Below are 72,089 nucleotides of genomic sequence, written 5' to 3'. Positions count from 1 at the left end.
TTGCAAGTCAGAACTACTAGAAGAAGGTCCACCTACATGAAAATTTTTTTTAGCTCCCTCATGATCAAGAAGCTTTCTCTTTTGTGCAGCTAGCTCATCCTCTTTTTCAGTTGTAGAATGAAGTTTGACAAGTTCAAGTGCAGGTGCTACTACTGGTGGAGGGACTTCAATTGGCTTTCCAGACCTCAAGGTGATGGCACTCACATTCTTTGGATTCTGCACAATTTGTGAAGGCAATTTGTTAGAATTTTGGGACTGAGCTTGGTTCAACTGAGTAGCCATCTGCCCCATCTGATTTTTAGACTCTGAATGGAGGCTCTTGTCTCTTGCTGAAATTGCATATTCTGGATGGTCATTTGCCTCACTAACTCCTCTAAGGACGGTTGAGAAGGGGCCTCAGTTGCTTGTTGTCTTTGTTGTTGCTACTGCATTGGAGGAGGAACATATGGCTTGCTTGGACCAACAACATTCTGGAAGGGAGGGATAGGCTGTTGTTGTTGCTGCTGTTGTTGTGGAGGATTTGCCCATCCCAGATTTGGATGAGTCCTCCAACTTGGATTGTATCTGTTGCTTGAAAGATCATAATTATTCTGTTGTTGTTGGTTTTGCTGCTGAAGGGGTCTATTATAAATGTTTGCAGCATAGGTTTCAGGTTGCTCATTAACTCCAGATTGCTGCAAAGAAAGACAGAGATCTGTATGGTGATCAACAGAAGAACATAGACCACAGACTCTTGCAACAGTAACAGGTGCAGATGCAGATTTTTGATTTATGGCAAGCTGAGTTACTAGGTTGACCAAGGCATCAAGTTTTCCCTCAAGCTTCTTATTTTCAGCAAATGAAGATGAATCCGTGGCCACATCATGGACTCCTCTAAGGACAATAGCATCATTTCTTGCACTGAATTGTTGGGAGTTGGAAGCCATCTTCTCAATCAGATTCATAGCCTTAACAGGAGTCATATCACCAAGAGCTCCACCACTGGCAGCATCAATCATACTCCTCTCCATGTTGCTAAATCCCTCATAGAAATATTGCAGAAGGAGTTGCTTAGAAATCTGGTGGTGAGGACAGCTTGCACACAATTTCTTGAATCTTTCCAAATACTCATACAAGCTCTCTCCACTAAGTTGCCTGATGCCTAAAATGTCCTTTCTGATGACAGTGGTCCTAAATGCAGGGAAGAATTTCTCCAAGAACACTCTCTTAAGGACATCCCAACTGAAAATAGACCTGGGAGCAAGGTAGTATAGCCAATCTTTTGCCACTCCCTCCAGAGAATGAGGAAAAGCCTTTAGAAAGATATGATCTTCCTGGACATCAGGGGGCTTCATGGTGGAATAGAAAATATGGAAATCCTTAAGATGCTTATGAGGATCTTCACCTGCAAGACCATGAAACTTGGGCAGCAAATGTATTAGTCCAGTCTTGAGAACATATGGAACATCCTTATCAGGATATTGAATGCACAAGCTTTCATAAGTGAAGTCAAGTGCAGCCATCTCCCTAAGAGTCCTCTCACGAGGTGGAGATTGAGCCATGTTCTCAGTATGAAAATTAGCAGTCGAATGCTCAAAATCAGAATATTCAGAATCACCAGCAACAGAATGCTCAAAATGCTCAGAATACTCAGAATGCTCAAAATGATCAGGATGCACACTATGCCTAACTAATCTATGAAAGGTTATATCTATTTCAGGATCAAAGGGTTGTAACTCACCTGGATTGCCCCTAGTCATTCACTATATGCAGCAAATCATGTATTTTTCAAACAAGCACCAAGGGTAAAAAGGGGGTAAAGCTAGGGGTAAAACTACAACTATACTCAAACGATATCTAAATGATCTGAAAATTTGTGAGCAACACCCAAAAATCATGAAAAGATAGCACAAAAATTTTCAGACAAAAATTCAAAGTCTAACTATGAAAACTGCCTAAGAAAAGTTTAGAAAAATAGGATAATAATACTTTAAAAAAAAACTTAGTAAATAGCTGATTTCTTAAGCACTGAGAACCGCAACCAGCACTAGTGGGTTGGGGCTGCATGGGAAATTTTTTTTCTACCCCAAATGCATATATAATAATAGTCATTCTGATAACCGGAGCAAAAGTTATGGCCGTTTTGAGTTTTGCTAAAAATAAGTTCCCAAATTTTTTGTATCTCTCAAATTCAGCCACACCAAGTGCTTCTGATATTTTTCACACAAAATATGGATCAAAAGAAACTACCACACAAAAAATCAGCCAAAAATAACAACTCTAGCTATCAAAACAAAAATTGCCAATTAATTAGCAAAATTCGACACTGTTCATAACACTATTCACAACACTTTTCACCTCTGAACAGGGGGGAACCACGAAATTTCACCCCTAAACAGGGGACACCTAAAACACACACAAACAACACTAAACAACACAACTACACACAAAACAACTAAACACTGCAAATTAGTCACATAATACAGATTTTATAAAAACACACAGAAACAAACACAAAGACACAAAAACATAATTATGAACCTTTGGACCACTACTCCCCGGCAACGACGCCAAATTTGATCGGAGTAATACCCGAATCAAATAAACATTAAAATGCAGTATCTAGGAAGTGATCCTAGGTCGTCTCCCAGTGAGTAATGATCAAACAAACGTTCATAACATATAATAATAAAACAGTAACGAAATGGGGGGGGTTTGTTGTTTTGTAATTTAAACAGCAAGCAAACTTGAATTAAAAAAAATAAAAGAACTAAAACATGTTGTTTCCCTTGATTCAAAAGCAAGTCTCTTATCCTAGGTTACGAGAATTTATCCCTAATCAGTTCAACCACTTAGTCCAACTCGAAATTAATTTACTAAGCGAAAATTAACACAAGGTTGTCATTATGTGATTAAGAAATACATACACCAATTAATCCCTCTCACATGTCCATTAAGCATGAACATTAATTAAGCACAAAGAAAATTAATCAAGCATTAAGCATGCATGGATTAATATCAGCAACAAATACAGAATAATTGGTGAAGGGGAAAACTGATCAGAATTTAATATTAATAACAAAACCTCAAAGAGAGCTATGCTTAATCCTCAAGAGAAAACAACACTAGAGATTCATCCTTCCATTAACAGCAAAAATGAAAAGGAAATAAAAGGCAAAAAATAAACTAAAATTAGAAGACAGAAATGAAAATGAAACTGGAATTTGAAGCAGAAAATGAAAATGGAGTTGCTACGTGAACAGTACCATGCGCGTGAACAGTAACACGAAAAACTGAAAATGAAACCCTACAAATCTCCCTTCTACATGAATAGTAACCGCCCACCTAAAACCCTAGCAGCTGGGCTCACTAAAGGTCACTAGGCCCCAAAGCTTACAAATATGATTTTTGGGTCCAATAAGGTCTGGTGGCCCAATTACAAAAATAAAGCCCAAAAATGAAATAAAATAAAACTGGACGACAAATAAAATTGTCTGCTCTCTTCAAGTCCAAGCCGGTTCAACCCAATTCCAGATCCAAATCCAATTACTTATAATTCTCCTGAAATTAAATTAAAACACAGAATTAGTCAAGTAGGCCCAAATGATAAAACTCCATAATTAATTTGACAATTAAGGCTAATCAGTAATTAAAATGGTGACAGAAAGGGGTAAGAAATAGGAGAAAATAATGACACATCAGTAGAGAAGTGTATTGAAGTGTTTATGGATGACTTATCGGTGTTCAGCTTATTATTTGATTGTTGTCTAGAAAATTTGGAACTGGTGTTGCAACGCTGTGAGGAGACCAATTTGGTGCTTAATTGGGAAAAATACCACTTCATGGTTCAAGAAGGGATTGTTTTGGGCCACAAAATTTCTGTAAGGGGAATCACGGTAGATAAGGCAAAAATAGATGTTATTAAGAAGCTGCCTCCACCAAGGAATGTTAAGGGAGTAAGAAGCTTTCTAGGGCATGTTGGGTTCTATAGGTAGTTTATCAAAGATTTCTCAAAGATTGCCAAACCACTGAGTAATTTTCTCAATAAGGATGCTTTGTTCTTATTTGGTGAAGAGTGTTTGAAGGCATTCGACGCCTTAAAGACCAGCTTAGTGTCTGCTCCCGTCATTACAACACCAAATTGGAGCCAAGAGTTTGAGCTCATGTGTGACGCAAGTGACTATGTCGTTGGTGCTATGTTGGGTCAGAGGAAAGGTAGATTTTTTCATGCCATCTACTATGCGAGCAAGGTCTTAAATGATGCTCAATTGAATTATGCCACCACAGAAAAGGATATGCTTGCAATTGTATGCACCCTGGAAAAATTCAGATCATACCTAGTGGGATCCAAGGTTATTATGTACACCAACCATGCAGTTATCAAATATTTGTTGACCAAGGCCGATTCTAAACCTAGGCCAATCAGGTGGATTCTATTGCTACAAGAATTTGATTTAGTCATTCAAGACAAGAAAGGATCTGAAAATCTAGTGGCTGATCACTTGTCAAGACTAGTAAATGAGGAAGTGACTTTGAAGGAGCTAGAGATAAGAGATGAATTTCCAGATGAATCGTTGTTAGTGGTGAATGAAAGGCCATGGTTTGCTGACCTGGCCAACTTTAAGGCAGCAGGAATCCTTCCAAAGGATTTGAACTGGCAGCAGAAGAAGAAATTCTTGCATGATGCTCGCTTTTATGTCAGGGATGATCAACACTTGTTTAAGATTGGAGCTGATAATCTTTTGAGGAGATGTGTGACAAAAGAGGAGTCTAAAAGAATATTGTGGCACTGCCATAATTCACCTTATGAAGGCCATTATAGTGGTGACAAAACAGCAGCCAAGGTCCTGCAATCGAGATTCTTTTGGCCATCACTTTTCAAGGATGCCCATGAACATGCAACTCAGTGCAATCAATGTCAAAGAATGGGAGGAATCTCAAGGTGAAATGAAATGCCCCTACAAAATATAATGGAGGTAGAAGTCTTTGACTGTGGGGGTATTGACTTTGTATGTCCACTTCCTCCATCTCATGGGAATGAATACATCCTTGTAGCTGTTGATTATGTGTCCAAGTGGGTTGAAGCAATGGCTGCCCCAAAGAATGATGCCAAAACTGTGGTAAAGTTCTTGAAGAAGAATATCTTTTCTCGCTTTGGGGTGCCGAGAGTCCTAATCAGTGATGGGGGGCTCTCACTTTTGCGATAGCCAACTTCAAAAGGTGCTAGGTCATTACAGCGTCACACACAAGGTGGCCTCACCATACCACCCACAAACAAACGGTCAAGCTGAAGTTTCCAGCAGGGAAATGAAGAAGATTTTAGAGAAAACTATGGCCTCTACTAGAAGAGATTGGGTAAGCAAGCTGGATGATGCATTATGTGCTTATAGGACAGCCTTTAAAACCCCCATAGGCCTATCTCCATTTCAAATGGTTTATGGCAAAGCCTTCCACTTACCAGTAGAGATGGAGCATAAAGAATATTGGGCTTTGAAGTTCCTGAATTTTGATGAGGTTCTATTAGGGGAGAAAAGGAAGCTGTAACTATTAAAGTTGGAGAAAATGAGGCTGAATGCATTTGAATCATCCAGGCTATACAAACAAAAGGTGAAGGCAAATCATGACAAAAAGTTGCTGAAGAAGGACTTCCAGCCAGGCCAACAAATTCTACTATTTAACTCAAGGCTAAAGTTGTTCCCAGGCAAATTGAAGTCTAAATGGTCTGGACCATTTACTATCAAAGAAGTGAGGTCGTACGGAGTAGTAGAGTTAATGGATCCTCAGTCAACAACTCCTGAGAGAAGCTAGATTATGAACGGGCAAAGATTGAAGTTGTACCATGGTGGTAACATTGAGCGATTAACCACCATCTTGCATTTACAGGACCCCTAGAGGTGACATGCGTCAAGCTAGTGACGTTAAAGAAGCGCTTACTGGGAGGCAACCCAGTTTTTTTTACATTTCTCAATCAATTTATGTTGTTTTAATGCATATTAGTTAGGTTGTGTTCATTTGATACTACTAGAGTAGAGTGAAAAAACATGAACTTAATTGAAAGGGGTTGGCCACAAGCTTCTCTAAAGCTAAGAATGGGAAGGACTTAGAAAAAATTTTTAGTCATCCAACTCGTTTAGCGCGACACTCGCGCTAAGCGAGACATAGCCTATGTGCTGAGCAAGTAATACTCTTGCTAAGCGCTCCAACCCCTCATCTAGTGGCTGATGGGGCCTCACTAAGCGAGCACATGTGCTAAGCCCAAAACCTTTTTGGGTTGTGCATTTAATGAAATTGGGCTAAGCGAGCTAGCTCGCTAAGCACGTCATATTGCCTAGCTAAGCGCCCCTGCACGCTAAGCATAACACCCTCTCTGTCTAGGCTTTAATGATAATTCAGCTAAGCGAGACCATCTCACTAAGCCCAAAAGTCTCTCTGGAATGGCAATTACGCTAAGCGAGACCACCTTGCTAAGCGCTACCCCACTACTGCATCCACACTAATTTAATCCGCTAAGCGCGCCATGACCTGCTTAGCGGAAGTTGTAGACCAATCAGACTGCAAAAATCACTAAGCGCGCATCTGCGTGCTAAGACCAAAAACCTCTCGGGTTAACATTTTAGAGAAGTGGGCAGAGCGAGTCTGTCTCGCTAAGTGCGTGAATTTAAATTCTGAAAATTCAAACGTCACAGAGTGCTCGCTTACCTCGACACTCGCGCTTAGCGAGCAAATCAAAACTGCAAAAGGAAAACATAACTGCCTTAGGCCAGTTACATTTTAAATTTCTATAACTACACCTCATTCGCTCTTCTGCTCATCAATTTGCTCTGTTCATTACACTCTACTTGCCTTGCACTTTTTACTCTACTCCTACAATTCCAAGTAAGTTGTCCTTTTTCTCTCTCTTGTTAATTTTCATTTTGGAACCCTAAGGTAGATGACTAATAGTTTAGTGATTAGTTAATTATGAATGTGTTTTTGATTGTTAGTTTGCTATGTAGTTAATGTAGTGTTAGGATTGCTTTAGGTTGCAATGTAGTTTTGGTTAGAAGGGCTAAGCCTCAAGCTTCCAAGCCTGTATAGTGGCTTAGGGAGTTTAGGCTGACAAGCCCTAATTTTTGGGTTCTGCGATGAACTCGCTAAGCGAACATGCTTCGCTAAGCGAGTTCATACGTTTTGATGAAATTCTGGGTTTCAGGATGAACTCGCTAAGCGCAGCCTGTTCCGCTAAGCGAGTTCAACAAGTTTGTTTAAATTTCTACAGTTTGGATGAACTCATTAAGCTATTGCACTACGACTTAGTGAGTCTTTGAGTTTTGCTTTTATATTTTTGGGTTTGTATGAACTCGTTAAACCGGCCATCCGTACTTAGCGAGCACACTTAGATAGTTCTGAAACTTAGATAGTCAATCATGCTAAGCGCAATTTCCTCTCTGTTAGTGAATAAGGCTTAGCAAGTCACTCTCGCTTAGCCACTGCTGTCTTTCAGCTAAGCGAGAAGGTCTCGTTTAGCCAGTGTTATTATTTTTCTATTATCGCGCCCAGTGCGCTAAGCACAATGCTGTTATTTTTGTAAGGCATGCTAAGCGAGCCCATCTCGCTTAGCGCCAACCCTATTTTACGACATGTTTTCTTAGGTCAGTTTTCAATAAATCCTGACTAACTTCACTCCTTTGTTGTGTTTTGGTGTAGATGGCCTTAAAGAAAAGACGTGCTTCATCCTCTAGACCACAAGAGCCATACGACACATCTTGTTTCTTCTCTGAGACCACATGGGAGAGATACAAGATGAACATCCATTATGATGAGTTCCTTCGGGAGCTGGAGCTCCATCAGTGGCATAGGAATCTTGCACACCAGATGGAGAACCACATTGACTTGGCATTGGTTAAGGAGTTTTACTCAAACCTCTATGACCTAGAGGATCGCTCCCCCAGGCAATGCAAGGTGCAGGGAAGACAATCAAGTTTGATGCAACCACACTAAACACATTCCTGGAGACACCTGTGGTACTCGAGCCTAGGAAGAGGTACTCAGTTTACTCTCGTTTCTATCACACTCACCTTGACCCCTAGGCTATTGCAACCAAACTTTTTATACCAGGGCAAGGATTTGTTTTAAATGTTGAGGGGGCGCCTTGGAAGCTGCTGAGGAAGGACCTGACTACACTTGCTTAGACATGGAGTGTCCTTTCCTACTCCAACCTCGCTCCTCTTCTCACACCTCTGACCTTAATATGGACATAGCAAGGTTGGTGTACGGCCTTGTCATAAAGATGGACATAGACCTAGGCTCAATCATTTCCGGACAGATCTCTTAGATGGCCTAGTCCAACTTGTCTAGATTGGGCTTTCCTGCCCTTATCACAGCCCTATGCATAGCCAGAGGAGTAGTGTTTGATTCTCTGACTTTTGAGTCCCTTAGCCCCGCCATTAATTTGGCCTATATCAAGAAGAACTGCTGGAACCCAGAGGATCCTTCCATCATATTCCCTGGGTCCCGCAAGGCCAAGGCTTGAGCCCCTTCAGATGCTCCAGCTCCAGCACCAGCACCCGTACCTCCACCTCCAGCACATATCTCAACGCCAGTCGGCCCCTCCGCACCGAGCTATGATGCGATCATGCCCATGCTATAGAGAATTCATCACGGCCTTTTCCTAGTGATGTAGAGTATGCAGGATTTATCTCAGTAGTAGTTGATCATGAGCATGGAGGACTTCTTGGCACAGGTAGCTTGGCCCGGAGTCCAGCCTTCCTTTTTGGGGGGAGGTGAGGCTTCTGTGGCTCAGGAACCACAAATGCAGGCCGCAGAAGATACTCCAAAGGTTGGGGAGGCTTAGGAGGCCGCCTTTCAGGTTTTCGACCTATTAGGTGACGACTTCTTATTTGCCCCTAGGTTCACTTGAGGCTTATGCATGGTGTCCTTCACTGCCCCAGTGTAAGGCTCTGGGGTATCTATTGTTGTCTTTTGTTATGACCTTAAAGCAAGGAAAAATGAAAGGAACTGTGCAGGTTCTCGAAAAGGAATTTTCAAGGACGAGAAATATTTAAAGGATTTTCAATTGATAGATTAAGTCGAAAGACTCTTGTTCTTGACAACTCACTTTTCTCTCAAAAAGAAAACTTTAAGAATGATAAAAATGAGGTCACATGAATGTTTATACTTCTTATTTTTTTATTTGGAACACAGTCAATCAAACATTCTTTTCTTTTTTTTACTCGTCGTTTATGGCACCCTTACTAAACGTGTAGAACGAGCAATTTCTAATTGAACAGACTTGGAGATCAACTCAGGAGTGCAAGTTACTTGAGCAAACAAGCCAACAACGTATATTCACATTCCAGTGAATGTTCAATAAATATGGCAAGATGTAATTGTGAGAGAATGAGAAACAAGGACATCAAATTTATCCATATTATTAGCATTGTGACTATTGTTTACAGTAATGGCATTAACCTGAAAATCCTAATGAGTCATTGGAGACATCTAACAATAACCCTCAAATTGCCCCAAGCATCATACGTAGTATTGCTTGACGACATCAGAATTCACAAGCGATTCTCCTCCTCGAATCTCAGCCAACCTCCATCAATCAAACTTTTCACCTTATGTTTCAGGGTCATACAATGCTCAATGGAATGCCCGGGAACTCCCCCATGATAAGCACATGTCACGTTGGGGTTGTATCCTCTGGGAAATGGAGGTTGAGAAATCTTTGTTGGGCTTATGACTGCCATTGCATTATCGAGCAGATAGGGGAGTAAGTCACCATATGGCATTGGAATTGGGGTGAATTCTACAGGCTTCTTTTCTAGAAAGTTCCTTCCCTGGTTTGTGTTTTGATTGGTATTGGCGGTGGTGTTTGGTCTTGGATGTGCATCAGGTGGATTTTGTGCCTGATTTGGGGGTGGCCTTTGTGGATGATTAGGCATTCTCGGCTAGTAAGGTGGTAGGTAATGAGAAGGACTGATACTGGCTGAGTATTGATATTGTTGGGCTAACGAGAAATTTGGCCATGCAGGAACGACAACCACATCATGGGTGTCTCCCTCCTTCTTATTCCCTCCATTTGCCCTAGGCCTCCTATCACCAGAATTCATCGAAGCAACGTAATCAAATTTGCCTCTTTTTAGGCCTACTTTGATCCTCTCACCCGCAAACACTAAATCTGCAAAGCTCGAAGGCATGTAACCCACCATCTTCTCATAGTAGAATTCCAGTAACGTGTCCACTATCATTGTTATCATCTCCCTCTCCATCATTGGGGGCGCTACTTGAGCTGCTAGATCCCTCCACCTTTGGGCATATTCTTTGAAAGATTCATGCTCCCTCTTACACATGTCCTATAGCTGCATTCTATCCAGAGCCATATCAAAATTGTATTGATATTGCCTAACAAAGGCAACTATTAGGTTCTTCCAGGAATGGACCCGGGAGGGTTCCAGATTAGTATACCAGTTGACAGCTGCCCCAGTAAGACTTTCTTGGAAGAAATGCATCAATAATTTTTCATTTTTCGAGTATGCCCCCATTTTCCTACTATACATCTTCAGGTGATTCTTGGGGCAAGTAGTCCCCTTGTACTTATCAAAGTCTGACACCTTGAACTTCAGAGGGATAATGACATCGGGCACTAGGCACAATTCTACCATGTCAGCAAAAGGATAGTCTCTGCCCCCTTCAATGGCCCTCAGCCTTTCTTCTATATGATCAAATTTTTCATTTTCCACCATGGTAGGAGGCAACCTCCCCACCGCGAAATGTAAGGGTTGTAGGTGTGGTTGTGGGCAGTATTGAGGGCCCCCCAAAGTGTTTGGCAGGGGTATGCCACCAAATGCTTGCCCTCTATGGCATATTCGAGGTGAGGCTCGAAGTCGGCTATAGTGCGGTCTCGAGGTACTTCATGTGTTTCCTGCATGGGTTGAGGGACCTATGCATGACCAGATTGGGGTTGTTGGCCCTCAATGGGTATAGGAGTAGAGTTATTGACATTCTTATCGGGAGTGTGTGCAACATTGGGTGGTGTATAATTGGGAGGCAAGCCATATGGTGGGAAGGACATAACCCCAACCTCTCCACACATGCATGAGATATGAACGAGTGTGTGGCACCCGAATCATAGAGTACATCTAGCAGTTTATCAGCAATCAAATACTTAACCTGTATCAAATCGTCGGAAGCAGCAGCTTATGATCCCCTCATAGCAAATACCCGGGAGGGTACCTTTGGTCTTCCACCACTAGCGTTATTGTTGTTGCTAACATTATCGCTTCTCGTGGGATTAGTAGATCCACGGTTGAATGTGTTAGAATTGGCAGTTACCATCGGTCTCCCAGTCATTCTACACTCTCGAGCATAATGGCCTACCTTGCCACAAATATAGCAACGATCTTCCTGTGTCTGCTGGAGTTGTGGGCAATTTCTCCTAAGATGCGGTCCTCCGCATTGAAAGCACTATTCCCCTTTGACTGGCTCATGTTGGACGTAGTCATAGGTTGTTTCCCCTTGTTGCTGGAATATGGCTTCATCCTCTTATTACTGTTTCCTCTAAAAGAGTGGCTTCTTTGTGGTCCTCCAAAGCCTCTGGCTTGCCTCTCTTTCATCTTGTCCTCAAATATTTGACACTTCGTCACCAATTGATAGAAATCTATAATCTGCATGTAGCTAACTGCCTGTTGAATCTCCAATCGAAGCCCATTCTCAAACTGAGCACATAAGTCTTCTTCGTTCTGAGCATCTTGGTATTGAGGCCAGTACTGTAGAAGTTCATTAAATTTGGTCGTGTATTCTCCAACGGACATGTTTCCCTGCTTCAAATCCAGAAATTCCCTCGCCTTTCGCTTTCTGAGATCTCATGGAAAATAGTTGTCTAGGAATTTGTCCTTGAAGGCATTCCAAGGAATCACACCTCCAGGTGCTGCTAATGTAGGTTTCACGAACTTCCACCAGTTCTCAGCTTCTCCTTGGAGCATGAACGTCGCATAAGGGACCTTATGCTCCTCAAGGTAACCCATCGCCTCGAAAATATTCTCAGTCTTAGCTAACCATAACCTAGCACCATCTGGATCATAGTCCCCACTGAACTTCGACGGGTGGTTCTTACGGAAAGCCATGAGTCCCCGATACTCTGCCAGCTCCACATCACGTTCCTGCACTAGAGTTTCCAACATAGCTGTGATGCGGTCGAGGACATCACGGTTATGATCCTTACCACGTCCTGCCATACCTAACCTGTAGGGAATCTATTAGTATCCAAGAAATTCTACTGAGAGAGTGTACCATATAGGCTATGACAAATGTGTTAGTTGCCCTCACCACCAGATTTCTGAGCAGTTTCTCCTCCAATATTTTTATGAAGGACTCAGCAACATGGAGAGAAGTATGATAGATGCTGCCAGTGGTGGAGCCCTAGGAGACATGACCCCTACTGAAGCTAGAAATTTAATTGAGAATATGGCTTCCAACTCCCAACAATTTAGTGCCAAAAGTGATGCTATTGTCATTAGAAAAGTGCATGAAGTAGCCACGAATTCATCTTCATCAGGTGAGACTAAGAAGCTTGAAGGTAAACTAGATGCCTTGGTTAACCTGGTAACCCAACTGGCCATGAATCAAAAATTTGCACCTGTCGCCAGACTCTGTGGTTTATGCTCCTCTGCCGACCACCACACAGACCTTTGCCCTTCTATGCAACAATCTGAAGCAATTGAATAGCTTGAAGCTTATGCTGCAAACATCTACAACAAACCTCCTCAACCTTAGCAACAAAATCAGCCACAACAGAACAATTATGACCTCTCCAGCAACAGGTACAATCCCGGATGGAGTAATCATCCCAACCTTAGATGGTCAAATCCTTCACAACAGCAGCAACAGCAACCTTATTTTCAAAATGTTGCTGGCCCAAGAAGACCATATGTTCCTCCACCAATTCAGCAACAACAACAGCAATAGCCCCAGAAATAGCAAACAGTTGAGGCTCTTTCGCAACCTTCCCTTGAAGAACTTGTGAGGCAAATGACTATGCAAAACATGCAGTTTCAACAAGAGACCAGAGCTTCCATTCAGAGCTTAACTAATCAGATGGGACAATTGGCTACATAGTTAAATCAACAACAGTCCCAGAATTCTGACATATTGCCTTCTCAATCTGTCCAGAATCCCAAAAATGTGAGTGTCATTTCATTGAGGTCAGGAAAGCAGTGTCAAGAACCTCAACCAGCAACATCTTCCTCATCTGCAAATGAACCTGCCCAACTTCACTCTACTCCAGAAAAAGATGATGACAAAAATTTAAAGAGTAAGTTACCTAACAATTTCTATGCAGGTGAATCTAAAGAGAAGCAACATATCCCTCTTTCATTCCCTCCAAGAGCAATTTCCAACAAAAAAATGGAAGATACTGAGAAGGAGATATTGGAAACATTTAGAAAAGTAGAGGTAAACATACCTCTGCTGGATGCAATAAAGCAAATTCCAAGATATGCTAAATTCTTGAAAGAGTTGTGCACTAATAAGCAGAAGCTTAAAGGAAGTGAAAGAATTAGTATGGGCAGAAATGTCTCCGCATTGATTGGTAAATATGTTCCCCAAATCCCTGAAAAATGTAAAGATCCAGGTACATTCAGCATACCTTGTATTATAAGGAACAATAAGTTTGACAATGCCATGCTAGATTTAGGAGCTTCTGTTAGTGTTATGCCTCTGTCTATTTTTAATTCTCTATCTCTAGGTCCTTTGCAGTCAACTGATGTGGTAATTCATTTAGCTAATAGAAGTGTTGCCTATCCTGCTGGTTTCATAGAGCATGTCTTAGTTAGAGTTGGAGAGCTAATTTTCCCTGTTGATTTTAATATTTTAAATATGAAGGAGGGATTTTCTAAAGGATCAGTTCCCATCATTCTAGGCAGACCTTTTATGAAAACTGCTAGAACTAAGATAGATGTATATGCAGGCACATTATCTATGGAGTTTGGTGATATAACTGTTCATTTTAATATTCTTGATGCTATGAAACACCCATCTGAAGATCTTTATGTATTTCGTGTTGAAATAATTGACCATATTGTTGATGAATACATGATTGATCTTCATTCTAATTTGCATGCCTGTCACTCTTCATGCATTGAATCTGAATTTGTACTTGATCATATGTCTGAATTTGATGCTGAGAGTGAATCTGAATTTGATATTGATTACTTGTCTAGTGATGTTTTACCTCTTGAGATTGATTTTATAGAGTCAGATAGAACTAACCATGTTTCAGGAAGTACACATACCTTTGACTTTCTTTATGAGGTACAGGCTGAGAAACCATCTTTTTCTACCACTATCTAGCCATCCACACCAGAATTGAAGCCTCTGCCATCAAATTTAAAATATGCTTACTTGGATGATAGCAAAAGTTTTCCAGTAATTATATCTGCCTCCCCTGCTGATGAGCAAAAGGAGAAACTGTTATCAGTTCTCAAGAAGCATAAGAAGGCTATAGGCTGGACCCTGGCGGACATTCCTGGTATTAGCCCATCCACATGTATGCATCGAATAATTTTAGAAGATGGGGCTAAACCAGTAAGACAGCTACAGAGAAGACTCAACCCGGTGATTCCTGATGTAGTGAAGAAGGAGGTAACCAAGCTTTTGCAAGTTGGAATCATTTATCCTATCTCCGACAGCCAATGGGTGAGTCCCGTCCAGGTAGTTACGAAGAAAACCGGCCTCGCCGTGATAAAATATGAGAAGGATGAGTTGATTCCTACTCGGGTGTAGAACAGTTGGAGAGTATGCAACGACTATAGGAGGCTGAACCAGGTTACCAAAAAGGACCATTTTCCACTGTCATTCATTGACCAGATGCTTGAAAGCCTGGCAGGTAAATCTCACTACTGTTTCCTTGATGGTTTTTCTGGTTATATGCAAATCACTATTGCTTCTGAGGATCAGGAAAAGACCACATTCACCTTCCCCTTCGGCACTTTTGCCTATAGGAGGATGCCTTTCGACTTGTGCAATGCCCCTGGTACCTTCCAGCAGTGCATGATTAGTATTTTTAGTGATTTTTTAGAAAATTGCATAGAGGTGTTTATGGATGATTTCACTATATATGGATCCTCTTTTGATGTTTGTTTGGATAGTCTGGAAAAGGTTTTGAATAGATGCACTCAAACTAACCTTGTTCTAAATTTTGAAAAATGTCATTTTATGGTTGAGCAAGGTATAGTTTTAGGCCACATTATTTCCAATAAGGGCATTGAAGTAGATCCTGCAAAAATTTATGTTATTTCACAATTGCCTTACCCCTCTTGCGTGTGAGAGGTGCGATCTTTTCTTGGTCATGCAGGATTCTACGGGCGCTTTATAAGAGATTTTAGCAAAGTAGCCCTTCCACTATCCAACTCGTTGCAAAATGAGGTGGAGTTTGACTTTAATGATAAATGCAAAGAGGCTTTTGATTGCCTAAAAAGAGCACTGACTACCACCCTCATCATCCAAGAACCCGACTGGATAGCCCATTTTGAGCTTATGTGTGATGCATCAAATTATGCATTGGGGGCTGTCCTTGCTCAGAAAATTGATAAATTGCCTAGGGTGATATATTATGCTTCTAGGACTTTAGATGTTGCCCAAGCGAATTATACTACTACTGAGAAAGAGCTACTACCCATAGTTTTTGCTCTTGAAAAATTTCATTCTTATTTGCTTGGTACTCGCATTATTGTTTATACTGACCATGCAGCTTTAAAGTACTTGTTGTAGAAGGCTAATTCAAAGCCTAGGTTGATCTGATGGATGCTCTGGCTCCAAGAGTTTGACTTGGAGATCCGTGATAGGAGCGGAGCACAAAATTTAGTTGTTGATCATTTGAGTCGGATCGAACATGTGTCTGATGAGGACTCAACCATTCGGGATGATTTCCCGGATGATCATTTATATATATTGTATAGTATTTCTGATTCTCTTTCTACTCCCTGGTTTGCCAGCATTGTCAATTATTTAGTTGCTTCTATTTTTCCTCCCTTAGCATCTAAGGCTCAAAAAGATAAAATTAAAAGTGATGCTAAGCATTTTATTTGGGATGACCCCTACTTGTGGAAATTGTGCAGTGATCAGGTCATTAGACGATGCATTCCAGATCATGAGATTGACTCAGTCTTGCAGTTCTGTCATTCTTCCGCACCGGGAGGTCATCTGGGTGTTCAAAGGACATCTTGCAAAGTGCTTGAATGTGGCTTTTACTGGCCCACCATCTTTAAAGATGTGTGGAAGATTTATAGCACTTGTGAGCAGTGTCAGAGAGCAGGAAGTGCACTTACATGGCGACAACAAATGCCTCAGCAACCTACACTATTTTGTGAGGTGTTTGATGTCTGGGGTATAGATTTCATGGGCCCTTTTCCTGTATCTTTTGGTTATGTTTACATTCTCCTTGTAGTTGATTATGTTTCAAAATGGGTGGAAGCCAAGCCCACTAGAACTAATAATGCTAAGGTTGTTGTAGATTTTGTCAGATCTAATTTGTTTTGCAGGTTTGGAGTACCTAAAGCAATCGTTAGTGATCAAGGAACCCATTTTTGCAACAAATCAATGCATGCCTTGCTTAAAAAGTATGGGGTTGTCCACAGGGTATCCACACCATACCACCCCCAAACTAATGGATAGGCAAAAATTTCTAACAGGGAGATCAAGAGAATTTTAGAGAAGATTGTGCAGCCAAGCAGGAAAGATTGGAGTACCAGACTAGATGATGCTCTTTCGGCACATAGGACTGCCTACAAAGCACCCATAGGAATGTCTCCTTATCAGGTTGTCTTTGGAAAGACATGTCATCTTCCAATGGAGATTGAGCACAAAGCATACTAGGCAGTGAAGACCTGCAACTTCTCTATGGATCAAGCTGGTGAGGAAAGAAAGTTGCAACTGAGTGAGTTAGATGAGATCCACCTAGAAACGTATGAGAATGCCAAGTTCTACAAAGAAAAGACCAAGAAGTTCCATGATAGCATGATAATTAAGAAGGACTCCATGGTTGGGCAAAAAGTGTTATTGTATAATTCTAATCTTGGACTCATGAGTGGTAAGTTGAGGTCTAAGTGGATTGGTCCTTTTTTTGTTACTAATGTTTTTCCTTATGGTACAGTTGAGATCAAAAGCGACTCCACGAACAAGAGCTTCAAGGTCAATGGACACCGACTTAAGCCATTCCTCACAAACCCTTCTTTAGTGGACGTAGTGGTGGAAGAGACTTCCTTACTCCACCATACTCTTCCTCCACCATAACTTAGGGAGTTTTTCTTTCCTATCTCCTTCTTTACTTTTATTACATTTGTCCGATTCTATTTGATGGTTTAATTGCTTTTAATCTTTTACTTGTGCTACATTGAGGACAATATGTTGTTTAAGTATGGGGGAGTGTTCTTTGGTTTTGCTAGTTTTGTTAGTTGTGCTAAATTAGTTTAATTTTGTTAGTTTTGTTGGGTTCTAGTTTAATTTTGTTAGTTTTGTTGTGTTAAATTTGCATGTTTGTCTTTGAATTATAGGATATGTTCAAGTAATGGGTAATTATTCTGAAAATAAAAGTCTCTTGACATTTTGTGATTTGAAATCCTTGTTTTTCCTCTACATGTCATGATAGTTTTGAAAGCTCAATTTGAAAGTGATAAGTTTACCTTTGTGAGAATTTGAGCCATCCATCATCATAATCTTTTGATGTGTTTTGCCCCATTGATTTCTTGCACAATAGCCTTGGCTTTATTCTTGTTGATGCTTCCTAATTCACATGTATATTTGGAAATGATTTAGGCAATTTTGTTCTTATAAGCTTCTAGCCAAATGGACTTACCTTGAATTGATTCCTTTGATAGCCCCTTTGAGCCTATGTCCCCTTTCTTTGTTTTGAAGCTCATTACAAGCCTTAAGCGAAAAACCATGATATCACCTTACCTTAAGGAATTTTGGAGCTTTGGAATTGTTTTGGGAATAAGTGGGGGGGGGGGGGGTATGTTTCATTGGAATATATGATTTTTTGCCATGCTTAATGTTTTATTTTGGCCATGCTTGATGTATATATATATATTGCCTAGTTCTCGCTTTAATCTTCAATTTTGTATTGTTCAATAAAAAAATGAAAAAACAAATTCAGTTGCTGCAAATTCTGCAAATTTGTACTATTAAAAAAAAAGTGAAGTTGAATAAATAAGGTCTTGATATGAGGACTTGATTTGGGAACCTTGGTTGATTTTGTTGATATTAGAGGGTTTGGGTTTACTACTTGTGCTTAATTTCCACTTATTCCCCATTGCTCCTCTATTCCTTTGGGATTTAGCTACTTATTCCATATTTTTCCCTACCTTGTCCTTGGCCCCATTACAACCTTTAAAGACCTTTTGATCCTCATGTGCATGTGTTTGTCAAGTTGTTTGTCAATTTTAGAATTTTTCCAAGTCTATGTGGTGTTTGTTTTCATGGGTGCTTCGAGAGTAAACAGTAGCCTAGACACTTGAGAGATAGAGTGTATATCTTGTGAGGCTTTATCACTTTTCATTATTGAGCAGATTTACTATTTTGCCATGATTGGGTTGCTTGGATGATTTTCACGAATGTCTTGACTCTTTGGATCTCTTCATGTTAGATGTTACCCATTCCTTTCATTCCTTGATGTTCATTGAGAAATATGTAAATGTTTTGTTTTTCTCTCTTTGATATCCTTGGATTTTGTTCTTTATTTCATTTTGCCCAGGAGTGCAAAAGGCTAAGTATGGGGGGTTTTGATGTGTCATTATTTTCTCCTATTTCTTAACCCTTTTTGCACCACTTTAAGTACTGATTAGTCTTAATTGTCAAATTAATTAGGCAATTTTATTATTTGGGCCCATTCAGCTAATTTGATGTTTTTAATCTAATTTCAGGAATTAATGAAGCATTGGGCTTGAATCCAGAATTGGGCTTGGACTTGAAGAGGGCAGACTATTTTATTCTACAAAATTAGATCTTATCTTATCTTATCTAGATATTATTTAGATTTGATCTCATCTAGATATTATTTCATCTAGATCTTATCTTATTTTATCTTATCTAGATTTGATTTTATTTTATTTTATTTATGGGCTTGGATTTAAAACAGATTTGTAAGCTTTGGGGCTGGAAGACTATATAACAGCACCAAGGTTCTAGTTTAGGCCCTCTCTTCTCTCTCTCCTCTCTCTTCTCTCTCTCCTTTTTCATTTTTAGTTTTAGGCTTCTCTTCTTCTTTTAGACACTTTTTCGTTTTGGAAGAATAATTCTAGTTTTCTTTGTTTTCTACTGATTAATGGAAGGCTAAGTCCCCAGCGTTGTTTTCTCTTGAGGATCAAGCACAGTTCTTTTTGAGGTTCTATTATTACTATTAAATTCTGTTCAGTTTTTCCTCTTCACTAATTACTCAGAATTTGTTGTTTTTAATTCATGCATGCTTAGTGCTTGATTAATTGTCTCAGTGCTTAATTTACGTTCATGCTTAATGATCGTTTATGAGTTATTGGTGTATGTGTTGCTTAATCACATAATGAATGCCTTATGTTAAATTTCGCTTAGTAATTTAATTTAGGGTTGGATTAAGTGGTTAAACTGATAAAGGATAAATTCTCGTAACCTAGGATAAGAGACTTGCTTGTGAATCAAGGGGAAGCAACATGTTTTAATTTTGATATTTTCTAATTCATCTTTTCGCTGTTTAATTTACAAAAGCAAACAACCCCCCCCCCCATTCGTTACTATTTTCCTACTATCTGTTATGAACATTTGGTGTATCATTGCTCGTTGGGAGACGACCTAGGATCACTTCATAGTTACTGCATTTTAATGTTTATTTGATTCGGGTACGGCCTCGATCAATCCTCCTCACTTTTTTTCTTCAGTCTCTTTTTCTACCATTTTTCTCTTTTCAACGGCATTTTCACTCACTCCAACTTTCACTTTTTCTCACCAAAGCTCCTACCACCACCAATGATGGCAAATTACAATGCTCTATTTTAGGATTTTCCTCCAAGTTGGATGAAAAAGTGTTGGTAGACTTGTCTTCCAATTGCATTGCTAATTGCTTGACTTGGACTACCTAATTATTAATGGAAGCTTTAGTGCTCTTTTGGTTGAACGTGGATACTCGAATGAATTGAGTGAGTGTATTTTCCAATGTGCTCATCCACTCATTAAAGATGATTTGTGGATGTTATTGTCCCTTCTCTTGCACAACACACTCACTATTAACATGACTATCACCACACAATTCACAATAATAGACTTGGTAAGTTGGGAGTAGGTTGCTTTGCCAATGTTCAAATTCTTTATAGAATTGGGACACTTACTTAGTGAGGACCTCAAGTTGTTGAGCTATGATAGCCTTTTAAGAGGTAAGCTCTAGAATTTCCTTTATTTCCTTAGGAATCCACTCATGTTGAAATTCATGGTCATTTGAAGCCATGTCCTCAAAAAGCTCATAAGATTCACTTGAAGTCTTCAATGAAAGTAGAGAGATGTGTAAAAGGATTTTCATGTGAAAACCCATGAAATTGATCATTTGAATCAATTGAATGAGTTTTGGATTCAACTCTAGGTTGGCCACATTCACCCCGAGTCTAACAATAGTGTTAAAGTTAAGAGGACCCTTGAATGCGGCATAATCTTCTAAAGTTCTCCTTGGAGGTGTACATAATCTTCTTCCATAAAATCAAGAGAGGAGAGTTGAAACTAAAATAAGGAAAAAGGTACAACAATATAAACCAAGTTAGTGCACAAGAGTTAACAAATGACGAATTTTAACTAAGAATAAAAAACTGCAAAGAAACTAAAAACTAAACTAAGATAATAAAGCTTGTTAATTACCTAGATATTGAGACACAAGTCCCCGACAACAATGCAAATTTCTTATTGACTCATAATCTAGGCAAATGTACCTAGTCTATGTAGTAAAGAAATGATAAGTATTTATGTATCGTGTCCATAGAGACTTGTGTAATATCCAAGGAATTATTAATTAACAATAAGGAACTACAGAGGAAAATTTGTTGTGGTGAAGGTAGAATTCACTACAAGAAAAAAGTTGCAAAATAAAAAAGGTGATTTTAGTCACAACGAGAACAACTCTAGCCACAACGAAAATCACATAGCTGCAATGGGTGTCAATTCGATGTAGCAAAAGAGCAATGTTTATTGGTTTTCACAAACAAATTTATGCAGTAAATTATGAAATCAAATGGAAGGTAAAAGCTTTGTTGGATTCAAATATCATACAAAATTCATCACATATTATCACAATCTCATATCATATTCTCAATCTTAAGACAAACAAGATTCATAAAAGTTAATAAAATTCTAATTCCTTAGGTAAGGGATTCTCAATTCCTAGAATAGATTCCCAATTGCTTAAGTAACCTAACCTAGAAATTGGAACAAAATCAGAAATCTCATCAATGCATAAACCTAATCTATTCCTAGCAATAGATTCATGCGCATTCTACTCCAAATCTAGGATATGAACTTGTTTCCACACAATTTAAATATCTAAAAGCTAGGTTGATCACTCCTAAGCATAGAAATTAAGAGAAGAAGTAAAAAGGATTGCATTAAAGATTAGAATAGATTCCAAATTACCAAGAGATCACATGTTTTGAACTTCTACTACATCCTAATCCAACAACAAAGGGAGTTTAGCTATTACAAGCCATGGAAGAGTGACAAATCAATGAAGAATGGATGGAGATGGAGGCTTCCACCATTGGAGCTCATTGGAGAGTCCTTCACCCTGAAGTTGCCCCTTAACAAGCTTTTTTGGCTACAAATGTTGAGTTCCTCAGCCTTTGTCTTCCCTACTTATAACAAAGATTCTATTAAGTTTTGTGCCATGTCAAATTTTAGTCGCAACAAATTTTTTAGCCACGGCAAGAACAATTCTAGCTAAAGTGAAAATCACATATATTTGAATCTCCACTTGATTCCTGGACTTGTTGCTCACTATGGCGAATTTCTGCAATGCATCATCCTCAGTCTTTGGTCCTAGTTTCGTTGTGGCAAACTTCAAGCTTACTAGAATTGATCTTCAACTCTTTTTTATTTTACTTTGAATTTCCCCTATTCATATGAATATCACAAGAAAAACATCAAAACTTTATTTTTATTTCTTGAATTCATTTTGTATAAGTTTATTCACAAAAGCAACTATTTATTCACAACAATCCTATCAAAACTAAGATAATTGCTCACAAAAACAAGATGTGAAAAATAATTATCAATTTTCACAAATGAGTTTGAATAAGATGTTGAAAATAGGTTTAATAAATATTGTCCAATAGAATCAAAAACTTCAAAAGCAGACATATGCATCCAAGTGAGTGAAGATATGCTTAAGAGAATATAAGTTAAATAACAACGAGAAAAGTAGAAATACTTAATTTATACTGGTTCACTAAACCTAAGCTATATCTAGTTCCCCTTTACAACCTATAAAGGGTTCCACTAATCTAACTTATTACAAACAAGTATTGTGACCTACCATTCTTGGCTACAACTAGTATTCTCTAAGCCACTTCTAGCATGCCCTTAAACTTCCCCTGAGTTTAAGAACACCTAAGTAATCTTTAACACTAAGCAACACCTGATTTTCACAAACAACAAATGTTTGAATGAATACAACGATTCAACTCTCACAAAAAGGATATAATAATACACAATCATTTTACACAGAATAACTTTGCACAATAAAGGACATCAATTAAGCTTATGTACACTTTATTGTCCAATGAATATTTGATGAGCACATAGCTTGTAATAATTCTTCATACTTAACTCTTAGGCTTGAGGGTCTTTATATAGGCTTTAGAAAAATATTTAGTTTTTTTTTCTGCTACATGACAACTCATTGAGGAGAGAGAGAAGGGACAACAATACACTGCGTTTGCGACTCTCTACTCCACTACTTGTACGATTTGATTCTTGTCGTTGTGATATTCTTCCATTTGTTTTCTCTGCCATTGTATACTTTAAATGAAAATATTATCAATTCAAATTATAAGAGATAACAAAAATCATTAAGATACAAATAAGAATATTCATTTCGTGCCAGCTAACATGAACTCAATACTAAATGATCATCATTTTGCTTAGTATAAAACACTTAGTGCAAGTGTTTATTTCCTTTAAATGTGCAAAGCAAGACTTAGTGTATTGATATTGGTTTTCATAAAGGTTGGACGCATGTTTTATAAAAGTGCATTGGGCACCAAATTAAGTTATTAATAAAAAAACAAGTTCTAGCTCCCTTTGGATGATTACTTGTAAAAGTATAAGGATAATTTTTTTTGCCATAGAAGCTTATAGCAAGTATGTTATGTTTCACTTCACATAAACCATTAGTCCATTAATAGTTTATATCTTTGTTATCATCAAAATAATGGGTATCATGGATTGTCCAAATATATCATATAGGATTGTTCAGATCTAACATTGCATCTGTCTAATGGCATATAAGATACAACTTTTAAACATTGTAATTATTTGCATCAATCCAAAATATTTGAGGGTCCTAATTCATTTTATGACTCGGCAACTATTTATAAGTGTTGTATAATATAATTACCTTAACAACCTCCTTAGCCACCTCTGCATTTGATCTAGCCAATTATGGGTCCAATTTTGAGACACCTTGGTGTAAATCCTTAATATATGTTCAAAAAAAATTATATTATAATTTGAGGTCAAATTAATCCAAATTTAATAATAAAATCAATTTTAGAGTAATAAATTCAAAATTAATGTGGTAAAATTATTTTCAATTAATTCAGGCATTATAGTTTAAAAAATGACCTTGACGATCTCTAGATCTTTGAATTTTTGGATTAAATCAAAATCAACTAGAACCTTCTTGACTGTATAGGACAATTCAAATTTCGATCCCATCCCCCGATCAGAGCCAACCTTGAGTAGAAAGGTTTGATCTTGTAGGTCAACCAACTCCTTTGGCATACCATATGAAAATGTGTTACAATTAAAAATTGAACATAAGAGTGATTACTGGATTGATATAATTAATTTAACAGATTTATAGCACACAAATAAAAGCTACCCATTAGGTTCTTAGATTCGAGCAACTTGCGCTAGTCTGTTTTAGCAAATCAGATATATCACGATCAAACATCACGAATGTGGTAGAAGTAGTCTCATAATTGACACATAGTTTGAGGAAAAACCAGTAATATAATTAAATATACCTCAAAAATTGTTTAGCTCTTATTAAATTGACATTTTTGTATGATTAATTAAAAATATAATTATTGTAGTATGTGTATAAATGATAACATATATTTTTGAAATAAAAAATGTAGGTATAATTAATGATCTTCGGGTGACATTTGTGACGTGTTTGACACATCTATCACAATAGTACTTTTTAGAGTTTGGAGATACCTTTTCGTGGCAACAACACGTAGTGTAATACCAATTGTCTTCATCAAGAAAAGATTTAATAGTAGCCAAAATGACAAAACAAATTCTACAAACATACAAATTCTACATCATACTAAATTATTACTTGGGTAATAATACTACATAATAAAATAACATTATAAAAAAAATTTAAAACTACAAAAAATATTTTGTTGTGGAATCTAGTTTTAATTGCAAATTTAGTCTCCATATTTATATCAGCTCATAAATTTGGTTCCCGTGTAATTTAAGTCACCAATTGAGTCTCCCATTTTTTTACAATCTCGTTATTTTAATCCCCAATCCCAAAATTAGATGTTGACTATTAATTATTTACATTGACCATCACATGTCACATTTTTATTAGACATTATTTTGGTGCCACAACACTCTTCAACTTTACTCACTCCAAAAACTTTGAAATCAATCAACAAGATAAGAAATGCTTCGTATCATGTGCACATCATACCCAAGTTTCACCCAAAACTCCCAAAGGTCCATTCCAATTTCCAAATGTTAAATCATTTAAGAATTGAAGTTCTCCAAAATGCAATTCAAACAGGGTTCTAATTTTCACACCAAACCAGCACCCAACGGTTCATGTAATTGCAACCACTTGGTCAAGTGGGATTTGAAATCCTTGTGGGATCTTCAAAGCACCAACTATTTGTACTTTTCCCACACAAAGAACTCATTGGTGTAAGTTCAGTGACAACAACAAGCAAACAAAAAAATTTACACCAAACTTCAGAGAGTAAAATCTCTTCAAGAACTTGTAAAAATAAAATAAAACAAAAACTAAATCATTTAAGCTTTAGCATATATGAAGAAATGGAAATGAGTGGAACATTGAAAATCCAAACCCATAATCGCCACAAGGAGGTAAAATAAAAATTACCGATGAGGGTTAATTTTGTGCACCAAAATAACGTCAAATAAAAACGTGACTTGTGGTAGTCAATGTAAGCAATTAACAATCAACATTTAATTTCGAGGTTGAGGACTAAAATAACATGATTGCAAAAATATGAGGGACTCAATTGGTAAATTAAATTACATGGGGACCAAATTCGTGAGCTAAGATAAATATGGAGACTAAATTTACAATTAAACCTTTATCTTTTTAAACACAGTAACAAAAATTGATTGTTGGCATTTGGAAGGAAGAATATGAGCAATAAAGAAATTTTTTTAGAACCATCAAAGTGAAAAACCTAGGAGTGTTGCTAGGTGCGCCCAGCATTATTGCTGGTGCACCTAGTATTCTAATAAAATGGCAAAATTGCCCTTGCTTGATTTTCCTCCTACGGATCAAGTTGATCCGTAACTTGATCCGTAAGAGACTTCCAGATCAACTTAATCTGTAAGAGGAAAAATAATTATAATATACTTTAAAGATACAACATATTTATTTATAATATAATTAAATATATTTATTTATTTTATTAATTATAATATATTTATAAATATTGATTTATTATAAATAATTAATTTTTTAATATATTTTTTTAAAATAAATTTGTTTAGAAGATGATATTAAAATACTTACTCAATCCCATTATAATTATTGTTTAAGGTTATTTTATACATATTAATAAAAATCAATAAATGCATAAAAGATAATATTATAAAGAATTAATCATATCATTAATATTATAAAGAATATAAAAAAATTAGTATTATATTAAAAATTAAAATACTAACTACTTTATAATACATTTTTTTACATGATCATTAGTATAAGTGGGAAAATAGTAATTATAAGAGAATTTAAAAATATTAGTACGTTATATAAAATAAGGATCTTAGATAACGGATGATGTCCATTTTTTGTTTATTTTTTTTTTACACCCTTTTCAACTTCTTTATTTCAATTATATTTAAAGTTATATTTCAAATTATTTTTTATTAGTTGGTAAACTAAGTTAACTAGACCATTTATAATAATTTGCATATACTATAACTAAGTTAACTAGACCATTTTAATAACACGCGTGTATATAGACACAAATGGAATACACAATCAATGAAAATAAATAAAACTAACATTACTAATGAAAATAAATAAAACCAACAATACTCATGAAATGAGTGCATGTACAATATCTGTATATACATGGAATATCAATATAAAATATGTACATAAACTATGCCTGATCCGTGCGCCGCCTGCGTCTAGACCTAACATATACAAGATGGTCCTATGTCACACTCCTGGCCAACCTGAGGCATTTTTCGATCACCTCATTGTCGATGAGCCAGGCGTGACCACCCCTAGAATCAGATGGCGCTCCAACCTCTCAGCAATGTCATCACAAACTTCCTGTTACATACAAAACAAACTAATTACACAAATTATTATGCAAATATTGAGGTAAATGACGTAAATTATTAGTATTACTTACCACTGCATGTCTAGGCTCCTCCGCAGATGTCGACGATGCTCCTGGCTCCGGCACGCGAGGGATATCCGTCTGCGGGGCCTGAGGGACGACTTGGGGCTGCGGGGCGTGACCATGAGGCAGAGGATCTAATGTGTGGCCTGGTGTCATGAAAGGATGGGAGATGCGGAAGAACCAGTCCATGTAGTCACTGGAACACTGGCCTGGCACAACGCACACATCACCTGCTGGAATGATATGATCCTTGTAGTGCATCCACCTGTCATGTATATCATCATACGAGACTCATGAATCGACAGGAGGAGCAGGAATGGTCTGCGTGTAGCCAAACTGCCGCACGACCCTCTCCGGTCGGTAATAAATAGCAACAGGCCCCCAGCGCAAGAGACCGGAATAGCATGATCTGACATGGAAGTCCCGGACCTCTCGGTGCTCCCCATAAGGGATCCAACAGACATTCGGAATCTGGAGTCGATCCAGGCGCTCCCTGTACGCCGGCATACGAATTCTCTTCACAATCTTCTTGGTCGCAATCCACCTACACGCACGCGGAGAATCCTCGTCGTACTCCTGATCAGCAGTGGAGTCCGCGACCGACAGAAAGTGCTCATAAATCCAGCACTACAGATGTAACATCAAAATTATAAACATTAATAATGAAAGTGTAACAAAATTTAAAGTTGAACATTGTTGAGGCTGAACGAATAAAAAACATATTTGTTACCTACAACAGTGTGATGTAACCGCCAAGCTGTCAGTTGTGGCTCATAGATGCACCATGGGAAAAAAAATAATTTTTGCACTGTTATTCATTTCACAGTAATTAATTTCAGAAGGAAAATTATCACTATAGAGTCCTGAATGGTCAGTTCACAACTCTATTCGGATTCATTTCTTTCTGATCACTCATAACCTCCAAACTATTTTTCTCTTTCAAAAATATATCAGCCATCATTTTAGGTGGTCACGTGAGAAATAATAAGGTGCGGTCGGTAAACTCTTTTCAAATAAAGTTCGTTAACATTTATTTTTCAAATAACAAGATGAAACATAATTGTTTCCATCATCAAAAACTGTCCAAAATATGGGAGTTTGCAAAATAGCACAGTGACATCCAGAGCAAAGGTAACAATTGTGGTGGCTTCAACCACAATATATACAATCATCAAAATTTTCTATACAAGAGGTCTACCCATCCAAAAATCAAAAGAGTAAACCTAGCAGTCTGAACTAGATACACCCACCCACAAAAAGTATGTACGCCTAATCTAAGGAGTTGTCTGCTATGATGAAGAGTCGTCACTATTCACTGTCCCTCTAGGGCCACTCTCCTCTGTAGAGTCTGCCTCAAATGCTGACATAAAATCCTCTGGAGAATCAACATCAGAGAGCGGGTCCTCATCATCCTCTGGTAAGTCAGGGGCATCCATAGCAGGTTCAGGAGGTAACTCCTCTAGGTTCTCGTCAAGATCCTCTTCAGAGGATGACACCTCTATCACTGGAACCGGCTCAACTGGTCGATATGGAGTAGGTGTAGGTAGTATCCACTCCACAGGCTGCTGAAGTGTGCGTGCGGGTTGCTCCGGATGTACTAGCGAAGTAGCAGTAAGTCGAATTGTGCCACGGAATCGGCACCTCTCATTACCTTCGAGGGTCTCCCAAACACCCTCTAGGCACTCCATCACGACACGATCATGGATTAACTGCGTTGCCATCGTGATCTACAAGAGATAAAAGAAGGAGGGTAGACTCTTTCACAAGAAATCTACTACACAGGTAACAATACAATGCGTCCCATAACGGCTACACACAGTCAAAATGTCTTTGTCAAAAGATTTCCTCTCTGGTAATCGATTGTCAAAGTATGTAATCGATTACCAGTGCCCAAAAACGAATTACAACAGCCTTTGCACATTGGAACCTGAAAGTTACATTGTGTAATCGATTACACATAAATGGTAATCGATTACCAGTAGCATATAACATTGTGTAATCGATTACACACAATTGGTAATCGATTACCAGTAGCATATAACACTGTGTAATCGATTACACACAATTGGTAATCGATTACCAGAGGCTACTGAACGTCCTGTTTCAATTTTTAGACCCTGTAATCGATTACACACAATTGGTAATCGATTACCAGAGGGTATTTTTCATATAACACCCAAGATAAATAGCTGGTCAGCCGCCACACAAGCCTCCTTGCTTCGTGGACTTTTGTTCTTTTATTGGTTGACTGTCAGGAGCTCGCCTGTTTAGGTACGTCACAGGTTCTCACTGGCTGACTATGCCCGGGTTGGGTCGGGATTGGCCAAGCTTGGTTTTGGGCAATAGCACCCCACCTGACGTCCCCAAGGTCTCCTGACCCTCGCGACATATCTTCAGGTACCACTCTGTGGTCAACAAATAAAAGTAGGAAGACTGACTCTTCCACGCTTTCTCACACCAAGCTTATTGGATTATGGGGCACCCGTCACATGTGGTACTAGGTGGCGATCGAGTGATGGCGCAAAACAAATATCCCCCTTCCACAGGCCCAGGCATAAGCATACCATCCCCAGTTGCCCACCTTTAAATTTAGCTCACGTACACGTACGTAGCCTTCTCCTCGTTCCTCTCATCACCGGGTCCCCATCAACCTCTCCAAGCTTTCACAATATCCAAACAATTCAATTCCATTTTTCATGAAACTACCTTAAAAACAGAGTGAAGGCAAAAAATCTTTACACAAGATTCATTCAAATTCCACAGAGTTTTTCCTACCCACATACCTCAGTAAAATCCTCTTCGTTCCGATTCGTTAACCATTGGATCGCCTTGAAATTTTAACTGAGGGTTCCTAATACAGAAATCTAAGTTTTGACCGTTGGGATCTGCTAAAGAATGTCTAGAATGCAAGATATACTACCTTTCCCGTGACAGCAGAAACCAACACTACACAATCATTTTTTTCGGCATAATTGGCAGATTTGATGCACAATTGGACAGCCTTTTCTGCATAATTTTGCAGATTTTCGAAATCTAGCTTACATGCATCCAATTCCACTCAAATTGGATCCTACAAGTCCTAAACCATGTATGAATCATGTTCAAACCAAAAACAAACTTCAAACCAAGGTAAAGCAAAACATAGGTATCCAAAACCCACCAAATTTAGTGAATTTTCAAGGTTTGAAAAGTGAAAATGAGAATTGGGTAATTTTGGGGTAAACTCTCATCTCAATCAAGTCTATAACATTGAATTAGACTTGCTCAAACTGATTTTAAGGTAAAATCTCCACCTATTCAAAATTTGACCTCTCAACACTCAATTTACACTATAAATGGCTCTTTTCTTTCACATTTGTCACTCATTTTCCTCATTTGCTCTGACCAAGCTTTCCTACAAGTCCTAATTGAAATTCTAAACTAGAATCAACTCACTTTAGAATCCAATTTCCACTAACCCCAAATTTGGCTTTTTAACCCTCAAAATCTCACACTTTTCCACCTACAACACTACCATTCTCACATTCAACTCTAAGTTAACTCTCCCCATCCTCTCTACCAATTTTCTATCTACCTTTTAAGCATACATATATCTCAAAGCATCATTATTAAACCCTTAATCAACATGCGTAGTTTTTCTTACATCAAACATGTCAAGTTTAGCATAATTACAACAATTTCCTTCACAAACAACTACCCTAAAGCAATAACCTAGTAGAACTACCCATTATAGCTCCCAAAACCCAACACCCCCAGATTTCAAGAGAGAAGAAGTTCACCCTTACCTGAAATTGAAGGTCCCACGAGGTAGAGGTAGGCTCCTAGACTCCGAAAATAGCTTTTCCTTGCAATTTGGTGTGGAAATGAAGAGGAATTTGGAGCTTCAAAAGAGACAACAATGGTGGATAAGAAGAGGAAGAAAAGCAACATGGAGGGAGAAAGAAGGGCTGCTGGAAGTTTCTGGAGAAGGAGAGAGAAGATTTGGCTTTTTATAAAAAAATGATTTTTCTTCTTTTTCATTTTCTTTCCAAAAAGCAAATCCACATGTCCCTTTTTGATTGGAGCAAAAAGGGCTCACCTTTTCCTTTGATTTGACCACATACTCAGCTATAAAAGAAGAAAAAAAAACTGGACCTTTTTGGATGCTGAAATCCTGCCTCGGTTTGTGTGCCACCTCTCTGATTCCAGTCCCTCGCGTTTTTTTGCACCCGTCGGGGCCCGTTTTCGAAAGTAGGCAATATATATCAAAACACTTAGAATGAGACCCTAAGCGTGGTTCAGAGGTTGGTTTTGTTTAATTATAAGTTGCACGCAAAACAATAATTTTTAGACTAATTAATTACGAATTAATCTATATTCGTCCAGTTATGGGTTACCCTTCGTTAATTAGTCTAACCCGCGTATTTCTCCCCCAATGTACATACTTCTACCAAGAATATATATATATATATATATATATATATATATATATATATATATATATATATATATACACACACACACTGAATAATATATATTTATATAATTATTTAAATGGAATGCTTACAAAATTCCGGGTAGAAATTTCAGGATGTCACACAACCCAGAAGGTGAAGAAGATATGCGCGAGCCGCAGTTGTCCAATGACCTGCCTAGCATCGGCGCTCATATATATCACGTACCCATTGCAAGCGTACGTACGGTCCGTGACACTGGGCTGTCTCAGCCCTAACAAACTCTGGAGAGACCATCAACAAGTCCACCAGCATTTGAACCGCATCGTCCACGTGCAAGGGCTCAAAAGTGTGTAAGTCGCCAATCACGGGAAGATGGAGAAGCGAGGAGACATCGTCCAATGTGATGGTGAGCTCTCCCACCTGGAGATGGAAATTAGACGTCTCTCGGTGCCACCGCTCCACAAACGCGGACAAAAGTCCCCGATCGTTGGTGTCTACCGAACACGCAATAAGAGGACTTAGTCATGTACCAGCAACAAGTCCCTCAATGGCAGGGATAGGCGTGCCTAAACTGTGGACCTTCCTCCCATGAGAGGATAGCTTCAATTCAGGAGCGTCCTGAATTGAAGTATAAAGGAACGCAAAATTCGTTAAAATCATCATTTAAAGGAAAACTAATTACAAGTAACTAAAAATAAATAGTATAAATACCTCTCCCGTCCATACGCTGCAAGCAACGTGATCCGCATACAGGGTCAACACGGATGGGTCGCTCGGACCACCCGGAAATCCCTCATGCGCGTCCTCAGCAGCCTTTGCGCCTGTGTCCACACGAATGTCTGCCACAATGTCCTCCACAGCAGCTGGTGCCTCCATCCGGTCATCCTGAACATCTGGCGCAGGGATGACTGGCTCAGCGTGTGTTGCAGTCACAGCGACTCGCTGCCTCTGTGCGGATGCAGTAGGCCGTCGACGCTGCGGAGCATCATCGGAATCATCACGATCTCCTCTGCCCACACCTCTGCTAGTAACCTGACCTAAGGCACGACCTAATCCTCTAGTCCTAACCATGATCTGCAAATGAGTAACGCAAATTCAATCACCCATTTCATTCACTCAAATTTCATTGGTCTAACGCAAATTTCATTGACTGAAAGTCACGCAAGCTGTCAGGCTTTCAAGAAAGGCATGTCAAGAAAGGCTACACATGTTAGGCTTTTATCAGATTATTTTTTATTCAGTACACTATATGATTGAATGGAAATTGATTATGGATCCTAATATTATTGATATTAGATGAACAAAGCCAAAGAAAGAAGAAATCAATCTTCTTGAAATGGAAGCAACTCCTCATCTTTTGGCAAATAGAAGTCTCACTTATGTGGACTGGTCAAGCTTTATGCTTATTCGTTTGGTTCAACCTATAAAGGAAGTACATGGTCATAACTTAGTTAAAGGATACTCTATCCTTTATGAGCTATTTCTTTTCTAATACTGGCAGTGAAGTGCATTCCTATGAGCCCTAAGCAATATTAATTGAAATATTAACTACTAAGTAGTTTACCAAGTGTTTTTATGATTCATTCTAATATCCCATGCAAGTTGTGATTTTTTTTAAACTTAAACGGTAAATTTATTGAAGTGATTGTTGTATGACCAAAATTAATGTTTACTCCAATATGTTTTTGACGTGGTTCAGTTGCTTTACCTGCTTTGCCATATTTCTATTTTTCTTCTTCTTCAGATTTGATCAAAATGCTTATTGCTCTAAAATTTGCATTGAAATGGAAAGTGTTTGATATAAAACCATTTGTATGGAATAGTTGGTTCATCATTTGTGATATTATATTATAGCTGACCATGTGGCTTAGAGTTCTAAATAACTTAAGGTTTTGGGATAGTTGGTTCATGATTCCAAATGCATTTCTTCACATACAGGCTCAGAGGTTCTAAGCAAACTACCATCATGCCAAATTCCTAGTTCTATCATGTCAAATTCCTATTTCCTAGTTTAATCCATTAATTGCAAGTATTTGCATCTATCTATCTATCTATATATACCTGTTGAGTTGTATGCCTGAACTGGAGAATTTGGATTTTCTATTTCTATTCATTGTTGTTCTCCTCTAATTAAATTGTTAGATATGAATTTAGGTACAAGAAGCTGCAGATTGCTTGGGTGTTGACTGTGTGCCTCGATATGTTGAGATGAAGCACATGGAAGTTGGCTTATAGGGATATCAATCATATTGGTCATAACTTAGTTAAAGGAAGTACATGAAAGTTGGCTTATATGAAGCACATGGAAGTTGGCTTATTGGGATATCAATCACATTGGTCATAACTTAGTTAAAGGAAGTACATGGAAGTTGGCTTATATGAAGCACATGGAAGTTGGCTTGTAGGGATATCAATCATATTGGTCATAACTTAGTTAAAGGAAGTACATGGAAGTTGGCTTATATGAAGTAGATGGAAGTTGGCTTATAGGGATATCAATCATATTGGTCATAACTTAGTTAAAGGAAGTACATGGAAGTTGGCTTATATGGAAGCACATGGAAGTTGGCTTATAGGGATATCAATCATATTAGTCAAACTTAGTTAAAGGAATGAATTTGTATGCAATCACATAAAAGGCAATTACATATTCGCATTAAATCAAATAAAGTATTTAGCAAATAATTAGCATACATTCATGGCAGTTTGTATGAAACAGTAGATATTCATGACACTATTTATCAAATATTTAGCATACATTCAGAGGTATTAAATAATATTTGGCAATTTTTCAATTAAAATCAAACTGTGAGTTTTACGGGTCAGGTGATTCATAAAGTATGTTGAGTAGTTTACGGATCACTTGATCCGTAAAGCTCCTAGCGATTTCTGATAGCGGTTTTCGCCATCGCCGGCAACACTGGACCAAAGAAGGTAAGGTTCACGGTGCTTACCTCGACGGTGGACGCGCTAACCTCCTCGACGACCGTTGCTCTTCGTGGGAGCTTCCTCGCAGCACCACCGCAACAATGACGACAACCTCCTCAACGAAGAGGAAGAAGAGGCACAAAGAAGACGTGCAAAGAATGAAGAAGAAGACGCACAAAGAATGAAGAAGAAGCAGGAAGAAGAAGAGTTGATCCGAAAGAAGAAGAAGCAGAAGTGCAAACACGAGGAGAGAGAGAGGTTTCGTTTTTTTTTTTTAAATTAGTGACAGGCATTATGGCCTTTTCACAACAATTGCTGGGTGCACCAGCAAAACTGCTGCGTGCACCTAGCAGCACTCAAAACCTAGGAGTCAACCTGACCCATCACATGTTTGGGCCGATCCAAGTGAGGTTGATAAAAATGAACCCACTTTGGTAATAATAAAAAATTGATCAACCCACTTAGAACCTAAGCCACCCCATGTTGACCATGTGTTGAGCCCAGTTAACCCACTTTGCTTTATCCTAATATTTTGTTTGTGTCATGATTTAATTATCAATAAGAACTTGAATTGTTTTTATTTTTGTGACATTATTTTAATGCAATAGTTTGTTTTTCATATTTCCATGTTTTGTTATATTATTTCCTGTTATATATGTTTTTTAATAAAAAATATTTTTTATTTTTTTTAATTTTAAGTGGACCAACCTTCGAGTTATCTTTTATAAGTTTACCAAAAAGTAAGTTGGATTAGAATGGTCCATCATTTTAATAATTCTATTTTTTATTATTTAAAGAAAAAAATGATCACAGTCAAGTTTTAATGTTTAAACAAATTCATAAAAATGGTAAAATGAACCTAATAAAAAACAAAAAAATGGCTGAAAATTTTAAAAAATGAGCATAAAGCCATTTTGGAGGGAAACAATTCAAAACTAAAATCAAAACAAGGACGCACAAAAAATAACAAAACTGGAGGACAAACACTTCACACAAAATTCACCAGAAGAAAAAGACACCTCGTGTCTTATTTATTGAAATTGTCCCGCCTTTTCAAATTTGAAACTGTCAAACAAAATAAAGTATATATTTTTAAAAATTTATATCTATAACCTATAACAATAATAAATAAAATAATAATATAATATAATGTTTTAGTTGTCTCTAGTAGCCTCTACATGTAATAACTCTATTTATTGTATCAATTTGTTTTATATTAAAATGATTGCTTATGACGAGGTTTGGGCCAAGGATTGACATTTATTTTAGTTTCCCTCGTTGATTCCACAACCAGCTGGGCATCAAGAAAACCCAGCCAACAACCACAACCAAACAGGGTGGATAGGGATGTCGCAGCAGGGCACAGGTTCAGTGGTGGATTTCGACCTCCCCGACGAGATTCTGTCGGTGATACCAACGGACCCATACCAGCAGCTGGATCTGGCTCGCAAGATAACCTCCATGGCCATTGCCTCCCGTGTCTCTTCTCTCGAATCCGATGCATCTCGCCTCCGCCAGAAGCTTCTCGAAAAGGACCGAATCATCCTCGACCTCGAAGACCGCCTCTCCTCCCTCACCCGCGCTTCCCACCAATCCGACTCCACCCTCAACACCGCCCTCAACGAAAACGTTCGCTTCTTATCACTTCTCATTTTTATTCTTCTTTCAAGTTAAGTTTGTAGAGATTAGTGAAAGCTTCAGAGACGAAAAGAGAGGAGAGGAGTGTCAGTAATATTCATTGTACAGCAAATATAAGATGGTTGGAAGAGAGGATGACTGAGAAGCTTGGCATTTGCATAATTGCTTGCGGAAAATTTGAGATTTTGAATGTTTTACACAAGTCAATAAGATAATGTTATTATACTTGATGGTGGGTGATTTTTTTTTTTTTTTTTTGTAGATAAAGCTTACGAAGGAGAGGGATCAATTGGCAGCAACAGTGAAGAAGCTAAGTCGAGACTTCGCCAAGGTGACTATTTATTTCATTTCTGTATTATGACTTGCTTTTTATTTATTTGTTGAGTGTATATCCGGTCTGTTTATGACTCCATGCTCTTCAGAAATTTTCGGCTGCTGCCATTGTTTGTGCTAGAACTATGCTCAGTTTCCTATCCCTTCCTATGTTTTACATTTTTGCAAGACAGTGAAATGTTATTGATCATTTGTTTCAAGTTATCAATTATGAAGATAGTCAAGCAATATTAACTTCTTGGGGGTGATTTTTTCTGCCCAAACATTTGTTTCCAATTCTATCATTGTGCGGTGTATGCTTGAAAATAATTCGTTACTACTCTTGGGTTGTATTGAAGTTTGTTTTGTTTTGTGTAAAAATGTTTCTTTACATTGGAAAATCTCATGACCCCTGCTAAGCCATGATTTCAGGCGAAGAATTCATATCCCTAAGTTCCTGACTGCTTCAGATTATACTGATATAGCCAAAGTAAATTATACCAAATTACCAATGTCAGAAGACATGGCTATGCAATTGTCTGTTTCTAGCAGGAAATTGTAATTTACAAACTAACACTATAACATATAACCATGAAAAAGGTGCAAAGCCAAGCAAATAATTACATTTGTCGAGAAGTTCTGAATGTGGCCATAACCAGCAGCCTCCTTATGTTGGCAACTGCACTAGTTATGGCTTGTAAAACAACTAGTTTTCCTAGAAATGGCTTTGTTTGTTATATTTTTAAGGAAAGATATCTGCAAGTGAATGGGAGATCCCTAGATTTCCTTTAGGATTTGGTGAAAGCTATTCATGTAGTTAAAAAAATATTTGATATTAATATCAATAAATCATGTTGTATTCAACAAAACCAAACTAGGGATGATAGAAGTATCATAATCATAATAGTGAGAACGAATGGTTTTTTTATTGAATGAAACTAGGGAGAAGCCCCTAATTGCAGATATTGCTTCTATATCCAGATATTTCGAGAGGTCTGGGATCCACTCCTTGCACTGCTTTCTCAATCATAAAAGTCCCTAATTGCAGATCTGAGGGTCTGCACTTCTCAATGCCCAAAGCCCCCAATTCTGTCAAATTTGGACAAGAAATCTCTCTCTCCACCTCCCTTCCCCTCTTATTTATAGGCAAACATGCCTTATTTCTTCAGTCAATTGTCCTAATCAATAGAAAGTTTTCTTACGGTTTTGGTCCCTATAAAATTTTGTTTTACGACTTTAGTTGTTATAAAATTGTAAAGTTTTTTGTTAGATATTAAGTTACTTTTATCTTTGACAGAACATAGTAGTCAATGCTGCCATCGCGGCATGGAGCGGCCAACCCCTAAAGTGGGATAGCGGATAGTGGGATGGCCATTATTCTAATTTTTTTTTATAGATGTTCAATATTATATATAAGCATTCAAAAACAGAAACATAACTCATAATTCATGTACTAATCATCATTAATAATAAAAACTCATTGTACTTAAAAATTAAAAATTAAATATTTTTGCTGAAAAAAAAACAAAAAAAAAACCTTAAAAATTAAAACCAAACATAGTACTTAAACATAAAGTAGACAGATGCAAGTTTCTAAATAATAATAAGAATTCGGAAATTCAGAATCTTCAATCTTCATCCTCTTCAAGATCTTCATCCTCTTCAAGATCTTCATCATTTTTTTGTAATTCTCCTTCATTCTCACTAGCATTAGAAATGTACTCTTCCTCCCCTTCATCTTCATTCTCTTCTTCCACTTGTGCCACCTTTTTTCCTTTTTCATTTGCATCATTTACCTTCTTCATTTGTGTTTGTCTCCTGGTGTATTTCAAAGGTTCACCAACCCCATTTGCAATATCAACATCTAACCAACTCAAACTTCCTCTTCAAAAACAAAGTCATTTTCTTCTTCTTCCAACTCTCCCAATAACCACTCATTGCTTTCATCAATGTCATTTAAAGCAATGAGATCAATCGCATCATGAGAATTAAAACCAAGTCTTAGCTTTTGGTGCTCAAGCCTACTTCTCTTCTTTGAGTGAATCTATAATAATTTGAAAAAATGAATGTTAGTTTCAATTTTAGCTCCCAATGTTTCATAATCAAATAAATCAATCATTAACTTACATGCTCAAAGGTACTCCAATTATGCTCACATCTCGATGAGCTACAAGTCAAACTTAGGATTTTAATGGCAATGATTTGCATGTGTGGTGTTTTTCCTCCATGGTTTCCTCCCCTCAACTGTAAATTATGCATTAGTATTTACATGAATCAGAAATTAAATAATGATTCAAATTTATAAGTGAACTTTCCCACTTACCAGGAGACAAAGTCCTTGCTTTTATTGCTGTAGTCATACCAAACCTGTATCCACCCCTCTTATAGATTAACAACTCTTTGTGAACTGCAACTTCAAACTCATCATCTTCACTAAGCTTGACAATACATTTGTTGAGGCCATCTTCCATTTCAACATCTTTGTCAATGTTTGAATTGGTGTAATAGAACCTAGGATTTAGATAATAACCCGTCATATGCAAAGGGTGGTAAAGTTGGCAATCCCATCTGTGATGAATGATGGCAAAGATATTCTTATACTTCTCTTTATTATCATTGAAAGCTCTTTGAATTGTCTCCTTGGCCCTATCCATTGCCTCATAAATGAAACTCATTGTAAGTTTTTTTTTTTTCGTTATCCACCAACCTCAATACACTTACAAGAGGCCCCATAGTCTTCAAAGTGAAGGCAACATCAAACTGGAACGATGCCATGAGAACAACATTTGTTGCTTTCTTTCCCTTAGGTTCCTTAGCTGCCTTTGACTTCATCCATTCTTCTGAAGTAAACATCCTTCTTAGATTGACCCTTTGCTTATGATCTTTGCAAAGTTAAGAAGGTGGTAGTAAATCTTGTAACTCCAGTCCTCACCAATTCGATCTTGTTAGTGAGTTTCCTCATGGTGTTCAAAGCCAATGTATGGTTGTAAATGTAGCTTACAGCTTGATGCCTCTTTGTATAACTCTTTTAACCTTTGGGATCTTTCCAATATTCTCTAACATCAAGTCAAGACAATGTGCAACACATGGAGTCTAAAATAATTTTGGTCTTGTCACTTCTAAAATTTTACCTATATAGACCAGAATCAAGAAACTTTATGAGCAAAGTAACAATCAAAAGTTATAACTATAAAATTAAAAGCTTCATTGACAATGATTGAATTCTTACCTACCAATTTATAGTTACCTCCATTGTCGGTCACCGCTTGAATCGCATTCTTTTCTCCAATCTTCTTACCAAAGCCATTCAAAAGATCAAAAGATCTTGTCATTGGTCTTCATAAATTCAGAAGCACACTCTTCACAAATTTTGTTCCCAAGGAACAATTTATCAAAAAGTTAATCAAAGTCCTATTCTTCCTATCAGTCCAACCATCTGACATAATTGAGCATCCATATTTTATTCGCTCCTCCGCATGAACTTGCAATAAGCCCTTCCTGTAATCCAACTCCTTTTTAAGGAGTGTAACTCTCAACTCATGATAGTTTGGAGGCTTTAAATGAGCACCATAGGATCCAGTAGCATCAATCATCAACTTGAAACTTTTTGATCTAGCAACATTGAATGATATTCCATTCCTAAAAAAGAAACAGGAAATGTATTGAATTGCCGTATCTCTTGACATCTTGTCATAAGGATCTTTCAAACTTGTCATAAGGATCTTTCAAACTTGTTTGTCTCATGGCTTTTCCTAATTTGACATTTTCTTCAGGTTTTTTGGAGAAAAATAATCAAGAGCTCCTCTGTTATTTGTGGTCCTCTTCTTGGCAGCAACTGAAGAGCCTTCACTTTATGATATTGGAGGCTTTTTTCCACTTTTTCTAAGTCTTGCAATCTCGTGGATGCTAACTTCCTCTTCTTCATTTTCTTCTTGTGTGGACTCCATGGCCTCAATATCAGCTTTTTTCTTGTCAAAAGCTGTCTGCATTTCTAATTTAACATCCTCTGGTACTTTTCTACAAGAATTAGCATCTCTTATAATGTTGAGTTGATGTTTTTTGGCTCTAGTAATTCCTCCGGTAGATGTTTTATGACCAAAATCATAGGTAACACTTCCTATTATTTTTATCCTTCAAGCTGTTCCACTTCCAAAAAATATCAACCTTATCACCCGTAGGCTTGAACATTCCAGTTGAAGACCCCATTGTGTAGGTATCTTTTTTTTTGTTGATCATTAGAAGCCATGGCAGTGGCACTATGCACAGTAAAACACCCAAATGAGAAGAAAAAAAGAATAAGAGAATAATGAGAGCAAGGAGGCAAGCAATAAAAGGAAAGAATGAGAGAAGAAAAAAAATAAAAAAAGAAAAGAAAAGAAAGAAACATAGGATCAAAGAGAACGGAGAATCTACAAGCAAAGAACATAAAGGTGCGTCTGAGATTGAATGAAAGAAACGAACAAAGGAGGGAGGATGACGGTCGCCGGTTGCCAGAGAAGGAACAGAGAGGTGTGCTTGACGCTGTAGAAGGAATAGAGTGTGCCGTTTCTCCTAGGGTTCTCACTTCTCTGAGTTGTTCTCTTGAGTCTGGTTTCGATTTTAGAAGGGACCCAAACAAAACAAAACGATTTTACCCAAAATAACTCTCACTAATGATGTAATAATGAGGGCATTTTTGAATTTTCGTTCAAAACTAGGATTGTGGTGGGACAATCACAACAAAACCCATGATTGCGCTGTCCCGCTTTGCCGCAATTGTAAGCACGATGACCTCTCCTTCATTCCACCCAGTGACAGGGGTCTTCGCCGTAGGGGCTGCTCCGCTCCGGCGTGATAGCGGGCGCTATAGCGGGCATTTTTTTGTATTCTGAAAAGCCTAAGTATATATATATATATAAATCCTAGTTAGAACCTAGACAATATGCAACTGAGTATAGAACTTAGACACTTAAACAATGTAATATATATTCCAACATGGTATCATAGTGGGTTTGATCCTGCTCCCGCTCTGTTGTCTCTAGTCAAGTCTGCCAAATGTCTGTTGCAGGCTACCGTTCACAGCTGTTTGCCGCTGGCCACCTTTTTCTGGCGAGCAAACTGTTCTTCTCTGGTGAGCCATATTCTGCTATGCAGCAGCTGTCATTTCCAGCACCACTGGACTCGTCTTGTCATTGCCGATTGTCCACCTTTCTTTGGCACCATCAAGCTGCACGACACCGGCTCTTTTTTCGGTCACCTCTTTCTTTTTTTTTTTTCAGATCTATGTCTCTCCAGTGTGATTAAGTAGCACCCACTGCAACCATTGTGCTCATCTCTCTCTTGCAAGTCCGACCATCTAGTTAGTCACCACAAAGAACAATAAAACTCTTGTGCAATTTGAGAGACCTAAAGTTCCAACCAATTTCCCCCTACCGCCTTCTTCCACTCTTGACCCCTTGCATATATTCTCTCTCCCTACCCACAATCCCATGCCTACTACTCCCACTACTGCTCCTATTAAGTTACTTTTGACTCTCACTCTTAGGATCTGGTGCATCATTCCCATTAAAACTCTCATCAACTGCGGTTCCTTTCTTGGGCCATCTCACATAAACATTAGTGATTTTGGGCCCTGGGTTTTGCATCATAAAGTCCCAAAGTTGATAATAGGGGTTCAAAACATACCAATTGACGTTATTGAGATTCAAAGAAAGAGAAAACATTGTGTTTAAATGAGACTCGTTAACATGAAATTGGATAAATGTGTAGCATATATCAATCTCTAAGGTAAGGAGTGTGATTTTCATAACAAAAGGAAGAAAAGTGTAATATAAGTAGCGTTTAGTAGTGGAGATTTTAATTTATCTTTATTTTTATTCACTAATAGGTTTAATATATCTTTTTCTTTACTTCATGATTTCAAACTCCCACAACAATTGGTGTGTGCAAGTGTGTTTCTATGTATTAAATTTGCCTTTTTTCTTAAATTCCTTTTTACTGCATGCATATTTTTCAATGTAAGAGTACATATAATACTGACTTGATGATTAAAATGCTATTTGTTTTTTATTTTTTCCCACACGGTTTTTATGTAGACCTGACATCTTTCCTTTTTTCTATTTTCTAGTTGGAGACATTTAAAAAACAATTGATGCAGTCGCTAACTGATGACAATGCATTGGTAAGACATCAATATATTAACTTAGCTATACTTGCACTTTATTTTGTTTCAGAAAATGACCTGTATTATTATTCTCCTAAACAAGAGTTGGTTCTCCTTTATTCTTTTTCTTTGCTCTTGTTACAGCATGCTGAAACTACAGATATTGGAACCTGTGACCAATCAGTTCCAAAGGCATATCCTGATAAGGGTACTCCCCTGTCCATACCTCATTGACTATTTTATTATCAATTTTGCACGTATCCCTTCCTAGTGATGTGAAATTTCATAAGTGTTTGTTGGAAGTTTTTATATGCGTTTCTTTTATGTATTGCTTGCAGATGATGATCGAAGTGGCAATATGGCACATCATTCATACAATGGCCCTGCAGATGTGGGTAAAACAAATGACGAAGGTAGATGGATTTTCCAGACATATCATTGATTGCAAATCATGCTACTATTGTTTAATTATCAGAATTGAACAAATTTTTTTTTATATAAGTAGTATCATGTCTAAGAAATTATGTAAAAGAAGTAAACTTCAATACTCAATATTTAGGATTTGGAAAGGTTATAGAGAAAATTGAAATTATATTATTTAATGAAACCAAAAATGGGGAAACAAGCTATTGTACTGGAAAATAAATAGTTTGGACTTTTCTATCTAAAACAATTGGATTTAACTGGAAAAATGTTTAAAAAATGGGTTCAATAAAAGTATAGTGGGAACTATCAATAATAAGGAAAAATGGGCTTGCAGGTGTTATAAATTTAATATGACGTGTGTGATAATACCCTTTTGTTCTTTGTCATTTTTGCTCCTATAGCTTCCAGGTATTCAGGGCAAAGGTTTTCTTTGACCCCATATATCACACCACGTCTTACACCGACGGGAACTCCAAAGGTGATTTCAACGGCTGGGTCTCCTAGAGGATATTCTGCAGCTGTATCACCCAAGAAAACTTCTGGTTTTACCTCTCCTACAAAACTTCCATATGATGGGCGCACATCTCTCTCTTCATGGTATTCATCTAGTCAGCAGTCATCAGCAGCAAACTCCCCACCACGGGGACGATCGCTTCCAGGTTTTAATGATTTATTTTTAATCTAATCTTTTTTCCCATCTTACTAATATTGGTCCTTGAAGTTTGTCATGTTCGTTTGCTCCTTAGCCTTTTCACTTCAGTTCTTGATTGGAATGTTATCTATCTAATGCTGCTGGTTAGGGCATTGTTCCTTATGAAGCGTAAGAAAGGGCTAGTGCCTCTTTAATGTGTTTCATTATTACAATATTCTCAGTTGTTTACCCCTCATGTAAAAAATTGTTTAGGTCGAACTCCAAAGATTGATGGAAAGGAGTTTTTTCGTCAGGCCAGGTGACTTTGTTTCTCCGTGCCATAGTAAAGTGTGACTTACTACTTAAATTTATTTAAGAAACTGAGTGAGTTGATCAAATGCGTCACTTTTTCAGGAGTCGCCTTTCATATGAGCAGTTCAGTGCATTTCTTGCCAACATAAAGGAATTAAATGCTCAGAAGCAAACACGGGAGGTAAATCAATATTGAATATTTATAGTGTTGGATTTGGAACTGAAGCTATTTCCAAGTAGCTAATAATTGCTCCACTTTTTCTGTGTTCTTTTAGGAAACTTTAAGAAAAGCAGATGAGATATTTGGGTCAGATAACAAAGATCTGTACTTATCTTTTCAAGGATTGCTTAACCGTAATGCACGCTAGTACTGAAAGCAGCATTGCTGAGTATTGTATGAGTTGGTATGTAAAATGCCGGTTATCATTTCTGTCCTTGTTTTTCTGTCACTGTGTTTGTGCATTTTTTTTTTTGAAATGTGGATGAAGTTGCACCCAGTGTTTTGAGAACCAGACCAGTCATTAACTCAATTGAGGTATTGAATTAATGGGCCACTAGTTCAACTAGGGGATCACTGCATGAACTGGTTTACATTAAAAATATGAATGATATAAATTATAGGTTTAATTACTCGTTTATTTTTTAGTCCCTATACATAACAGTTTTAATTCATTTTAGTCCCTATGGTCATTGGAACTGAAAGTGATTAATAATAGTATGTATAAGGACTAAAATGGATGACTTTAAGTATAAAAAAGATTAAGTTTGAACAACTATAAGGATTAAATGAGTAATTAAACCTAAATTATATTCATCATATGCTCTTTTGTGTAGTGGTTAAATCCATTTTAAGCAACCAAGAAACCTGCCTTCAAATTTGTGGAAATAATATTTTTTTTGGACTTTGATTTTCATTTAGCATTTAGCATCGCGTATATTTGCTAAACTTTCATGACTCCCTCCCATTACTATGTTGCAAATTTCAATCCCTTGGAGAACATGAGAGATGACATTAGACAAGCATTGTTTTAATACATGAATTAATCCCTGGCCATATAGAAGATTGAACAAAGGATGAGAGATGAATATCAGAATGAATAAAAAACATGCTCTAGTAAGAGCAGTCCATTGAAGCTTTTGAAACAAAATCCTAGGCTAGCTTAACCATTGTTGCTTGATTAATGATGTGTAGAGGCCCGATGCCAAGACCACCCTTTGAAACTGGGGATCAATAGGTCTCCCATGGAGCAGTAACTAACTTCCTCTTGTGAGTCTTGTCTACATCACTTTTTTCAGTATAGCCTGCAATCTCTAAGATGGTCTTGGGCCGCCAATATTCTTGGGTTAGCTCACCACAAGTGAACCCTATAGGAGTACCAAGGGCACCCACAATCTCTAGGAGGGTCTTGGGCCACCAATATTCTTGGGGTAGGTCACATAAGTGAGCCCAACATTGAGAATGGGTGAGTTTCTGCTTGTTGGGATTAAAATCAAGAGTCCATTTATATAAGTGGAGGAGCCTGGGCTAAACGTTCCAAGCTCCAACAGTCCAAATGCTATGCAAATCATCTGTTGAGGCGAAACTGAATTCATAGAATCCTTGTCCTGAGGTGTCATGCACCAATCACCCAGAGGCTTCCAAAGTTTCGTTAACTTTGCATGCAAGTCTTGATAATGAAAAGGCTGATCTCCTTTGGCCAGGATGAAGTGGCCATGCAGATTATTCTTCCAGTTTTTCGACCCTAATTTGTACTCTTCTTTCGAGATAGTAATGGAAAAAGGCATGTCCTTTTTTGCATGGTCGTGGCAACGGACTCACATGGACATCAATAGGGTTATTCAACACATGATTGAAGGATTGATCTTGAACAGTAGGAGTCTTCGAGGGTGAGACCTCCGAGAAGGCCTAGAAACCCTATGGATAGATAGCTTCCATGACAATGGCACTAAGTGCAATAGATGGAAGAAACCTTAGCAAAGCCGCCATCAACCAAAGCAAAGATACAATTCTGAATTTTGTTCGTGATAGCTTTTATAGGTGTTAGATTAATATATGTTTTGTCTTTTACATGTACCTTTGTGTTATTATTTTATGTCTGTACTACTTTTTTCTCTTTTCACTTGTTGTAACTGTTTGATTAGGGGGTTGCAATCTACACCCTTTTGTCTCATGTACTTGTTGACCTTTGGTCTTATTATATATGTATGGGAAGTTTCAACTGAGTGATGAGACACTTAAGCTTTATTATCAAATCTGTTTCTGAACATGGTATCAGAGTGCGTCAATCTTACTTTACCCATTGTCTGTTGTTGCCAGTTGTCTCTAGCCACCGTTGACCATTGCCATTTTTTTCTAATGATCATTGGATCTGGTGTGCCTCACCAAGTGCGGCCTAACCTAGAAGGTTTCGAAGTCCAAAACCCTATAACGTGCCCACATGTGTCGTTCTGTGACTCTGCCAGGCGTGTGCTGCTAATGCGTCAGTCTCCGGAACTCAGGCACAACACCACGGTTTGAGTCATCAACCTGTTTTGGTTCAATTTTAGTTTTTAGATTGTCATTTCGTTGTTTAGAAAGTGGGTTTGGTTTTTTGTGCTTGTACAATAGCTGTTTGGCTGTGAAGTTGGGTTTCAAGAGCTCAGTTGTTTAAGTTTTCTTCAAATATAACTATCACATGAACATCTAAGCTAAGATTTTCTACCGAGGAATATCAAGAATATTTGAGGTTGAAATCCAGCATCCAAGCTCAATTATGTTTAGTACCAAGTATTTCAACAACTTGTATTTCCCAATTATTGGACAGTCAAGGTCCATGGGTAATTGATTCAGGTGCTTCAGATCATATATTTGGTAATGCTTCTTTGTTTAGTTCAATGTCTTTCCCAAAGTTTCCTCATCTTATAACCTTAGCCAATGTTGCTAAGGTAGCTTCTAAAGGTGTTGGTCAAATTTCAGTGTCTCCTATAAACTTGGAATTTATTCTTTGTTCCTAATTGTCCCTTTAATTTGATCTCTTTAAGTCAGTTAACAAAGTCTTTAAATTGTTCTGTAACATTCTATGTTGATTCATTTATTATACAAGAACGTGGTATGGGTCAAACAATTGGAGTGGGACATGAATCAAGAGGACTTTATTACCACCTAGAAACCAATTCTTCTATGTCCTATTTAGCAGCCCCATCTCCCAAACTCATTCGTGATTGTTTAGGTCATCCAAATTTGTCAAAATTGAAGAAAATGATTCCTGGTCTTAGTAAACTACAAAGATTAGAATGTGAGTCATGTCAATTAAGCAAACATGTTAGGTCTTCTTTTCCAAATTTTCCTTTTTCCACCATTCTTTTAGATATTTGGGGTCCAAGTCATGTTACCTCTTTTGGGTTCAAATATTGTCACCTTATTGATGAGCATTCTAGATGTACTTGGGTGTATTTAATGAAGGATAGATCTAAACTTTTATCTATTTTTACATCCTTCTTCTATGTAATCAAAAATCAATTTAGAAAGGTTACTAAAGTTTTTTGGAGTGTAATGCCAAAGAATATCTCTTTTTTTGCCCTTTTTTTTTTATCCTCACAGGGCATTTTGCATCAATCTCCTTGTCCCTATGCACCACAACAAAATAGAATGGTAGAAAGGAAAAATAAACATTTGGTTGAGATTGCACGCACCTTATTGCTCAATGCAAATCTTCCTATTCATTATTGGGGTTATGCAGTTCTCATTGTTAGCTTTCTCATAAATAGAATGCCATCTTTGACACTTGATAATAAGATTTGTCTTTCCATTATCTCTCTAAATGAACCCTTATATCATGTGTCTTCTCGTGTTTGGTTGTACTTGTTTTGTCTATGATGTCTTTTCGTGGTTGGACAAGCTTTCTGCAAGGGCAATAAATGTGTTTTCCTTGGGTGCTCTCATCTTTAGAAATGGTATCGATGTTATTCTCCAATCACTAAGAGGTTATGCATGTATGCTGATGTTACCTTTGAAGAAACCCTTTACTTCTCATCTTCCATGCAAGATTCCAATTCTATACAATAGGTATTACCTATCCCATCCTTCAGTCCAATAGTGTCTCCTACTTATGAGACTCCCAACCAAGAAGAAAATCAAAACCATTCTCCTTCAGTCCATCTACTCAATCATTCTTTAACTGAAATTCAATCTCTTCTCATCACATCTCAACAAAGAACATAAGGAAATGATACATTACTTGATTCATGTTCTTCTCCATTAGTCACACCTACAACGAATACTCATGATGAAACTCTTGGAAAAGGTATTCAGTCTACTCAAATCCTTATCCCATTTATTTGAGTTATTGTCTTTTGTCTTCATCATATGTCTCCTTTGTATCTTCTATGTCTTCTATTGCTATTCCCAAAAATGTCCATGAAACACTTAATCACCTTGGATGGTGACAAGTCATGATTGTTGAAATGTAGGCTCTTGAAAATAGTGGCACATGGGAGCTAGTTCCTCTTCCCTAATGGTGAGGTTGATCGTCTTAAAACAAGATTAGTGGCCAAAGGATACATTCAGATATATGATCTTGATTACAGTGACACATTTTCTCCTATGGCCAAAATTACCACTGTGCGTCTCTTTTTTGCCATGCCTGCCATTTGCCATTGGCCTCTACATTAGTTGGATATTAAAAATGCTTTTCTTCATGGTGATTTGAATGAGAAGATTTACATGGAGCAACCTCTCTTGGGTTTGTTGCTCAAGGGGAGTCTGATTTAATTTGGAAAATTTAGTCTCATTGTGGAGACTTTTGGGTTGAAACGTAGTGAAGCAGATCATTCAGTTTTTTTATTGTCATACATCTCTTGGGAAGTGTCACTACCTTGTGGACTATGTGGATGACATAGTTATCACATGGAATGTTGTTGCTAAAATCTTCCAGTTGAAAGAGTACTTGTACAATCATTTTCAAACTAGACCTTGGGTCTCTTAAATACTTTCTTGGTATTGGGGTAGCTTAATCAAAGGAAGGCATTGTGGTCTCACAAAGGAAGTATGCTGTTGATATTTTAGAAATAAGCATGACTAATTGTAGACCCATTGATAGTCCTATGGACCCAAATCAAAAGTTAATGGCATGCCAAGGTGAACCAAACTCAGATCCAAAAAGATAAAGAATGGTTGGAAAGTTTGCTTATCTCATAATTACAAGGGCTGACATCTCTTTTGCAGTTAGTGTGGTTAGTCAATTCATGCAGGCTCCTCATGTTAATCACTGGAAGGTTGTGATTCGCATTCTTAGGTATATTAAAAAGGCTCTAAAACTAGGATTGTTATAGGAGGATAAAGGAAATATCCAAATATTTGGGTATTGTTATGTTGAAACGGTTGGATGTCTCATTGACAGAAGGTCCATTATTGGATATTGTTTATCCATTGGAGGCAACATTATTTCTTGGAAGAGCAAGAAACAAAACATTGTTGCTCGATCTAGTGCAAAAGCAGAATATAGAGTTATGACCACAACCACTTGTGAACTAATATCGATCAAACAATTTCTTTAACAATTAAAGTTTTGTGAAGTTTAGCCAATGAAGTTGTATTGTGATAATCAAGTAGCTCTTCGTATTGCCTCTAATCTAGTGTTTCATGAGGACTAAACATATAGAGATTGACTATAATTTTGTGAGAGATAAGTTATTGTCCAAGGAGATTAGTATAGGGTTTGTCAGCTTAAATGATCAACTTGCAGATATTTTGACTAAATCCTTGGGGGGCATCAATTCAATTTATATGTTCCAAGCTTGGGGCATTCAATTTATATGCTCTACCTTGAGGGGGAGTGTTAGCTTAATATATATGATCGAACTAGTGGTTTACTAATTGATCTGCATGATCTGGTCTGTATTAAAAAAATTTAAAATTTTATACATGTCTTAAACATTCCAAAAAAATCTCTTCACAAATATTTAATAAAATTTCACAAGTTCAATCTATTGACATTCAACTTTGAGGTTCTAAACTAAAAAAACAAGTTCTAAACAAATAACAAACTATGAACAAATCAAATTATTTGAATTTTCTTCTTTTATTTTGTCTTGGTATTTGTAAAGTTGACGTATGTTTCCACAAAATATGGATAAATAAAATAGTTTTATTTTTTTTTCTAAATTTTCTAATATAAGACTATTCTTGAAATATATTACTTCATATATTTCTCATTCTTTGTTATGTAATTGAAAAAATTTAAAATTTGTAAAATAAGAAAATTCAAATATATTTAATTAATTTTGTAAATTATGATAATATTAAAAAGATATACCTTCCTCATTTATGTATCTAATTGATTATTTTTCTCATTTATTTTTATAATTAAAGAGAAAAATTACCTAATTGGATTTCTTCATGGTAAAAAAGATACCAAATGGGCCAAGCCTCTCAAAAGATAAATAATATATAGAGAAGAGAAATCCTAAACTCTTAAGTCTTAACATTGCTATAGTCGTCAGGAGGACTTGAAGGGTTTGCTCTCAGTGGAGGCCATGGGAGGTTGCGATGCAAAGTTGATTGATGTTGGTTCTGCATTCAACTGAGTGAGTCCAACAAAGAGACAGAGATAGTCGACTACACTAGTGGAATGATGGTGGTTTGAGGTGGATGACATTGGTGGAGTGATGGTGGTTTGAGGTCGACAATGCTAGTGAAGTTTGGTCCTTGGAGGCCAATTATGATTATATTAGGGACAAAGGTTCATTAAACAAAAGTTTCATGTGAATTTGACAGACAGAGACGATCTCCTTCGTGTTTGGTCATTTTTTTGTATATTAATCAAGATCATTTTTGTTTTTTTTAAATAAAAATTGACCCAAACTAGATCAATGGTTCATTGATCCAATAGGTGAATTGACTCAGTCATAAGCTTTATTATCAAATCCGTTTCTGAACTATAGGAATTGTGTAGGATTGCCTAATTGTCGCTTTTGTTAATTTTGTTCTGGGTTAGGTTTATGCCTCCCATCTTTGTTCTTCTTTTCCTTCATTAATAATATTTGGGATTGTTGCAAACGATCAATAGGTAGCTAAGTGCCAACCTAGTTGGAATCTCATTTTCCTATTGTGATGTTTAGATTTCCTTTGATTGAAAAAAAAAACATTTTACCAAAAAAATAAATTCTTCCAAGGTTGTTAATAAAGAGATGCATTGAGCTATGTAATAGAATTAAATTAAACAAGGAAAAGTATACATTCATTGTCATAATTTTTCATGATTCATTTTGTTGACATTAATTTTCTGCCTCAATTAATGATCAATACTAAGCTCTTGACATAAAAACCTCAATGTTGTCTAATATATACTCTATTTTTTAAGATAATTCAATCGCAATGATTAATTATTTAACTGACTCTTTCAGGTTACTGAGCCAACTTGGGTTTCTTGGACCAATATTGACTTTCTTCTTCGATCCATTGAATCAAAATCAAAAGAAGCACTATTATGAGCCATTGAATTTGGGGTTGTTGTTATGCTCACCTAGCACAATTGCTGGTACATCCAGCAAAACAGTAAAATTCCATCTTTGCCCCTTTGTAGAGCTAATACGGATTGACGAATTCGTAAGTCTCATACAGATTCACCAATACGGATGAGGCATGCTTACGGATTCACCTATCCGTATGGCATCATTTAGGCCTCATATGTAAGCGGAATACGGATTGGTCAATCCGTATTGGGCTTACGGATTGTCAATTTGTATGAGGTTTAAACAATTTTTTGCAATATTTTCTTAATGGCATGCACTTCTAGTTAAAATGGTGAATGAATTTTGCAAGGTTTTGGTTTATTCAACGAGTGTCATGGGAATTTTTTTAAGATGAATGTGGCAACACTCAATCTGATCTGCAAGTAAAAATAATAGTTTGAATGTTATATGACCAATGTAGTTAATGCAAAAAATGTGCTCTATACAAAAAATTAGTTACCTATAATGATATTGGATTATTTTTTATGAGTAAATTTTATCAAGGGAAAAGGAATAATGTAAAAGGGTCTTATGATGATTGGACTAACCACACATGCATTATGTATAGGCTTCCATGATTCGTTCAAAGAATTACAAAACAGGTAAATAACACAATTGGTAATTCATTTCCCCTTTATGTAATAACTTAACATTGTTAAAGGTAAATGCTTTATCTGCAAGGGTATAAATTATCTATACAATATACACAATGACCCCTAATTCATGTGTGTTGTCTCTATTTAATATCACATGAATACAATTAGCAAGATAAATATATGTAGTATATAGTTGGTTTTTTATATTGCAAAAATACAATTAAATGAAATAGAGTCCTTAAAAATAAAGTTGTAATTAAATGAAATGTGTTTTAGGAATGATATAATTAAATAAGAATAAAATTAGTTAGATTTACCTATATTTAAGTTCAAGAAACAAAACTTTTTTTTATTTAAATGAGTCTAGAGGAAGTATTGATTATGTTGTCTTTACTCTATATTAACAAATGGGGTGTTGCTAGGTGCACCAGCTTTATTGCTTGTGCACCCAACATTTGTTGTTAATTCCAAAATTATCCAGCATCGAAGGTATGTGAGTTCGTGGTTGATTCGTATGAGTCATACTCATATGGATCAACATGACCCGTATGACTCATACGGATCAAGTTGATCCATATGACTCATACGGATGATGTTGATCCGTATAACTCATATGAATCAACTTGAGTGAAGGATATTTTCGCCCATTCACTTAAAATGTTGGGTACATCTTGCATCACCCTAACAAATGGAAAGGGAATAAAAGAAACAAGACAATTAGGAACTTACTAAAGAAGTTGAGAGCCAAACAAGGATGTGAAATGGAAACACAACAAACCAATCCTTTTCAAAAGCAATGGAAGTTTGGATGTCGAGAATGAGTAATTATGAAGTTGGTGGAACTTTGGAGTCAAATCTCAACTAATACAAAGACCAGAGAGAAGTCGACAACAAAAAGTCACACACCAGAAACAAAGGGAATTATGAGAAATAGAGAAATCTATACTTAATAAATTTTTAAGCAATTTGCATTTATAGTTTCTCAAAAATAGAAATTTGATTTTTAAAATTTTAAAAATACAAACTATAAATGCGAAAGATGTTTGTCTTTAGGTATTGGAGCAAAAAAAAAGATATTATTTTAGTTTGACACTAAAGGAACCGTAAAAAGGATATTATTTTAGTTTAACACGTCTTATAAGTATTGGTGTTTGATGTGCCCATGTAACACCCTCTACTACCACCTAGATTTATTTATAAAATTAGGACAAGTAGAATATAATGTTTTTGTTTTTTTTTTAAAATTTTCTTATAAAATAAGATGATATCATATAACTTCAAATGTTTTAAAAGTCATCGCATAGACAAATAATACTAGTTTAAATCGCATTGGCTCTCCAAAGGTCATTTAAAATCCATAACTAAACTATTACAATAAAAAGAAGTCCAAAGAAGAAATAAACATGAGTCTAGTCCTAATGTTACAACCTATTAGAGCATTACAACCCATAAAGAAAACATAAAGTAATAACTACTAATTGAGGTTTAAGCCTCCTTAAGAATCATCCTTAGCATGATATTGAACCTTACTTGCAAATGGCAAGATCCCAAACACAAAAAAGACAAGCAAATATGGGAATGAGATACATCTTACCACATATAATAGTGTAAGGATTAAAAGCAATTCAAAATAATGTCATGACAAGTGACACATTTGTACCACAGTCACACAATCATGTACATTCTCATATGCACACATGCATTATGTAGACTCGACTTAATATACTCTACATGCATGTGGTACTATAAATCACTCGTGAAAGAAGCTCAAGAGGACATCTAATTGCCATATTTCCACACCATGGGAAACTCGACAACACACTTTCATTGAGATGAGATTATTAGTTGCTCGTTAGGGTTACTTAGTCTTGCAAGGATACTCCAAGTCATGGGATCAAAATGAGTCATAAGAAGATTTCAAACTGGATAACACTCCCAAGGATAGAGTCATACTTCAAAACAAGACATCCATGGTATTTTCTTATTCATCATAATATGGTGGTCCTTGTCCCACATGAACTCGGGCCACATATAAATCTTTTCAAATTGCAGAACTTCCTCATGATGATGATCCTTCATGAGATCCCCCACGAATGTTGGTGGTGTGAACCTGTGAAGACACTTCGAAGTTCAAGTTAGTGGCACAAAGGTATAACATGTATCAGAATATAGGTTGGATTAAGAGTTAGTTTACCTAAACCGTTCAAGGTCCAACGCCTTAACGGTCTCTTCTATTCTTGTTGGTTAAAATGAATCTTTCAAAAATTTAAAATCAACTCTACTCATAACTTGCTTGCTTTTAAAGAACTACGTAGGTCTGAGTTCCTCATCGCACTTGAGGATACGTAGGAGCAAGGACAACGCTCTTGTTGACCCCAAAAAGTAAAAACATAAAAAAAGGGAAAATAAACAAATATAGAAGTCATGATTTTGCACGCTCGATTAAAGGTTGTCGTCCCTTGTGACGGATGCGTGGGATGCTAATGCACGAACCTCTTTTTGGTTTTTCTAACGTTTTTCTCGAATAAACGTTGGTGACGACTCCCGCACGTTTTCAATTTTGGAAGACGCACCCATGAATCTCGCCTCGCCGTCCCACTGAAGGATAGGTTGCGACAATAGGGAATGACTTTTAGGAATTTTGTTGCTTCCTCAGCAGATATTTCCTGATGAAATCCTACCCCGCAATGACATTGGATAGAAGACTTCAGATTGGGCCAAAGATGCAAGAGAAAGTCTTAGGGTTCTCATGAGCCTTAGGGTAGATTTCGAGCTCATGGACTAAGTATGAGTCCACTTATCTTTGTACATATTAGATTAAGATTTCATTATTTTTTAGGGCTCCATAATGTAGGTAGGATACCCTAGAAATATAAGATTATTCAACCCTTGTATTTTAGGGCACCTAGACTAGTTTTTGTATTAGAGGTAGTTTTATAATATCTCATGCATTAAGTGAATATTTGATGTGTGTATTGGGAAATAAATTTAATTAAATTGGAAGAAACTCAATCCAATTAAATTTTAGAGGGGGAGGTGAACATTTGCTTGCTACACCCCATTGTCACATCATATAGTTACACTTTGTGTATGTCCTTATATGCTTCATGACATCTAAGCACACTTAGTGGAAAATCTTAGACTTGATCTTGGATTAGTGGGTTGAATCATATCTAAAATTCACTAATCATAATTAGTCAAATTTTGACTCAAAAATTTGGCTCCACAAATTCAATTTCAAATTCAAGTGAAATTTCCTCCAATTTTGTGTGACACTTAGGCTATAAATAGAGGTCATGTGTGTGTATTTTTTCAACTTTGATCATTTGAGAATTACACTTCAAAGTTCAAACCTCTTTTGAGGAACAAATTTCGTGCTCCCTCTTTCCTTCTCCCTCCATTCTTCTTCTCCTACCTCCAAGCTCTTATCAATGGCTTCCTATGGTGGTGAGCTTCTTCTAGACTCATCTTTTATTTGAAGTGACATCTCCATTCATCTTTCTCATTCTTCATTTTGCTGCAATCAGACCTCAATAAGCAAAGGAATCTATTGATGAAGAAGATTCAAGGCCTACAAGCTCCACATGGAGCTACATCATGTGATATCAGAGCATCTTTATCTAGGTAATGTTCTTTTGCTTCCTCTATCTTTTTGTTTGGTCAATTCACTTTAATTCCTTGTTCTTCATCTTATTCTCCATGTATATCTTCCATTGTCTTGTGGTTTGGTGCTGTTTAGAGTAGATAAAAAAAATCAATTAAATCTTAGATCTACACTTGTTCTTGCAATTCTATATTTCAAATTTTGTAGATCTACTATTGAATCATGTTTTTGTGTTGATTTTAGGTTCTATCATTTTTCATTCATAATATTCTTGTGTTGAACATTAGATCTAAATTTTCTTCCAAAATATTGATTAGACAAAAAAAACCCAAAAATCTAAGTGTAAATCACTTAATCCATGTTGTCTTAAAGTCATGTTTAGTCATAGTAATTGTCACATTATGTTCTAAGTTTGTGTTGAATTTTTATTTTGTTGATTGAATTCTAGACACATTTGTTCATGTATTCTTGTCATTCTTAGCCTATCTTTTGAATTTTGAGTCTAATTCAAACATGTTATTTAGTTCATAACATGTTCTAAATCAATTCCTAGAAGTAGTCTTGTTAAACTTTTTTTTTTAAGTTTCTTACGTGATGCCTATGATGAAGTTGAGTTGTGGTGCTAAGTTGTGACTGAATTTGTGAATCAAAATAAGTCTTAAGCTCTCTTGAATTGTGTTATTCAAGATAATTGAGCATAAACAAACACAAATTATAACTATCCAAACCTTAAATAACATAAACACAACTCTTGATTTCTAGGTTGAAATCGCTAGTGCTGACAGCTTGAACATATGAACTTGTATAAATTACTGGGAATTGGTCACTACGTGTTTTGAGCTGAAATTTTTACTAAATTTTCTAGACATCTGGACCAAAATTATGAAAAAAGAACCAAGCGATTTGGATAAAAGGAAAAATAAAAAAAATCACACAAGTTGACAAAAAAATCAGTGTGCAGGAAAAAAAGTGAAAGGAAAGTGTGCTTGTTATTTTGGCTCAATATTTGTTTTATAATTGGTAGTTATTTTATACCAATCTTAATTCTGAAACTTCAATTGAAAATTAGTGTGAAAACAAGTTTCAAAACTAGAGGTTTCTTGAGTCTTTTTTTTATAGTTTTTTTACTCTACTTTAGAGTCATTCTAAGTTTCTCTTTGAGTACTAACTTACTTTTATGTATTTTTCATTGCTTTAATTGTTGAATAATCCTTGAAAATTAGTCTTGTTAAAACTCTATTGGTTTAACTTTTATTTCATTTTTTTGTCTTTGGTTATTGCTTGTCTCTTTGTTTCCTTGTTTGTGAGTTGCCATATAGGGAATTGGAAAGGAGAATTAATGTTATCCCTTGAAGAATTTGAGTCAATAAACAAGGGGAAAACCACCTTAAGAGCTATTGGACTAAGAAACACTCTAAATTGAGTGAATCACCAAAGAGAGAACAATCACCAAAATTGAGGACCTTTTTGTAATTTTGTAATTGACAATGTACTTAGTTTCATTGCTTTCAAATTTTGTAACAAAAAAGTCTTTCATTGGAAGTAAGTTGGAAGTCTCCAATAGGTCACCCTACTTTCATTTGTGTGTAATAATTTTAGGCAATTTTCCCTTAAGATTGTGTGAGTATTTTGTTGAGAACCTTAAATGTGGTCATCCAAATACTCTTAGGATTCGCCTAGTTTACATTTCTTGCTTACTTTCATAGCTTATTTCATTTACCTTCCATTGTCAAACCGCCTAGATAGCTTGTCTTTTACCAATTAGTTTTTACCTTATCTTTCACACCTCTTTTAGTGTTTATTTTGGCTAGTTTCAACCATAGTTTCTTTTACCTCTTTGTTTTCAAACCCCCAACAAGAAAGAACCACAACTTAGGAACCAACATGAGTCTCCATTCTTCATCTAGTGTTAATGGTGAGACTTCTACTCCTAAGGACCCCTTGTATAAGATATTAGATGAGTTGAGATCCCTTAAGTTGTGTGGAAAGAAAAACAAGAGAAAAAAGAAAAAGGAAAAAAAAGAATGAAAGAAATCAGTCAAGATGAAAGAGAGAAAATAAGAGAGGAAAAAAGAAGGAAAATATTAAAACAGTTAAGAAAAGAAAAACATATCTCCTATAGTAGTAATAACTCTTGCAAGAGCTTAAGTGAAGAACTTTGTGAGTATTATGAAGGAAGACATAGGTCACATCTTAGGTCTCACTCCCATAGGAGAGAAAAAGAAAGAAAACATTAAGAGGCTAACATTAACTTCTCATACTTCCTTGGGAAGAACAATGTAGAGGCTAACTTAGTGAAATTCTGATATGGTACAGCCCACTAATCCAAGATCAAGTCCAAAATTTTCCACTAAGTGTGTTTAGGTGTCATGAAACATGTAAAGTATGAAAGATATGCACAAAGTGTGACTATATGATCTGACAATGGGGTGTAGCAAGCAAATGTTCACCTCTCCCTCTAAAATTTAATTGGATTGAGCTTATCTCAATTCAATTAAATTTATTTCTCAATACACATTAAATATTCACTTAATGCATGTAAAATTACAAAGCTACCCCTAATCCAAAAACTAGTCTAGGTGCCCTAAAATACAAGGGCTAAAAAATTCTATATTTCTTGGGCACCCTACCTACATTATAGAGCCCTAAATACAAGGACATAAAAATAATGAAATCCTAATCTAATATGTACAAAGATAAGTGGGTTCATACTTAATCCATGAGCTCAAAATCTACCCTAAGACTCATGAGAACCCTAAGACCTTCTCTTGCATCTCTGACCCAATCTACTTGGAGTCTTCTATCCAATGCCCTTACGGGGTAGGATTGCATCATTTTCTTCTTGCTAGAATTCTCCTCTTTCTTTGTAGGCTTTTCGATAGGAGTCTCGTTGTTCATTATAGGGTCCATTTTTTCCCTTTCAATCACATTCTCGTTTGTTTTTCCTTTGTTTTTCGACCCCGCTAGTAGCTCGAGAGGAGTACAAACATGTCCACTACAAGTCATGCCACTCATGCCAAAAATATTTGTGACTTTAACAGTTGGCATGCTAGACCCAACACGCATGACAGATACGTCCTGCCCTCCATCAGACACATGTACACCGTACCTCCATGACACTGTCTTGTTACTCTCGTAAGGGAATGGTGATGGCGTCCTCACCATAGCTGGCTGGAAACCTTGAGGCATGTGAGTGGTAACATCTCTAGTAAAATGAATTACCAAAGGCCTAGATTTATTTAGGTTGGTGTCACTCAATTGCATAAACATCTCACCTTCCTCCTTTCTCACGTGGCCAATTTCAATTCGACCCTCATTTATCAACCTCTGCAACAACTTCTTGGACACTAACCATATATCTACATCATGAAACTCCCTTGGATGTAGCGGCCACTGATTCTCCTCATTACCATCATATTCAACCATACCAACCTTGCGTAATGCCCCCAAAATAAATCTCTTTAGGGTTAATACATCCTTTATTTTCTTTAACTTTTGAACCTCCCCTTCTTTAATAGCATTCACATATGAGCTTCCATGATTCGCGAGGGGATTAGTTCTCATGTTGGGACTATCATCTTGAAACGTAAGCTACCCCGCACCAATCAAGCATTGTGCTTTATGCTTAAAGGCCAAACACTATTCAATGGAGTGTCCTCATGATAGGCGCATGTAACATTGGAATTATACCATCAGGAGAATGGAGGTTGACAAATCTTTCCTGGGCTTACTACTTCCATTTGGTTATCGAGCAAGTATGGTAGCAGATTAGTGGCGCATTTAATGTTGGGATTTATACCATCGGGGAAATCGAGGTTAACAGATCTTTCCTGGGCTTACTACTGCCATTTGGTTATCGAGCAAGTATGGTAGCAGATTAATGTATGACATTGGAATTGGCACGAACTGGACTGATTTCTTTTCTGGGAAATCTCTTCTCGGGCTAGTGTTTAGGTTGAGATTGGGAGTAGTGTTTGGTCTAGGTTGTATAGGGGGTGGATTTTGTGGGTGATATAGGGGTGGTCTATGTGGTTGATTGGGTGCTCTCGATCGGAGGGGTATTGGGCAGGGGGGAGGGCTGATACTGGTTGAGCAGTGGTATTGGTGTAGGGGATACTCATACATGGGATTATAAGGGGCTTGCGAGGTTTGACCATGTAGGAACCGTAGCCATGACATGGGCTTCTACCTCTCTCTTCTTCACTCCATTCATCACAGGCCTCCTATTACCAGAATTTGTTGAAGCAACATAATCAAACTTCCCCTGTTTCAAACCAACTTCAATCCTTTCCCCTGCAAACACCAAATCCACAAAGCTCACAAGCATATATCCCACTATCTTTTCATAATAGACAACTGGTAACGTGTCCATTATCATCGTTATCATATCTCTTTCTGTCATAGGGGGAACTACCTGAGTTGCCAGGTCTCGCCACCTCTGAACATACTCTTTGAATGACTCATTGTCTCTTCAATAGGTTTTGCAGCTGCATTCTGTTTGGCACCATGTCAAAGTTGTATCGGGATTGCCTAATGAAAGCATCTATCAGATCCCTCCAAGAGCGAATCTAAGAAGGTTTCAGGTTAGTATACCAAATAATAGCCGCCTTAGCCAGGCTTTTATGAAAAAAATGCATCAACTTCTCATTTTTCGCATAAGCCCTGATCCTTCTACAATACATCCTTAGGTGGTTCTTAAGGCAAACAGTCCCTTTGTATTTATCAAAATCTGGCTCCTTGAACTTTGGGGGAATAGTCACATTAGGTACCCAACGTAGCTCTGACATGTCGACAAAACCATAACTTCCCCCTCCTTCGATAGCGCATAACTCCTCCTCTATATGCTTAATCTTTTCCTTCTTAAATACTGCGGGAGACCCTTCTCCCCTCACGAAATGCAAGGGTTGTGATAACGAGCGATATTGAAAGGCTCCAAGAGCATTTAACACAAGGACGCTAGAAAATGCACGCCCTTCAGCAGTATATCCTGGATGGGGCTCAAAACCAGTTACAGTATAGTTTATAGGAGCTTCTCGTGCCTCCTCCATGGCATTGGAGTTATAGGCTTGAGTCTGATTGGGTTGAGTTTGATGATTCTCAGTACAAACAGGGATAGGATTAGTAACGTTCTCAACAGACACCTATACAACCATGGGTAATGTATAGTTAGGACGCAAACAATATGGTGAAAAAGTATATCTATTATGGCTTTGGGTGTACTGAGGCCCATACGCAGTTACTCCTGTTGCACCTCCTTGACCTTCCACATTTGACACTAGGTGACTTTCTTGATTAAAAACGGGCAGGTGAGTTGGGTCCCTCACAGTAGCAGTACTGGTAGTAGTAGCAGCAACAGTGTTTACCTCCATTATTTTCCTCATATCCATCATCACCTCCATCATTATCGTCATTTTCTCCTTTATGGTCTCCATATTGGTCTTCATTTGTTCATGCACCTACTCTATTTCACTCATTATCTTGGTCTTGGCACACGTTTGGTAAGGGTGTTGTAAAACGTTCTTTCTTGTTGATTAGAATGGTTACTTTTCTGATTTCAAGGAAAGAATGCAATGAGCAATGCATAAGGATGCAACAACCAATAAGCATGAATGCATGAAAATGATAAGTTGCTACAATATTGCAAATTTTACACAAGTCGCTCAAAAGAACACAGGGTCAAACCAAATCGACTTTTCATTAAAACAACTGGGTTCATTACATTGCGTTAGGGTACAACCGAAAATAAATAACATGTGCATCAACGATTCTTAATTATGTGAGTGATCAGTTCAACCATGTGCTGGTAGTAATCGAAGAGACTATGAACTTCGTTGTGAGCAAAGTATATATCAGTCATCACTTCCTCCCTTGTTTCTCTTTCACCCTGTAAGGCTAGCACTTCTGCCTGTTCATTTCTCAAAGCATGCCCATGTATAGTAGCCAGATCTCGCCTTTCCCTCATATTGATTGACAATTATTAGTATATTCTTTTCCATCATGCATAACTGCTCCTTCAAGCTTTCCTTTGACACCCAACAATCCTTCAACTTATCTCTCAGTGTCACGTTTTGGCTTGGTCTCTCTTTGTCCTTCTCAGCTTGAGTTCATTACTATTGTCTGACGAAGCTCCTTGGTACCTTTTTCTATTCGTCTCTTCCCCTTTAGCCCTTCTCATTTCTCGCTCCAATGCATCAATTGTTGACATGCTGATATCCCTTAGTCTATTGCATTCTTTCCTTACCCTGATAACTACTCCCTTCAACTTTTCTTTCGTCCCCATGGATTTCTGCAATTCTGCTTTTAATTCTCTAACCTCCTCCGTCTCAATAGGTACATCTATCTCGACCCTTTCACCATTTATGATGGAAGCTTGCTTGTGGGGCTTCTATGGAGGCTGGATCTTTGAGCTTCAATGAAGTCCTTCAATGATGATTTTTCACCATGGAGATGCAGCGGAAGACAAAGGAGAAGAGGTGAGAGGAGGCGTCATTCACTAGGGAATAAGCCATGGAAGAAAAAGCTTCACCACCAAGATGAGCCTTGGATAAGAGCTTGGAGAGGATGTTTCAATGGAGGAAAAGAAAGAGGGGGAGAAAAAGAGAGGGGGGAGCACGAAATTGAAGGAAGAAAAAAGGGAAAGAAGTTGAACTTTGAGTTGTGTCTCACAAGACTCTCATTCATCAAAGTTACAACAAGTGTTACACATGCTTCTATTTATAGACTACGTAACTTCCTTGAGAAGTTTTCTTGAGAAAATTTCCTTAAGAAGCTTCTTTGAAAAAACTTCCATAAGAAGCTAGAGTTTAGCTACACACACCCCTCTCATAACTAAGCTCATCTACTTGAAAAGTTTCCTTAAAAAGATTCCTAAAGAAGTTAGAGCTTAGCTACACACACCTCTCTAATAGCTAAGTTCACCTCCTTGAGATGAGAAGTTAGAGCTTAGCTACACACCCCCTATAATAGTTAAGCTCACCCTCATGACAAAATACATGAAAATATAAAAAAGTCTCTACTACAAAGACTACTCAAAATGTCTCGAAATACAAGATTAAAACCCTACACTACTAGAATGACCAAAATACAAGGCTCAAACAAAGGAAAAACCTATTCTAATATTTACAAAGATAAGCGGACTCATACTTAGTCCATGGGCTCAAAATCTACCCTAAGGCTCATGAGAACCCTAGGACCTTTCCTTGGATCTCTGGCTCAATCGACTTGGAGTCTTCTATCCAATGCCCTTGCGGGTTAGGACTGCATCATTTTGTCTTCTTAGCCAGCTTGACTTCTCACACCCTATTCTCCAACCACTATGGATAGTTGCCTACAACACCCTCATCTCTCTTCCTTAACCCCTTGTCCCTTCTATTTGGGGAGTCTTATGCCTTCCTAATTTGTTGGTGCAGACTGAGATGTTCTTCGTCCAATCCTCTAGCAATGAACGGTTGGATAGCTCCATTTGAGGGTAGTCCACGGATCGGGTATCCTAACTCCCTGATCCCCAACATAGGGTTATAGTTGACACAACCCTTTGTTCCCATCAGAAGGACATTAGGGAAAGCTCCACATTGACATAACACATTAGGCACCTCCTCTATTATCTTGCTCTTATTAGGCGTCATGCGAAAATCTTCTAATGGACAAGTAGGCCTACCATTGTGATTTGTTTTCTAAAAAGGAAACAAGAGGTAAAGGGGAGCTCCTCCCTATATATATATATACCACATACCACTACAATGATAAAAGCATTATACTCGGATGAAATTAGGGTCTGACAGTTTCAAACAGGTTGCACAGGTAGAGTCATTGTGTGAACATAGGAAAAGTAACACCACTATAGAATGAGGAGGAAGGCTTATGCCAACAATTAGCAGCATCATGTCCAAATTGAAGCAGATAGAACATTGAATGGAGCTGCGACCACCACAACCCCCTTCCCCTCAACAACCACCACTGAAGTTGGACTACAGATACTAATTCTAATCAGTTTAGGAATAATTCGAATACTGACTCTGATTAGGAATTTGATTTTGATTAGAGGATTGTTGCACAAGATTAGCTTGAACAATGTCTGAATTAGGGATCGAAGGAGCAGAGGAAGTTGATGCAACATTAATAGAGAAGCAACATTTTTCTTGAGAAACTTTTCAATTTCATCAATAGAATGAAGTTCAAGTTTGTTACTTATGAATGCAATGGAAGAGTCATAATGTTCTAGTAAACCTTCAACAATAATGTCAACATGTTTTTTCACATAAATTGGATCTCCTTATAGCAACTAGAGAATCTAGGATATTTTGTATTGTAGAAACAAATTTGGAAACAGATTAACCTTCAAGAGAGATCTAACAAAGATCAATACGAAGCTGTCTCGCCTTCACATTCATATGAGCATGAAAATAATTGTGGATTTTATCCCACAGCAACCACAAACTCGTGCAACCGATTAATTTGCGAGGCATTGGATTAGAAATGGTGGATTGAAGCCACGAGAGCAACAACTGATCTTGTTGCTCCCAGGTATGATAAGCTTCAGTATCGCAACCAACATCATGATCAACAATAGTCGCAAATTGCACCAAAATCTCTAGGTTCTGAATAAAATGCTGAAGGCAATGTCTGCGAATCATAGGTTCGACCTGCGATTTTCAAAAAAGATAATTCATGGCATCAAGCTTCCCTATAATGGAGTGATTGAAGTTCATGTTTGCCAATGAAGGTTGAATCAACTATGCAAGATCATTGTTTGGCGGAGGAAAAGACCACCGCCATCACCAACAGTAATAGGAGTTGGACTAGCGCATCAGAAACCACCAAAGTTGTCAACGCACGATGGAGAAAGGTGGCGGAGGAGGGAAAAATAGGGATCAAAGATCAAAAAACAAAGATCAATCGAGATCAAAGCTTGGAAATGAAAAACTTGTTGCAGATCACAACCTTGCTCGCTCTATGATACCATGATAGTATTTGTGAGAAACTGAAAAACTAATTTTATCATTGATTGAAAAAGAAAAGGCCAAATTACAATGAACTATGTCAACTCTATATATAGAGTGACTAACAAAAACTAACTGTGCCAGTTACTAATTAACTAATGTTAGTAACTCTAACTACCTGACAGCTCCCTGACAATTAACTGGTAGCTTGTTGTTGCTAACTATGACCAAGTAAAAATCATTACACTTTACTTAGTGGGAGTAAGAATACTCTAATAATTACAACAACAAACATAAGCATCAATTGGCAATTCTTTTTTTGACAACCAAAAGATGTGTAAGAGAAGTTGAATGATGAGTGGAATCTGAACCCAACAAGTGAGACCCAAAATTTTAAAAATCACATGTGCAAAACTAGTGCTATATCATGGAACAGCTGAATTTTAGTCAAAATTTAAAAGTTTAAATAAAAACCTAAAATTGATTTGGAAATAAAAAAAAATTAAAGCAAACAGAATAGAAATTATAATAATAAAAAAAACTATTATGCAGTGCAACAAAATATAAATAACAAAAAAATATAATTTTAAAACCTCCTTTCCATTTAGCCCACAAGTTATCATTAATTTAATTTAAAACAATGATATAAGATATCAACATATTATAAAAGATATAATGTTTTCAAAAATATTTTCAAGTTAGAAAATTAAAAAAGAAAAACTATCTAATTCTCTTCTTGATGTAGAGGGAATTATAGAAATCCCAGGCCCACCATTCATTGTATCCTTGAAAACCACACTATTTGGTGAGGACCCAATTCAAGTTGTTAAAGTCTTCACAAGCCACTTCAAGCTCCTTTCTAGTATACATCATGACATCCTAGCCTTCATCATCTTTGAGTGTGCACATTGATAGTGTCTAAATTGTTCAAAATACTATACAAAATATCAGTATTAAATACTTAATACACAGTAGAAAGCAAAGAAACCACCTGCATGTAATATCATATGATCTTTTTTGCTTGCTGATTTTTTTCCAAGGAATAATGATAGTTTTTTGTTACACATCTAGAAAACATGCCTTGATAAAACGTTAAATAAAAAACCACCAAAATATCTTAACTTGGAATCTTAGATTAAAGTTCACTTCAAATATCCTCGCTTGGGCAAGTGAAGCACAAACTATTAAATAATAGTTCATTTAAATGTCAAACAAGCAAAGAATACTTGTAGGAAGTATGGAGCCTAAAGTTCTATAAGTCATGTCACAAGTGTTCCTTGCTTGTTTGACATCTTATGGGAACAAACCATTCCGACTTCAACATTTATTTTTTATCAGCCAATGTTAGTTATTAGTTTTTTGTTGGAGGAAAAACATGATCCCACAACTTCTCCCCCCTTCCCTTCTCCTTTCACCACTAAGCCAACTTTATAACTCCAACATAAGTCATGTTGGACTCAAAGTAAAATAAGCAAAATTCAAACAGTTAAGTTGACGATGGGTAATTGTTTCATGGTTCAAACTCATAACAGTAGAAAAAATATGAAATCAAGAGGTGAGACCCAACATTTCAAAAATCACATGCGCAAAACTAGTGCTATAGCATGCAGCAGCTGAATTTTTAGTCAAAATTTAAAAGTTTAAATAAAGAGCTAAAATTGACCTGGAAACAAACAAAAATTAAAACAAAGAGAATAGAAATTTATTATAATAATAATAATAATAATAATAATAATAATAATAACCTAATATGCAGTGCAACAGAATACAAACAACCTAAAATTTAATTTTAAAACCTTTCCATTTAGCCCACAACTTATATTTAATTTAATTTAAAATAGAGATAGAAGATATCAACATATTATAATAGTTGTCTAAGTAATATTTTTAAAAATATTTTCAAGTTAGTATATTAAAAAAAATTAGAAACACGAAAAGTAAAAAAGAAAACATATATACAAGATAAATAAAAAGAAAACAAATATACAAGATATAATTACAGCTGAACAATTTCATCATCTTTACAACATTTCAAAACAAATACAAACAACAGTGGATATAACATCCTGAGCATTGATGTAAAGTATCAACACTCAGCAGTGAAAATGGATTATGGGGGACAACCAATAATCAATAGCAACACATAAGAAGTTAGCAGTAGAATATTTGCAATGCCTAAGTATAGAGAAATTAGCAGTAGAATTGGAAACTAGGTGAAACTAGCAATTTATAAAATAATGACAAGAGTTTGTCTACGAGCAAATCTAATTAGAGGCTTAGGTCCTTTAAAATAATTTCCATTACTAATTAGGGTACTTATATCTCCTATCACAAGTGTTTAAGGGTTAAACATTTAGGCACAATCACTTTCTCTAGTCTTGCTGATATGATCCAACAAAGGTTTAATCACTTCAAATATCTTTTGCAATGGATCAAAGACCCAATGACCAAACCAATACTAAAAAGAACTAGGAAGTCTTTCCAAAGCTTAGTCATGCAAGTGCCCAAACCAAGAATTGTCTCATTTCTACTACTTGAAGTTTAATTCAGCAAACTTAAAGACAATAATTTGAAGAGCACAAAGAGCTCAAGAGTTTATACTCAAGATGCAACTGTGGACTGGAATTTATTTGGATGAATTACATAGTTTTTGGGCTAAAGAACTAATTAAAGCCCATTTTCTTATTTTCCTTTAATTTTTGTATTTTATTTTCATGTAATAAGTTCAGATGACTCTTGAAATATTTTAAGTTAGTTTTTATGTTTTTAGGTTTCCCAAGTTATTATAGTGGTTAGTGGGGCTTTATTTCTAGTGGAAATTTAAAGTTAGTGTGAATTTAATTCTAAGTGGAAATTAATTCCTCATGGGATGTTTAGAAGGAAGCCTAGCCTATGAACAGTATAAACTTTGTAGCTTTGAGGCAAATTGAGTCTGAATGAAAGTTTGAGTTTTCTCCCTTTTGTGAGAGCTTCCCTTGGTTCTTGGGCAAAGAACTAAATCAGATCTTATCAAGACAACTTATGGCGATCAAATTTATGACTTATCACTCACCTTCTCACCTATGTTTTGAGTGTGGCGTCAATATCCTTCCCTTTAAACAAAACTAAACCAATTTCTAAATCTGAATTCTTCAAGGTGATCCTTCTCGTTTCCGTGTTCGTATCACTTGCCTTACCATAGGCTTCAAAGGTTATCCAATCTCCACTATTTATCTTGAATGCATGCAAGAATCAGAAGGTCTTTTCTGTTGGTTGTAATGAGGCTAGGGAGAAAACGATATCAAGATTAGATAGAGAAAGAAAAAGATACACAAAGGGCTAAAATTTAATTTCACAAATTTAAAGAGCCCTTTTTTAAATATAACTGAAAAGTGGAATTCAACAAAAAGTATACATAAATATAGGAACATCTTTCACTTTTCAACTTTCTTTTTCTTTTTTTCTCTTCTTTCATTCTTTATTTTTCTTCCTTTTTCTTTTGCTCTTTTTTCATTCTTTTTATTTTCAATTTCTACTTTCTCCTTTTATTTCTTCAAATACTCTTTTTTTCCTTTTGCTTTTGCATTCTGTTCTTCAAACTTTGTCACTTTTCTTTTTTTTTTTTGTTTTTCCCTTTTCCCCATAGCTTCGTTTTCATTTAAAAAGCATGATAAACATTGATATTAAAAAAAAAAAAAGAATCAAACCACTTTATATTGACAATTATATTTTAAAAAAGGAACCAAAGATAATTCAAAGTAAGAATTAGGGGTACCAAAGAAAATCAAATTCATATATTCATAAAATAAGAGGCTCAAAGTGGGCAATTAGGGGGCATAATATAACAAAGTCTAGTGGGGTAAGAAAGAAAGCCCAATTTGCCTTGATCATTTTCAAGCGAGCACACAAAATATCAATTCACCTTGAAAGTTCTAGAAGACATAGGCATCAAATATTCAAATGAAATTAATACGCTACTCATGTAATATGATGTAAAACAATACCCATCAAATAGGTCCAACTCTCACATTTAGGAGCAAAAATCAATAATGAAATTTAAATCAAGGATTTTACACTAATTATCAATTTATTCATAGACTAGCCTTGATTTTAATTTTATTGCAAGCAAGGTTTCACTTAGTATGTCCAATTCACTGCTAACATGAAAAAAAAAAAGTTTTCCACAGGCAAGGCTTTAGTAAAATTATCAATCAATTGATTTTGTGTTCCTACAAATTCAAGCTCTCGGCTCCTCCACATTTTTTTCAGACAAAAAATCATCATACTCTTTTAATAATTGTGAGTCCTTTTCTAAATAAAATCCTCAATAAGGCAAACTGGAAAATCAAGCACTTGAAGAATTCATTACTTCAACAAACAATCGATTAAAAGACTCTTATTAAGAGCCTTTTAAGTTGACAGAAAAAGGCAAAATTAGAAATGGCAACATTACAGAAAACACTATCAGAAACTGAAACTTGCCCGTAATAATAGATATGAAACGAAGAAACAAATCTTTTCAGGATCGGAGGCCTCAAGTTTAGCGACCCCGAAAGAGCAAAAGCATGCGGCCGTTAGTCCACCAAAATCAAAGGACCTTTCTGAACAATAAATGAAAACCATTCATAGTCTAAACTCACATAGTCATGGCATGATTAAGTGATTAACTAACTACGCAAAGCGAACTTGATGGATGCATTTGCTTCTAAATTAAAATACTAAACATCATCGTTTTGCACAAAAGTTTCTTTGTTTCTTCAATTGACGAGGAAAATGAGAAACACACCGAATAAAATCAAGAGTCGAAAACTCGGTTGAGAAAAAAGAAAAGTGAAAATTCAGAAAACAATTGAATTGAAGAGGGAGAAATAGAAAGAGACCATGCAAGAGGTTCGACGCCTTCCGCAATCGACAACCACACTTTCCTTCGGAGAGTTCTTCTTATTCAGTTCAGAGGCTTGGGGAGGGCGACAATGTTTCAGTTATCCATCAATGCTGATAAATATAGTGTTCTTAATGAAAGAACATAGCATGAGGGGATAGGTGTGAGGTTAGGGTTTGGGAGAGGATTGGAGAAGAACATAGCATTGTTTGTCATTGGCCGTGATGGTCTAAGAAAGCGGGGAATACAAAGTAGGGTTGGGTTAGGGTTTATCGATTTCGGTGGAAGGTTAGGGTTTGGGAGAGGATTGGAGGTGAGTGAGAAGAACATAGCATCGCCATCGCCATTGTTTGGGAGAGGATTAGGGAGCGTCTTGAGGTTGTTAGTGAGGAATGAGAAGACAAGAGTTGGCTAGTGAGGCTTTTGACCATTGGGTTTGCGTGGCAAGTTTCTATTCTACCCATTCCTATTTTTAACCTTCAAATTTAAATTCAATTAGTAGGAGCTTGTAACTTCTAATAGAATTTCATAATCACCGATTAATTAGTATGCTTTTGGCCCACTTAGAATTTCATATGGTCTGACTTCAAAGTGGAACAAGGCAGCATTGTTGGTGGGTCAAAAATATGAAAATGAATAAAAAAAAAGGTGAAGGAGAAATTTAAATAGGGCCAAAAATCATATAATCAATAAAGTCCAAGAACAAATTAGAGATCTTAAATGAAAGACAAATCTTCTCCAACATCTAGAGTTGTAAATAGACAAAGTATATTACGTATAATATATATATATATATATATATATATATATATATATATATATATATATATATATATATGTGTGTGTGTGTGTGTGCAAAAGAAAATAATATATTTACAAAAAAAAATTGAGTACAAACTATCCTCATCTACGATCTTGAGATATCATTTTTCACAAACACATTTACAGCGTGACATTCATATGACACCTCAAGAAGAGCTGTTAGGAAGTCTCACATCGCCTGCCTCAATCTTTGGGGTGCAGCTTATATATCTGTTGGACAACTTCACTTAGTGCCAATTGATTTTAAGATGAAATCTAACATGGTATCAGAGCCTATAGCTCGTCTTAGTTCTCTTCGCCATGTCGGCGGCTCGCCTATATCGGCGGCATCTGTGGAGGGGGGATGTTAGGAAGTCCCACATTGTCTGCCTCAGTCTTTGGGGTGCAGCTTATATATCTGTTGGACAACTTCACTTAGTGCCAATTGGTTTTAAGATGAAATCTAATAAGAGCATGTCAAAAGAGCATTAGAAACACGTTTCAATGATAAATCGAAAAAGTATTGATTTAGAAGGAGAAAGTGCCCTTGAAAGCCACATTATATGGTGAGGACCCAATTCAAGTTGCTAAAATCTTCACAAGCCACTTCAAGCTCCTTTCTAGTATACCTCATGACATCCTTCATCATCTTTGAGTTTGCACATTGATAGTGTCTAAATTGTACAAAATACTATACAAAATATTAGTACGAAATACTTGATACACAGTAGAAAACAAAGAAACCACCTATATGTAATGCCATATGATCTTTTTTGCCACCCAATTTTTTTCGAGGAATAATGATAGATAATTTTTTGCTACACATCTGGAAAACATGCCTTAATCTTCATCATCTCAAACATAACAAGATTTATCCTTTTTTCTTACTAAATACATTGTTGAGGACTGATTTTATAATCATAAGTCTGCAAGAACTATTTGATTTGATAATCTTAATTCTAATTCATTTTAGAACCGCAACAAAAGCCAAACACCAAAGTCTAAATTTAGAAATTTGTTAAGACAAAAGGAACTAGATTAATAAATACATTGTTGAGGACTGATTTTATAAGACTGCAAGAACTATTTGATTTTATAATCTTAATTCAAATTCATTCTAGACCTACAAAAAAAACAAACAAACATCAAAGTGTGAATTTAGAAACTAGTTCATTCAACTAAGTCCACACCACTTCTTCATATCACAGACCTAAGTTGCCACAAATTTTATGATAGTAGTAAGCAAATACACATTTATTTTGTTTCTCCATTCCCATATTTTGCATATGGTATTAAATACATGTACCTATCTGAATTACAAAATGTTCATTTCAACAACCAACACACGGAGATACGACTAAAAGTCTTTCTATATAACTTTACACTGAACTTAGCATATATGAACCCATGGACATATGGCATATAACTGATGTAAATCTATTAAAGACAACAAGTTAGAGAAGGAAGGCCATATGTGGAAATTTTTTTACCTGTTCTTGCACTTTGCCTTTATCTAGTGGTGCAAACATCTCTGAAGGAATGATGGTTGCATGACAAGACAAATTTTATTAGCAATATAGCATGCCACAATAGTTTTATCAGAGAACCAGTATCCTTAAAGGGATAAAAAAAAATATGAGAGAATTGTGCCAACAAGATTACAGTCAGCATATGATTGTTGCTTCACACATTCTAAAACAAATTATAAATAATGACAAAATATTATTATAGTGGCAAATAATTCTTGGCTTCCTTCGTCTACCAAATTGGATTACTCAAAATCTTGTAATGTTTTTAAGGAGTGGTTTTCTAATAGTGTTTTGTTGCATGGAATGTTACTTCCTTGCAATAATCCAATTAGTTTTGTTTAGTGTAGCTGAACTTGGAATTGCAGGACGAAATTGGGATCTTTAAGCTTTCTTCATCTACCAAACTAAATAACTCAAAATATTGGAAAATTTTTAAGGATTTATTTTCTCCTAGGGTTTGTAGGCAAGGAATGCTACTTCCCCAAAATAATTCAACTTGTTTTGTTTAGTCTAGCCCAACTTGGAATTGAAGGACAAATGTAAAAACTTTGGGCTTCCTTTATCTACCTAACTAGATAAGTCAAAATCTTGAAAAAAATTTAAGGATTGGTTTTCTCATATTTT

At 36.7% G+C, this 72,089-nt stretch overlaps 3 protein-coding genes and 2 long non-coding RNA genes across 12 annotated transcripts; 1 reads left to right on the top strand and 4 right to left on the bottom strand.

Moving 5' to 3' along the window:
• Positions 1–26,570: 26,570 nt before the first annotated feature.
• LOC121173589 (uncharacterized) lies at positions 26,571–27,442 on the bottom strand. The gene is made up of 2 exons (XM_041009755.1): positions 26,829–27,442; positions 26,571–26,746 (listed from the first exon to the last, which is right to left on the bottom strand). The coding sequence occupies exons 1-2, from the start codon at positions 27,078–27,080 to the stop codon at positions 26,663–26,665; spliced, it is 336 nt and encodes a 111-aa protein (XP_040865689.1). The 5' UTR covers positions 27,081–27,442; the 3' UTR covers positions 26,571–26,662.
• LOC121173549 (uncharacterized) lies at positions 27,111–32,559 on the bottom strand. The gene is made up of 3 exons (XM_041009608.1): positions 31,967–32,559; positions 28,136–28,546; positions 27,111–27,446 (listed from the first exon to the last, which is right to left on the bottom strand). Exons 1-3 carry the CDS (start codon positions 32,324–32,326, stop codon positions 27,111–27,113), a joined length of 1,107 nt encoding a protein of 368 aa, XP_040865542.1. The 5' UTR covers positions 32,327–32,559.
• Positions 32,560–35,405: 2,846 nt separating this feature from the next.
• On the top strand, positions 35,406–51,456 carry LOC100790987 (uncharacterized protein At4g15545). Of its 6 annotated transcripts, XR_001385131.3 has the most exons (11): positions 35,409–35,812; positions 36,084–36,152; positions 42,240–42,293; positions 42,420–42,483; positions 42,614–42,688; positions 43,103–43,360; positions 43,606–43,651; positions 43,747–43,825; positions 43,920–44,048; positions 45,962–46,156; positions 51,028–51,456. XR_001385131.3 is itself a non-coding variant. In XM_003546590.5 (10 exons), the coding sequence occupies exons 1-9, from the start codon at positions 35,531–35,533 to the stop codon at positions 44,010–44,012; spliced, it is 1,020 nt and encodes a 339-aa protein (XP_003546638.1). In that variant the 5' UTR covers positions 35,409–35,530; the 3' UTR covers positions 44,013–44,048; positions 51,028–51,456. The 6 variants fall into 6 exon arrangements, 3 of the variants coding, with proteins under 3 accessions (XP_040865682.1, XP_040865680.1, XP_003546638.1); XR_005888704.1 differs by lacking the exon at positions 45,962–46,156 and having other exon boundaries at positions 35,407–35,812; positions 42,240–42,483; positions 51,028–51,233; positions 51,304–51,456; XR_005888703.1 differs by having other exon boundaries at positions 35,407–35,812; positions 42,240–42,483.
• LOC102662469 (uncharacterized) lies at positions 36,160–42,233 on the bottom strand. Of its 2 annotated transcripts, none has more exons than XR_003264755.2 (4): positions 39,363–42,233; positions 38,457–39,264; positions 38,261–38,377; positions 36,160–38,177 (listed from the first exon to the last, which is right to left on the bottom strand). It is a non-coding gene; the product is annotated as an uncharacterized lncRNA (long non-coding RNA). The 2 variants fall into 2 exon arrangements; XR_003264756.2 differs by having other exon boundaries at positions 39,367–42,233.
• A 12,018-nt stretch (positions 51,457–63,474) lies between the features above and the next one.
• Positions 63,475–69,570, bottom strand: LOC106796316 (uncharacterized). 2 transcript variants are annotated; one of them, XR_003264778.2, is made up of 2 exons: positions 69,134–69,570; positions 63,475–68,854 (listed from the first exon to the last, which is right to left on the bottom strand). It is a non-coding gene; the product is annotated as an uncharacterized lncRNA (long non-coding RNA). The 2 variants fall into 2 exon arrangements; XR_001385181.3 differs by having other exon boundaries at positions 63,475–67,537.
• Between the last annotated feature and the right edge of the window lie 2,519 nt (positions 69,571–72,089).

Source organism: Glycine max, chromosome 15, assembly GCF_000004515.6.
Source record: "Glycine max cultivar Williams 82 chromosome 15, Glycine_max_v4.0, whole genome shotgun sequence".
NCBI classification, from domain to species: Eukaryota; Viridiplantae; Streptophyta; class Magnoliopsida; order Fabales; family Fabaceae; genus Glycine; species Glycine max.
Note: the sequence above shows the minus strand (reverse complement) of the source record. Positions and strands in the feature narration are given on the sequence as shown.

Excerpts from the sequence above, each read along its gene's own strand:
- LOC100790987 (XM_041009746.1), top strand. The coding sequence starts at position 35,531 with ATGTCGCAGCAGGGCACAGGTTCAGTGGTGGATTTCGACCTCCCCGAC. Across the intron at positions 42,689-43,102 it reads GGGTAAAACAAATGACGAAG|CTTCCAGGTATTCAGGGCAA; the intron begins GTAGATGGATTT and ends TTGCTCCTATAG. Across the intron at positions 43,361-43,605 it reads ACGGGGACGATCGCTTCCAG|GTCGAACTCCAAAGATTGAT; the intron begins GTTTTAATGATT and ends AAAATTGTTTAG.
- LOC121173589 (XM_041009755.1), bottom strand. The coding sequence starts at position 27,080 with ATGCACTACAAGGATCATATCATTCCAGCAGGTGATGTGTGCGTTGTG. Across the intron at positions 26,747-26,828 it reads AGGAGCCTAGACATGCAGTG|GAAGTTTGTGATGACATTGC; the intron begins GTAAGTAATACT and ends TGTATGTAACAG.
- LOC121173549 (XM_041009608.1), bottom strand. The coding sequence starts at position 32,326 with ATGGTTAGGACTAGAGGATTAGGTCGTGCCTTAGGTCAGGTTACTAGC. Across the intron at positions 28,547-31,966 it reads GCAGCGTATGGACGGGAGAG|ATCACGATGGCAACGCAGTT; the intron begins GTATTTATACTA and ends TATCTCTTGTAG. Across the intron at positions 27,447-28,135 it reads AGAGTGGCCCTAGAGGGACA|TGCTGGATTTATGAGCACTT; the intron begins GTGAATAGTGAC and ends TTACATCTGTAG.